This window comes from Panicum virgatum, chromosome 7N, assembly GCF_016808335.1.
Source record: "Panicum virgatum strain AP13 chromosome 7N, P.virgatum_v5, whole genome shotgun sequence".
In the NCBI taxonomy this organism is placed as follows: Eukaryota; Viridiplantae; Streptophyta; class Magnoliopsida; order Poales; family Poaceae; genus Panicum; species Panicum virgatum.
Genome location: NC_053151.1, coordinates 41,811,539 through 41,871,861, shown reverse-complemented (window position 1 = coordinate 41,871,861; position 60,323 = coordinate 41,811,539). Strand labels below are relative to the sequence as shown.

General features: G+C 48.6%; 2 long non-coding RNA genes across 3 annotated transcripts; both read left to right on the top strand.

Annotated features, from left to right (window-relative positions):
- Positions 1-22,507: 22,507 nt before the first annotated feature.
- Positions 22,508-23,590, top strand: LOC120683100. Its single transcript, XR_005678676.1, has 2 exons — positions 22,508-23,033; positions 23,112-23,590. It is a non-coding gene; the product is annotated as an uncharacterized LOC120683100 (long non-coding RNA).
- A 7,586-nt stretch (positions 23,591-31,176) lies between these two features.
- On the top strand, positions 31,177-32,170 carry LOC120683263. Of its 2 annotated transcripts, none has more exons than XR_005678735.1 (3): positions 31,177-31,307; positions 31,407-31,722; positions 31,939-32,170. It is a non-coding gene; the product is annotated as an uncharacterized LOC120683263 (long non-coding RNA). The 2 variants fall into 2 exon arrangements; XR_005678734.1 differs by having other exon boundaries at positions 31,178-31,307; positions 31,411-31,722.
- Positions 32,171-60,323: the final 28,153 nt, after the last annotated feature.

The window sequence follows — 60,323 nt, the reverse complement described above, 5'->3', positions numbered from 1 at the left end:
AGTTTGTAGAGTAACCTCTCAAAATCCCCTAATAGTTCGTTCGTTTGCTGTAAGATGAAAATAAGAGCACAGAAATAAAAGGTGTGTCATACAGTGTGGTATTCTTTTTTCTGAATTTTCTGAGTGAAATATTCAGAGTTACATCAGAATGATCTATGTCTGACCGGAAGCTTTGATTTTTCCCCCCTTCAAAATTTTGATAACAGATTTTTACTATTACCATTGCAAAATCTGACAGACAGACAGAGGCGTGCCCACAATAAAGTAAAATTCAGCATGATGTTACTTCTGTACTCTGTAACCCCGATACTTCAACATGACCCCGTATCACGTATCCGCGTATCCGTATCCGATACTCCGATACACTTTTGTGCCTTTAAGTTTTGCAGAAATTTGACGTATCCGTATCGGGCTGATACTGATATGCCTATCCGTATCGGTGCTACATAGCTTCTGTAGTTCTGTTAACTGAGGTTTGAAACGCATCGTCTCCCTTGACCCTGATTCCCTGAAGCAGAGCAGAGCAAGAAAGCAGCGTGCCACCACCCAACCTGAAGCTCTGGACTGCGATCAACACCTCACGGCTTTCCCTTCTTCCAGGAAACCCGACACCAGCAGCGAGCCCAGCCCCGGCACCGCTCGCCCGCCCGTCGAACGCAACTGCGCCGCCGGCCGATTTGCGGCACATCCTACTTCCCCGTCCACCGCAGCGGCACGTCCAATGTGGACGCGACCACGTTCCGCATGCGGCGGGCTACTCTGTGCAGACGCGGCGCGCGACGGAACGCCATGGCGGCCGGCCACCAGCAGGCGCGCGGAGCGGCACTGGGCACGCGCACGGGGCGGACTCGCAGTCGCAGGCTGCGGTGCCTGGTGCCCACGCAGGCGGCGGCGGCGGATGCCTCATCGGTGCTCCCAGGTTCTGCTCCAGAGAGGTGGTCTCGCTCGCCGGCTCTAGGCTCGCCGGCGGGTGGCCTTGCCGCCGCATGCTACCGACGGCCAGGATACACCCGATTCGGACTGGAGCCAAGTGAAGGGGCCGGGTCTCTTCCCCGTGCCCCGTCGTCGAGGCCGTGATCACGTGGCGCTGCCTCACCGGCCTGACGCCGGCAGGCAGCCACCGCCCGGTCCGCCCGCGAGCGAGTCGAACGGACTTCACCGCCGCCGGCTTCTCCCTCCACCACGGCGCCGTGTCCGGCGTGGACGCGGCCGCACCCCCGCGTGCGGCGCCCTCATCGGAGCACACAGACCGTGCCAGTTGCGATGGAACGCCATGGCGGCCGGCCACCTGCTGGCGCGCTGCCAAGCGGCAACGCGAGGGCGCGCAACGGCGCAACGACGCAGACAGAGGCCGCGGTGCTTTGTGAAGACGAAGACGACGGCGAGTGCCTCCACGGCGCTCTTAGCCTTTGATCCCGAGCATCCCCCCCCCCCCCCCCCGCTTGCCCCCTCTCGGCTAGCCGCCGCATACAGTAACCAAGGGTGCACGGTATTTCATACATCGGGCCATCGAACATTGGCCCCCTCGTTCTAGTTGAGCACCGGCTGGCGCCGCAGCTCGTCGGCGGTGGGCTCCTAGGAGACGAGGGCGGAGTCCTGTCCTGGTAGGAGGCGCAAGTTGCCGTCCGGCGGGATGCGGAGGAAGATGATGTCCTGGGCGATCTCCTCTCGTCCGAATCTGGCAGGTGGGGCCATGGGAGCTGTGGGGGTGGCGATCCGCTTTGACTTGATATTGGGAGATCTCGGCCGCGTGAAAGGCATCCGACGGTCGAGGTAGACTAGAACCTAATACCGTCTGGGGTGGACTGCGTTTACCGTCGCGAAGCTGATTCTACAGTCAACCGCAAGTTTCTAAACTCGCGGTCGATCTGTCCTCTCCCACATCCCCTTCACTCCCGCACTCTATAGTCTCTTCCCTCTCCCTCTCCCGTCCCTTCCGCCACTCGCCACTCCATACCGCCGCCACGCCGCTAGGGTTTCCCCTTCCCCTTTCCCATTTCCCTTCCTTTTCCCCTTCCTTCCCAGCGGGGAGGCACAGCGGCCCGCCTCGGGGGCGGAGCAGCGTGCCGGCGGCGAGCCCCCTTCCCCTTCCCTTCCCCCTTCCTTCTCCCAGGCCAGATCCATGGTGGCGGCGGGGAGGCGCGGCGGCGGGCCCGCCTCGAGGTTGAGCAGCAACGGAGCGCGCGTCGGCAGCGAGTCCCCTTACCCTTCCCTCCCCCCTTCCTTCTCCCGCCGCCGCGCGCCGCGAATCCGCCTCCCTGGGCCGCGGATCCCCTGCAAGATCTGCCTCGCTGGCCCGCCGCCGCCCGGATCCGCCTTCCTGGGTTGTGCGGCGGTGGCCGGGCGGCGGGAGGCGGCGGCGGCGGGGAGGTAGTTTTTTTTTATATATCAATTTTTTTTTTACCGACCAAAAAATTTTTACCCAAATTTTTTTTTCTTTTGATTTTGATGCTATTTTTTTCTATAAGCATTTTTTGTTGTTCGGATGCAAAATTTTTTTACTAATTTTTTTTTCTGAATGTAAAATTTTTCTTTTTCAAAATTTCTCAATTTTTGCCTCTCAAATTTTTGTTTCTAACTTTTTTTTCGTCAAAAAATTTTCTCTCTCCAAAATTTCTCTTACAAAAATTTTTCCAAAATCGGAAAACGACAAAAAATTTACTAAAAATGGAAAAAAAAACGAGATCGACCGTAGGAGCCGACCGGAAATTAGCAAGACCCGTTTACCGTCCACCCAGGGTGCTGTCCAGCGTGAGCTCCCCGCTCGCCGTCGCCGCCGGCGTCGTCGTGCTTCCGCCGGTGGCCGTCGTCCACGTTTCCTCGACGGCGCCGCGCCGTGCTCGAGTGCCTCCTTGAGTGCTGCCGCCTACCTAGTCACCGCGGAATGGCAGGTGCTCGCGCAGCGCAGGGCCGTGACGCCGCCGCCGCGGCGCCTCCTTGTCGCCTTGGGCCTCCACCCAGTTGCCATCCGAGGTGACCGCACGCGCCGCGCGACGGAACACCGGCAGGCGGCAGGCGTGCCTGGCGCACTACGGAGCGGCACTGCGCACGGGGCAGACTCGCAGGCGGCGCCGCGGCGGTGCTTGGTGCCCACGCTGGCGGCAGCGGCGGATGCCTCGCCGGCGCTTGAACATTGGCCGCCTCGTTCCAGTTGAGCACCGGCTGGCGCCGCAGCTCGTCGGCGTTGGGATCCGAGCCTCCTAGGAGGCGAGGGCGGAGTCCTGTCCTGGGGGCATGGTCGCTCCCCGGCGGCAGAAGCTGCCTGTACGTAGGGACGAACCGGCGGGGGGCAATACCGCCAGTGGTGGCGCTCGCGGTACCGGCAGCAGAAGCCGCGGGCGGCGAAGAGGCGTGCGCAGAGCTTGCACGCGAGCGCCGCGCGGAGGAGGCGCGAGTTAGCAAAATGTTCCTAGAGCTACTAAAATGTTCCCATTATTAAGTTACATTTCATGCTCTATATTGCATAGCAAAATGTTCATTGACTGAAATTTCCTGATCATGGTGGGACAGGCAAAAATGTGCCTTTTATTTAGTTACCACTTGTCGTCCATATAGCATAATCAAATCCTTAGGTATTCAGGTTTAAGCTGGAATCCCTTTCTGAATGTAGCATGGTACTCTTTGCTCAGTCCCTAGACCTACTAAAATGTTCCCATTATTAAGTTACATTTCGTGCTCTATATTGCATATGCAAAATGTTCAAATATTGACTGAAATTTCCTGATCATGTGGTGATGAGGCAAGCAAAAACGTGCCTTTTATTTAGTTACCACTTGTCGTCCATATAGCATAATCAAATTCTCAGGTATTGGACACTGCTAACAAAGTGTGCAATGCAAATGGACATGAATGAAACCCATTCAGGTCACATATTTTATTTACCTCGATTCACTCATAATTTGTTCCAAATTTAGTGCTCCTTTCTTCTGAATAGCAAATAGCATGATAGCCAATGCATATTATCTCATACTGTTGATATGTCTTCTACATCAAAGGTGGCTATTGTGAATGGTGCAGCGAGGGTGGTCATACAAAGGAGACATGTAAACTCAAACGAAAAGTACCAGCGAAGAAGAAAGCTACCAAACCATGTTGATATTTTTTTAGGGTGTGTGTGTGTTGCACACACCCCAAGAAAATTTATAACTCTGTTACCATGTAATATGTTTAGCTGATGATCCAGCCAAATGTGCTATTGGAACGATGATAGGTGGCGAGACATTTTTAGGCTTCTATTTATGCTCTGTCTGTAATATTTTACTTTATGCCTGACTTATGCTTCCTGTAAAAGAATTATGCCTAACAATGTTTAGGAATAGGAACTGAAGTTTTCCTAAAGTTCTTACTTTTGTTGAATGATGAAAAATGATAGTCAGACAAGTTCCTGCTACCCTATGCTTGAATACTTTCTTGTTTCTTCACTACCAACATGCATGTCAACCACCAATAGTGTTCCAAAGCACCGGGAAAAATTATCGTTCTTGTTTCTTCACTACCAACATGCATGTCAACCACCAATAGCGTTCCAAACCACTGGGGAAAAAAATTCTCTTAGAGCTTCAGTGGAAGTCTCAAGTAAGCGTACACAGGGTAACATTTTGCCCGAACTGCACCAAACAGAACTTGCACAAACATTTGTCGCCTCCTATTGCCAGGGCCAGTCGAACATACCAAGCACACTAACCTTGCACCATTATGGGTGGAGTGCTTGTGAAAAAGTGATATGTAACTAAATGTTCAACCATCAAATTATCCTGATGGTAGGTACATTTACCTGTTTATATTTTTTTCTTTTTCGCAACTAAAAGTTAATATTTAGTATAGCACCATGACAGCTGCTGATGGTGTTATTTTCAATTCATATTCCTTGAGTCCATTTCACCCTCTAGTGATGAACACCTTCATGTCCTTGGTGGTTACAGAAATGTGCTGTACTTTTAGTTTCATCACTTGTTGGTGAGGAGAACCTTTCAGTCCATATGATTGTTCTAAAATGTGCCATGCTTTTGATTTCATCACTTATTTCTGATGAGAACCTTTCAGTCCTTATGGCTATTCTAAAATGTGCTATACTTTCAGTCCTTATGCCAAGCTGTTCTGGAAAATGACTCTGGAAAATGGCTGTTACTAGTGGGAAAATTCAGAACCGACCAGCTACTTTCTCTTGTTAGGTACATAATGTCCAAACAGCGCTGCACATTAGGTATTTTGTATCATGACGATACGCAGTACACCGAATGCAAAAACATCTGTTTGCAAGTTACAAACAAAGATAACAGGTCTGAAAAGTTCTCCGTGGAAAAGGTCACACCAGTTCTTCAGTGAAAAAGGTACCGTAAAGCCAAAACAGTACAAAGGAGTTCTCCCGGCCGGAAGGCAATGCGGCATTGGCTTCACATCTTAAAACATTAGGAAAAATAGTTGCAGATAGCTACACTAGGTACAGTGTACAGATCCACGCGAAGAGAAATAACTGCCAAAAGAAAATGAGCTGCATACACTCCACGACAATTTAGAAGAAGGGGGAGTCGAGCAGGAGTGTCAATCACAATTCTTTGCGGGGGCCTTTTTCCTTGACTTCGGAGTGATGATAGTTTTCTTCTTTGTTTTGACCTTGAGCTTGCATGTGCTGCGATCATGTCCCTCCACGTAGAAAATAAAAAACATTGGTGATTCAGGAAAAAGGTACGCCAATACACTCCAATGGAAGACCCTCAATGGCCCATATAATATGATCAAAATGTACCATAATCATATAACGGGCAGAAAATGTAGCAGAAAGCGCAATGTTCTTACCATCAGAATTCCAGTTCACCTTCTTACAGCGTGTCCTCCGGTACTCAAACATCCTAGGGAACCGGTTCTCCCTTGGCCGGCCTACAGACTTTGGTGGGACTGGAGGCGCTTGTATGCTGAGTATGTCAGAATCACTCATGTAAGCACTGGATCCTGACGCCCCAAACACAATGTCATTAGCACCTTCGCTTTCAGGTCCAGAATCACTGTCATAACAACCCTTGGAGCTGAAAGCTGAGGAGTAGCCACCAGACAGGTTGTCTTGCTTGTTTTTGCTCTTCTCCTCAAACAAAAGCTGCATCTCCTTTCTGGCCAAATTGAGGTGCTTCATCAGGATTTGAGCCGCATCTGGGTCATTATCAGCTGAATGCACCACCCCGAGAGCGTTTACATGTAGGACACTCTGCTGAAGCTGGTTATCAATTGACCCGGGCATTCCAGCGGATGGGTAATCAAAGTCCTTTGCTGCTCTTGTCCAGCGCTTCAAAATATGGGCTTCTGGGATCTCCTTTGCCCCAAAGTGAATAAGAACCTGGTTAGGGTGAAGAGCGGATTATCAGGGAGGCTGCAGCTAAAATGGGATAAAAGAACGAGCATTCTCAGGTACAGGTAGTGATGCACAAAACTAACCTTTATACAATGGCAGCACATATTTTGAAGAATTGGTAGGCTTCTGCCCTGGAATCAAACACCATACCCAATACAGGCTCGAAAAATGTACTTTGTGGTTCTGTGTCTAGAGTTCCTCAATGCTTTCTCGATGGTACCCATGGCTCTAGCCTGCCGACAGTCAGGAGGCAGTACCCCCTTCGGCTACCTCCAACGGTTCACCGGACAGCTCCCCCCACCCTACGTAGGGGGGCTTGGGGGGGGGGGGAGCAGCGCTCCAACAGCTCCCCCTAAAGCGCCCCCTGCGTAGGGGGAGAGATGAAACTCCTCCCACGCATGGGGGGAGTTGAAACTCTCCCTATATCTTTAATCACATCGTTTCTTTGCGATATTAATTCCGTTTGATTCCCGTAACACGATGATAATGTGTATTATGACAGTACAAATACTGTATGATTTTTTTAAAATTCAAAAACGTTAAATAAATAGTTAGTTAAGGAGTGATAGTATATAGGGGGAATAGATATAGGGGAATGGTTGGAGAGAAGAAGTTATAGGGAGAGGAATCTTTTGGAGGGAGGTAGTAAAATATAGTAAATAGTACATTTGGGGGGGAGTTGGATGGGGGGAATGGTTGGAGAAAGCCTTCGGCCACCTAATCCTTTGTTCGCATAAAGGGGAAAAAAAGGTGCTGACATGAAAAGAGGTTCCGATGCTAAAGTGTTCTACAAAAGATCAAACTCCACAGGCTCGCTCTGAAGAATATGCTCAGTCATCTTTTCAGTGTGAGGAATGTGAGTACTCTATTCTGCCTGTGATGAGTGAATTGTCAATCGTGCGGTGTGAACGTGCGCTTGGTCTTTGGATTGCAGGTACACGGGCGTCGAGTGTCGACGGTGAGCTGCCGTGGAGGAGCACAGGCCGGGCGGCAGCTGTGGCGTCCATTCCTGGATCGAGGGCGCAAGCGGCGACGGAAGGCGGGTTTCTTGGTTTGCGCCACAAAACCAAGCAGGCGGACGGCGGATGAAGACGCCAAGTTGTGGAGGCACGGGCGTCGGTCTCGGGACTGACGGAGGCGACGGGCGTCGACGGCGTCTAGGGCCGTCAGAAGGAGAGGCGGGAACGGCATCTAGGGCCACGGCGTGGAGGCGGGAATCTTTCCGCGCGTGAAGTTTTGGCGGTTTTCTCAAAACCAGCCACCTACCCGGGTTTCGCGGACCCTCCAAAACCGCAGACCGGAATTTCGTCGATGTGGCGGCATCGCAGCAAAGACTTCGAGTCGAAGAAAGAAACTCTGCCGTCGATCGAGTCTGTACAGCGGGCTGCTGCAGACCCGACCGGTCTGACCGGTCCCATGGACCGGTCTGACCGGTTTGGCCATAGTAGCTGGGTATAAATACCCCCACCAGCCCGTGGCTGGTTGAGTCTCTTGAGTCTTTTTGTATTCTCTTCGTTTTTTCTTTTCCCTGCCCCTGCTCTAGGTTAGGGCCAAGAACTCCAATGCAAAAGAGGGTTAGGTATAGCTAATCTCTCAAATCTAGAGGGTGGATGATGGGCGGATGGCTCTAGCCTTGTATAGGTGAATTCCTCTGAGATTCATGAATGAAATTGGTTTGAAATTCACTCGTGTGTGCTGAGTTTTTCGTCCTCCCCTTCCTCTATTGCGTTTTGGGTTTCAAATCTCCTCTTTTGGAGTGTTTTGTGTTCAGAGGAGACAAACCCTTGAATTCGTGGTTTGATGGACTCTTTGTGACGATTCTAATCCTTCTAGCCTAGCGCAAAATCTACTGGAATCGAGAGTTCTCACGAATTGGAGATTTTGAGTTCTTGAGAAAACCCCAATTCTCTCGATCTGTTAATCTTTTGGGAAAGATCTTTTGGAGATATGTTCATGGGGTAGATGCGAAGCTATCCTCCAAGTTTCATCGAATTTGGACTTCGTTTTGCTCAAGATTTGCTATTTGGAGCTTTGTTGGCGGGCTGTCTGGGAGAAACCGGTCTGACCGGTCTGAGTAACCGGTCTGAGTTTTTGAATTTCAGCCCGACCGGTCTGACCGGTCTGAGCAAGCTGTCAGACCGGTCTGACTTAGCAGAGCTGCTGTTTGGGGAAGTTTTCCGCGTTGCTTTCGTTTCTCTTCCTATGGATTTTTGCTTAGAGATAGCTAGTCCATAGCTACTCTCTCACCCTAGGTTCGAGGGTTTGTGGTGAATTTCGGGATATAGGCCGACGGATCGATTTCAAGAGAAATTTTGATCGGCTCCCATTCACGCCCCTCTGGTCGCCAGTTTCGGTCCCTCAATTGGTATCAGAGCTTGGTTGAGGTTTTCAATTCCTTAACCGGTTCGAAAACCACTTGGCGACCATGGTGAGTCTTGGGAAGATCCCGGTGTTTTTTGGCGAGGACTATGCCTACTGGAAGGTTCGCATGAGAGCTTTCTTACAGAGCATGGGAGCCGATGTCTGGGAGATTACCAAGAACCAGGCTTACGAGGTGCTTGCTGTTCGGACCACACCTCTTCAGGTGTCCGAGCACGAGGCTAACGCCAAGGCTGTCAATGCCTTGTTCGCTGGCGTTTCTCGTGCGAAGTTCTCACGCGTTCAGGGTTTTCAGGAAGCCCACAAAGTTTGGACGTGCCTTGAGAACTACCACGAGGGCACACCTCAGGTGAAGGCCAGACTGTTTGAGACTCACCGGCGTGAATACGAGAACTTCACACAGGGGCCGGGTGAGAGCATTGGCGACATTTTGAGTCGGTTTCAATCGATTGTGAACAAAGTCAATGCGAACAGATCTGCTGATGCCCTTGAGTACACAGAGCATGAGAAGGCCCTCAAGCTGCTCTACGCACTTGATCGCTCTGTGTGGGATATCAAGGTGAACACGATCATTGAGTCTGCTGGCTATGAGACTCTGACCGTGAACGAGCTTTTCAGCAAGCTCAAGGCCACGGAGGTGGATAACCAGACACGAGCCAAGCTCAATGGTGCCCCTCCCTCCAAGAGCATCGCTCTTGTGACTGGCCCAGGTGGATCGAGCTCTAACGCTAACTCTACTCTTGGCTTTTCTCTTGCCTCTTTGCATTCTGTTATAGATGAGCAGCTAGAGACGCTGGGCGACGACGATTTGTGCCTCCTCATCAGCAAGTTCCAGCGCATCTACCACAACAGGCAGAGGAAGAAGAACCCCGGGTGCTACAACTGCGGCGACCTGAACCACTTCATCGCTGTCACACCCGGTTTTAAAAAGAAAACCGAATGCATAGCTATATGTATGCCAGGATCAAGTTTCACACATATAGAGACATCATAAGTGAATAATCAGTACAGTATCACGAAAAAGAGAACTAAAACAAATAAAAGACTATCAGAGTTATACAGCTTATCCTGGAAACGGAGACTCCAAACTTCACAGGCAATCGACTGGGGGTTGCGTACGCCTAGAACTCAGCATCATCTTCAGAAATATTTATACACCTTCTCCTTCTGAGCAGCAGTAAGCAAGGATGAGTACACTTATGGTTGGTACTCAGCAAGGCCACAAGAAATAACCAGAATATGATTTATATCCATCTTTAAGTTTATTAATCATGTGAGGGTCCAAGCCGCTCTTGACCGTGAGCACGGCTAACCGGTTAGTTTTAACTCTGCAGAGGTTGTACACTTTCACCACAATTCGCGTAAAAGTTCCGAAGAACTTTGAACCCAACCACGCAATGTGCTAGCTAGGCACAATACCACACTTCCGAGGTGTGATTGCATAGGGACGCTACGAGGCCTTTACAAAGATTCCCTAACCCGTGACAATCCGCTAAGGTTTCAAGCCAAAGCGGTCATAACACTGTCCTAATAAGGTGGTACCTTGCCAAAGGACCATTAAACAATACCAATTGCCCCAAGAGGACCGAGCTATATCCCGTCGATGCATCCCCTCTTGCCCTTTCGGTAAGACTGTCACAAGCTAGAGTCTCTAATTAATCAGCCAAGACCAGAGCCATATAGTATTGTGGTTGTACTGTTTTCTTGGGTGGTTCTCCATGTTCCAATTAAATCATATCATCTTGTAAATAAAGCATAGATAGAAGTATGGTTAGGGTCACTTGCCTTTCTCCAACGAAAAGCTACTCTTACTGCTCTTCAGCTTTTGCTAACTTGGAATTCTTGATCTTCAATCTTCAAACAACGATCCTTCTACTCGAAGCAAACATCGGGCAAACATACAAAGCAAACAACAAGTACAACTAAAAAAATACACCAAAACAAAAGAAAGGCTTAAAAAGAACGTACAGAAAGATAGGGCTCGTTGTTACGGTTACGAGAACGCAAGAAACGCAGAAAACGGAGCTACGATTGAAAAGATACAACTACTGAAAGATTTGTGTTATAAAAGAAACAAAAGAACTTTACTTTATTTATTTTAATTAGAAACCACATGTGAAGGATATTCAAAAGAATTATCCTTGATTATAATTAACTCACATTATATTTGAATTTATAAAAATAAAGTAAACTTAGTCAACTTTTATTTAAGTATCTATGTATAAATTACTATTTTAAACAATTAATTAGAAAGAAACTGGTGAGAACATCTAAACGCATTACTTTATATGAGTGGTGTCAAACTAAACAAATTAAATTACAAACACATTTGAGTTGATATTTAATCAAGTTAACATTAATTATGAAAACTGGAGTAGAACTCTAATTTGCTTTTAATTAGAAAAGCTAAATGAGAGATCATTATTCAAATCAAATTTATATTTATTTTTAAAACAAGAACTACGGTATAAAAGCACTACTAAACGATAGATTACGCTAAAACTAACGCAACAAGAACGAACGAAAACAAATCTAAACGGTGAGATCGAGGGGAAACCGTTTTACCGCTTACCCAAGGCGGAGACTCACCATGACGGCCGAAATCTCGTCGGAAAGGAGTGTCAGCGGCTCTGTTCCACCCCAGAGGAAGAAGGGCGCACACAGGGCTGGGTGTGCTGCGCAGGGGAGACCTGGGCGCGCGCTCGGGAGGGTGCAGACGCGAGGAGACGCGTGTTGGGGTCTCGAGCAGACGGGGAGCGCAGGTCTGCAGGGGCGACGGGGGTGGGCGAGCAGCGATTCCTGGCGGCGGCTCAGGAGAGGGGCGGCGCGCGGCCGCGCTGCAAGGGTCGAAGGCGCTACGGCAGGGGCAACGTGATGGTCTAGGGCCGGCGGTGCTGAGGCGAAACATGAACAGGGAGCAGCGAGGCTCGTCTTGGATTTTTATAGGGCGACGAAACGACCTGCTCAGCGTGGTGGGCACGCCAAGGAGACGAAGACGTCATGCACCTAGACTCGTTCGAGGGACAGGGGCAGGCTGCAGGTGCGGCTTTGCTTGCTGTGCACGTGTAGAAGATGGCGTGCAGGGCTTGGACTTTATTTGAGTCCGGATTTTGCACGTGAGAAAGAATGTGGGGGCTGGCTAGCTAGTCCCACAAGTTAGTGAGAAAAAGATGGAGAGAGAGAGGGAAAGGAGTGAGGAAACGATCTCATATTAGGATTAGAGTTGCGCGGTTATGGCCCGAAACATGTTTGGGTGGGGGTCAAATACGAGAATGAGCTGACGGTGCTGGTAGCCGAAGCTGACGGCGACGATAAACATCGTAACACCGGGAAACACCGAAATCAAGATAAGACTTCGTTTCGAGCGTGATTTGATCGAGGTGAAAGATTAGAGAATAGGAAACTCGATGGGACATCTTACGGTGTTGGATAGTATAGGGGGAAGCGCGAATGGTGAAGAAATGGCTTGGTCAGACAACGACGAGAAACTAGAAGCTACATAATGAGAAAACGAAACAAAAACAGGCATGTGGGCTTCTTCACAGAAAAAGCTTCATGTCCATTTAGTCGATGAAAAAGCTATGGATGATGAGATCCTGACAATGGTGGCCGAGCTCAAGCTTGTGCATGGCATGGTTCTAAGATTTAGGTTGGATTGAGCCCAGTCCGAGAAGAAAAGAAAAAGAATTTATTTGTTGAGAATATATTCTTGAGCTTAAAATAAATCTAGAAAAGTCTAGGTAAATATTTTAAGCCACGAAAATATATCCTGAGTATTCGGGAATTCCTGAAAAATTTCTTGAAGATAGTTTGAGATACAAGAGTCCAAATAAAATATTTGAACATTGTGAAAAAGATTTTAGAGCCATTCGAATAAATTGATTTAGCTCAAAAAAAATGAGAATAATTGCAAGAAAAACCTGGAAAATTCTTGGGAAACCCTAAGATGGATTAATGCATTTTAAAAGATATTCACATCCTAAAATCAAATATTTTAGGGTGTGACAATCGCCGATTGCCCCAAAGAAGTCCGGCGGTGGCCAGAACAACCACTTCGACTACTACCGCCACCGTGACCGCGACGAGGGAGGCTCCAACAAGGAGCGCCGGTGCCACAAGCACCGCAGTCGTGACCGGGGAGGACGCTTCGATAAGGAGTCGCTCAAGAAGCGCTTCCAGTACAAGGCCAAGAAGCGGGAGAAGGCCTTTCTGGCGCAGCTCAGCGACCTCGACAAGAGCTCCGACACCGACCGCTCTTCTTCACCAACCTCCAACGATGACGACAAGAAGAAGAAGAAGCGGGACTAGGAGGCCACCGGCTTTATCGGACTGTGCTTGGCGGCCGGTCGGCGCAAGGGGTTTTGCACCATGGCGGGCGAAGCCGACGGTGCTCGTGCGACTTCAGGTGGACATGCTACACCGACGCACGCCGACTCTTCTCCTGGATCCGAGAGTGATTCAGAGGTAAACTCCACGATCGACCTACTAGATACAGAGGTTAGGGAGTTGTACGCCACTCTCGACAACCAGAAGAGGCTGCTTAAGGAAGCAGCTAGAGAGCGTAGAAAGCTTAGGGCTGAGCTGGCTTGTGCTAGGGAGAAGTCTAGTGAGGATGAGTGCGCTGGCTGCATATCTCACATGAACGATCTTGTTGCTCTCCGTGCCAAGCATGATGAGAACATCGCAAACTTAGATGTTGCTAAGACTTCGCTTTCTGACGTGTCTCATGAGCTCGCTAAGGCCAAGCATGAACTAGAAATGGTTAAGGACGCTCCAATTGTTAGCAATGTACTTGAATGTGATGAGTGTCCTATCTTTAAGTCCAATCTAGCTTCGTTGCAGTCCAAGTTTGCTATTGTTATGTGCGAGCTAGAGGAGATGAAATCTAGGCCAGTTTTGCTTGGTATTTGTAAGCTTTGTCCCATGCTTAGGTCGGAGCTAGATGAGAAGAACGCCTTGATCAAGTCTTTTGGGAAGACTAAGGTCATAGAGTCTAGCCCACCTATTGACTACTCTGTTTGCCCTAGTTTGATTGCTGATCTGGATAGTCAAGCGTGGTGATGGGTTTGGGGTCGGTTACACATACACGAAGTCAGACTTTGACATGTTGTATGGTAAGATTGGCAAGGTTGCTGGAAACACTGCTAGCACGAGCACGCAGCCTTCGCTTGTTGACCCCGCGGATGGTGTGCTTAAAGAACCACCGAAAGCACCTCCGCAGAAGCAGGTTTGTGTTCCAAAGCCCAATGAGCTGAGGAATCCCCTCGATACGCTCCCTGCTGCCACAGCCCAGGTTGCCCAGAAGAAGGGGGCTGCTCCTCCCCGTCCGCAAGCTAGGCCTCCACCTCCCAAGCGTGAGGTGAGGTACCACTGCAAGTTCTGTGACAGGGAAGGTCACCTGGAGGAGTTTTGCTTCAGGAGGAAGCGGGCTCTGAGGCGAGAGCAGGAGAGACAGAACGCGGACATGTACTCTGCTCGGGTGCATGGTCCTTCTCGGCGTGATGGTAGGCAAGATGCTAGGGCGCACCGTGTAGGTGGAAGTCAGGGAGACGGTGGTGGTTACCGTGCTCCAGTGGGTGGTTGCTTTGCCGGCCGTGCTCCTGGTCGTTTTCAGTACGGCTATGGACCACGGGACCGATGCATTGGAGGAGGTTTTGAGGCTCCACGCTTTCCTCGCGGTGGTGTTCGTCAGTCACGCGGTAGACGGGATGGGGGATACGCTTTGCCTGGTTTTGCTAACCCTTCTGCAGAGCAAATGGCTCGACACTGGTTTGCTTCTCACTTTGCTAACCCCAGTGTTGAGACATTTGCTCACCCTTTGTCTCACTACTGATGTGCAGGTCGGAGGCTTGGAGAACAGGTGGATCATGGACTCCGGTTGTTCGCGCCACATGACCGGAAATGACAAATGGTTCTCCAGCCTCACCCCGATGCGCTCAAAGGAGTACATTGTGTTCGGGGATAATGGAAGAGGAAAGGTACGTGGTCTTGGCGTTGTTCGAGTTTCTGATCACTTTACCCTGAGAGAGGTTGCTTTGGTTTCGAACCTTGGGTTCCATTTGATTTCTGTTTCGCAACTTCTTGATGAGGGGTTTGAGGTTCGTTTCAAGGAGGGCTGTTCGCGTGTTTTGGATTCCAGAGGAGATTTGGTTTGCCAGATTACACCTCGCGATCGGGTTTTCTTGGTTGACTTCTCTGGAACTCCTCTTGGCCCTTCTCGTTGCTTGTTGGCTGGTCTTTCTTCTGATTTGTGGAAGTGGCATAGGAGACTTGGACATTTGAGCTTCGATTTGTTGTCGAGACTTAGCTCACTTGGCCTGATCCGAGGATCGCCCAAATTGAAGTTTGAAAAGGACCTTGTTTTCCATCCATGTCGCCACAGGAAGATGATTGCTACTTCACACCCGCCTGTTAATCTGTTGGTGGGAAGTGGTACGTTCTTGTGATTGTGGACGACTTCTCTCGCTATTCTTGGGTCTTTTTCATGAGAACCAAGGATGAGGCTTTCAAGTTTATTCGAGACTTGATCTTGAGGTTGAAAAACGAGCTACCTCAGGCCATGTGAGCGATTCGCAGTGATAATGGCACAGAATTCAAAAACGCTCGTTTTGACGCCTTTTGCAGTGATCAAGGGCTTGAACACCATTATTCTTCTCCCTACACTCCACAGCAGAATGGAGTTATAGAGCGGAAAAATCAGACGCTGGTTGAGATGGCGAGGACGATGCTCGATGAGTATAGGACTCCTCGCAAATACTGGGCTGAGGCGGTTAACACCGCTTGTTACGTGTCCAACCGCATTTTCTTGCGTGCTTTCATGCACAGGACTTCTTACGAGTTGCGGTTTGGACGCCAGCCCCGTGTTGACCATCTCAGAGTTTTCGGTTGCCAATGCTTTGTGCTTAAAGATGGAAATCTTGATAAGTTTGAGTCTCACTCGTCTGACGACATTTTTCTCGGTTATGCATCTCACTCTATAGCGTACCGTGTGCTGATTATTGATACTAATATCGTCAGAGAGACTTGTGAAGTCACTTTCGATGAGACTGCACAGTGCAATTCTTCTGTCTTTGAAGTTGCAGGAGATGATGAGCTCGGCACCTCCATCTTTGAAGATGAGGAGAAAGACATTGCGGAGGGTGAGGCTGAGGCTACCACGCGTGCTGTGGACCCAGTTGCTTCCGTCACGAGCTCAGACGATGACGACGGCCCCGATCTGACTACATCTACTTCACGGGGGCCGATCGAGCAGGTGACTCAGGCTTCACCAGATGCACCTAAGGAGACACCAGCTTTGGTTGAGGAGGAGGCGACTTCGACAAGGGAAGCACCGCGACACATTCAGCGCCGCCATCCACCTCAACAGATGCTAGGTGATCTCAACGAGCGAGTCACCAGGTCAAAGGTAACAAGTATCGCTGGCTTTGCTCATTCAGCATTTGTTGCCTCTTTTGAGCCCAAGTATATTGGACACGCTCTTTCTGATTCTAATTGGGCCAATGCCATGCATGAGGAACTTGAAAATTTTGAAAGAAACCAAGTTTGGGTTTTAGTCAAGCCTCCACCTGCTTGTAATCCCATCGGAACGAAGTGGGATTTCAAAAACAAGCAGGGTGAGAATGATTTGGTTGTTCGAAACAAGGCTCGTCTTATTGCCCAGTGGTTTTGCCAAAATGAGGGTATTGATTTTGAGGAGACTTTTGCCCCCGTTGCTCGTTTGGAAGCTATTCGAATCTTTCTTACATTTGCTGCTTCCAAGGGTTTTAAAGCTTTCCAAATGGATGTTAAATCTGCCTTCTTGAATGGTTTTATTGAAGAAGAGGTTTATGTAAAGCAAACCCCTGGTTTCGAAAATCCCAAGTTTCCAAACCGTGTTTATAAACTTCAGAAAGCTCTTTACGGTTTGAAACAGGCACCTAGAGATTGGTATGATAGATTGAAAACATTTTTGCTGGCTCAGGGTTTTAAAATGGGATGTGTGAATAAAACTTTGTTCCTCATGCGATCTGGCACTGATTTTCTTTTAGTTCAAATATATGTGGATGATATTATCTTTGGTGGCTCTCCTCACGCTCTTGTCTCCAAGTTTTCTGAGCAGATGTCCAGGGAGTTCGAGATGAGCATGATGGATGAGCTGCAGTTCTTCCTCGGGCTGCAGATCAAGCAAACTCCTCAGGACATTTTTGTCCATCAAACCAAGTACACTAGAGACTTGCTGCGGAAGTTCGACATGAGCGACATGTCTCCTCAGCCGACTACGATCAGCACATCGACGGCACTTGATGAGGACTTGGATGGCGAGGCGGTGGACCAGAAGGAGTACATGAGCATGATTGGCTCTCTCCTGGACCTGACGGCGACGCGACCGGACATCCAGTTCGGCGTCTGCCTCTGTGCGCGCTACCAGGCTTCTCCGCGCACCTCCCACAGGCAAGTGGTGAAACACATCTTCAGGTATCTGAAATTCACCCCTGAATTTGGTCTTTGGTATTCTGCGGATTCTTCTCTGGTCTTAGTGGGCTTTTCTGATGCCGATTTCGGTGGGTGTCGGTTGGATCGTAAGTCGACATCCGGCTCTTGTCAATTTCTCGGTACATCTTTGGTGTCTTGGTCCTCTCGCAAGCAGGCTAGTGTAGCGCTTTCTTCTACAGAAGCTGAGTATGTTGTCGCTACTAGCTGCTGCTCCCAGATACTTTGGATGAAACAAACCTTGCAGGATTATGGCTTGAGTTTCGGTAGGGTTCCCATCTTTGTAGACAACATGTCAGCCATTAGCATTGCAAAGAACCCTGTCCTACACTCCAGAACCAAGCATATAGATATCTGATTCCATTTCCTGCGAGACAACCATGAGAGAGGACACATATACCTGATCCATGTCCCTTCAGAGAGGCAAACCGCAGATATCCTCACCAAACCGCTAGAGCAGGATACCTTTGCTCGCTTGCGAGGGGAGCTTGGGGTTTGTTACCCCTTTTGATCGCTGACTTTTGTTTGGTTAGCTTTGTAGGTCTTTGTTTTCACTTCTCTTGGTTTTCTAGGTTTGGTAGTTGCATTGTGCATATGCATTGTACATGTTTGTATTTTGCATCGTCTCACTTGCACTAGCATTCTTGTACACATTGCTATGATCTTCTAGTGTCTGCTAGTGTGAGTTGAAAATTTTGATCATGTATAGCTTGCTCCACTGTGTATATGACATCATCTGAGTGAAGCTATTTTGATTTGAAAATCTGAAAACATGATCACCCTGTCTTGGCTACTAGCATGTTAGGGCATGTTGATGTGCTTTGCTATCTTATTCATGCTAGTGTAGCCTTTCGTTCAGCAATTCATACTGGAAATGATCTAAATCTGATAAAATTGCTTGAACTACTCTTGAAATGGATTGAAAAGATCCAGGTGGGATTGCTTGTCGCACTAATCGAGCTTTCGGGATGGCTCACTTTGCACTTGTGAGAATCCGGGCAAGGCTGTGCATGACTAAAACGAGTGCTTTAAGCTTCTGATTGTCTTTTGGCATAGGCTTGACCTCGTTGCTAAGTGAAGCATGACAAGCTTTCAACCCCTGGCATTAAGAATTGCTTGATAGAATTTGATTGGAAAGTGAATGTTTGCAACTTGTTTTTGGCTGAGTTTGGATCACCTGTTTGAGTATGATTAGCACTGCTCTCCATTCCCTACTTGTTAGTGCTAGATCATGGGTGATGCTTTTATTTCTCCTAAACTGAACTTGCCTAACTCTAGACTGATTTGATATACCCTGTTGAGCTAGATGCAGTTCTTGTTTATGGATGCACACATGCTTGTGACTAAATGTTGCTCATATCTTTGTATCTCTGAATGCTTTCACTTACACCTCTTGCATTGTATTCATTGCATAGCATCTGTTCAGGGGGAGTCTCAGCTTCAGGGGGAGCTTTAGGTCTTTTTAGGATTGATGTGTGCATGTACCAACAAGGGGGAGAATTTTGGGAGAAGTGATCGAACAAGAATTTTGGCTTTGAGAGTGCATCATTTTGGGAGAGTTGCACTTGTGAGAGGGAAAAGTTTTGCTTTGGGAGTTTCTGCTTTAGTTTTGGCTCCTGGTTTCCTCGTTTTCCCTCTGCTTCTTGCATGACTGCGTCGAGCGTTACCTCTGTCTTTGAGGAGTCATGTTTTGGATTTTGATCGATTGCGTCGAGCCATTGCCCTTATCTTAGGGGATCGATTTCTGCTTGAGTAAGTGATTGTTTCTACCTTTCTGAGCTTTTTGTCACTTGCTTGAGTTCTTCACTTTCTTCCTTCTCTTTTTATCACTTCTCTGTTTTCAGGCGGTGTGTTGACAATGCACTCATCAAGGGGGAGATTGAGGAATGTGAGTACTCTATCCTGCCTGTGATGAGTGAATTATCAACCGTGCGGTGTGATCGTGCGCTTGGTCTTTGGATTGCAGGTACAAAGGCGTCGAGTGTCGACGGTGAGCTGCCGTGGAGGAGCTCAGGCCGGGCGGCAACTGTGGCGTCCATTCCTGGATCGAGGGCACAAGCGGCGACGGAAGACGGGTTTCTTGGTTTGCGCCACAAAACCAAGCAGGCAGACGACGGTTGAAGACGCCAAGTCGTGGAGGCACAGGCGTCGGTCTCGGGACTGACGGAGGCAACAGGCGCGGGCGGCATCTAGGGCCGTCAGAAGGCCGAGGCGGGAACGGTGTCTAGGGCCACGGCGTGGAGGCGGGAATCATCCCGCGCGTGAAGTTTTGGCGGTTCTCTCAAAACCGGCCACCTACCCGGGTTTCGCGGACCCTCCAAAACCGCGGACCGGAACTTTGTCGACGTGGCGGCATCGCAGCAAAGACTTCGAGTCGAAGAAAGAAACTCCACCGTCGATCGAGTCTGTACAGCGGGCTGCTGCAGACCCGACCGGTCTGACCGGTCTGGCCACAGCAGCTGGGTATAAATACCCCCACCAGCCCGTGGCTGGTTGAGTCTCTTGAGTCTTTTTGTATTCTCTTCGTTTTTCCTTTTCCCTGCCCCTGCTCTAGGTTAGGGCCAAGAACTCCAACGCAAAAGAGGGTTAGGTATAGCTAATCTCTCAAATCTAGAGGGTGGATGATGGGCGGATGGCTCTAGCCTTGTATAGGTGAATTCCTCTGAGATTCATGAATGAAATTGGTTTGAAATTCACTCGTGTGTGCTGAGTTTTTCGTCCTCCCCTTCCTCTATTGCGTTTTGGGTTTAAATTCTCCTCTTTTGGAGTGTTTTATGTTCGGAGGAGACAAACCCTTGAATTCGTGGTTTGATGGACTCTTTGTGACGATTCTAATCCTTCTAGCCTAGCGCAAAATCTACTGAAATCGAGAGTTCTCACGAATTGGAGATTTTGAGTTCTTGAGAAAACCCCAATTCTCTTTGATTTTCTCTTGATTTCTCTCAATCTGTTAATCTTTTGGGAAAGATCTTTTGGAGATATATTCATGAGGTAGATGCGAAGCTATCCTCCAAGTTTCATCGAATTTGGACTTCGTTTTGCTCAAGATTTGCTATTCGGAGCTTTGTTGGCGGGCTGTCTGGGAGAAACCGGTCTGAGTAACCGGTCTGAGTTTTTGAATTTCAGCCCGACCGGTCTGACCGGTCTGAGCAAGCGGTCAGACCGGTCTGACTCAGCAGAGCTGCTGTTTGGGTAAGTTTTCCGCGCTACTTCCGTTTCTCTTCTTAGTGGTTTTTGCTTAGAGATAGCTAGTCCATAGCTAAACCGGTCTGAGTAACCGGTCTGAGTTTTTGAATTTCAGCCCGACCGGTCTGACCGGTCGGAGCAAGCGGTCAAACCGGTCTGACTCAGCAGAGCTGCTGTTTGGGTAAGTTTTCCGCGTTACTTCCGTTTCTCTTCCTAGTGGTTTTTGCTTAGAGATAGCTAGTCCATAGCTACTCTCTCACCCTAGGTTCGAGGGTTTGTGGTGAATTTCGGGATATAGACCGACGGATCGATTTCGAGTGAAATTTTGATCGGCTCTCAATCACCCTCTCTAGTCTGCCGGTTTCTGTGCCTCGCAGTGAGACGAATTTGACCATCTGTGTGGTCAGAATCCGGTGCATCTCCAGTTATCAATTCGTCCTCACCATCCGTATCAGCACCTCCAGACTGCAGTACATCTCGCCGCTGTATTTGGTGACAAAAACAACGATTGTACAGAACCCAGGAAGTGAGTGGGGATCGGTACTTGACTCAGCGACGGCAATAGAAGTTTCCACGCCATTGTGTTCTCCAAGAATTACATGGCTGCTATCCCTTTCTTCGTCATCACCACTGCCAGCACCTGCAAAGACAGAGAAATGGGATAAGAGGATTGGGGGAGTCGCAAATGAAACAAGATGGATGGATTGGGAGGGGAAAACAACCTGTATCCGTTTCTTCGTCATCACCACTGCCAGCACCTGCAAGGTCAGATAAAAGGGATTATAAGTTGCGGGGTCAAAAACGAGAATAAAGATGTGAGGATTGGGAGGGAAAACCAAACTATATTTCTCTGAACCAATGGCTCCGGCCTGTAGAACGATTGATTCAAATACTGTTGCACACCAACAAAAGCTCCATCGCCGGGGAAAGCTTTGGTGGACACATCGAGAAGGAGAGATTGCAGAGGACCACGGGAGGGGTAGCTACGGGGAAATTTCAACAACGGCATCCAGTTCAATAGTGTTATCTCTCACACCGCTACAACACCAATTTCCAATCATCAACCAATCAACAGTATTTTTCTCTCACACCACTCCAGCTATCAGATCCAGCTCCAGCCTAACGAACAGAGTAATGGTCAGCAAAATGCAGATTATAAACTGAACAGGCACCAGAATATAAAGTCCCACCGTGTTCTGGAAGAGAGGGATAGGGGGCGCCCATTAGGGTTCAACTTTTCGGTCGGATTTCGCCGAAATTTCGGTGTTTTTTTCGTTTTCGCTAGTTACCGGGAAGAAAAATTTCGGTATTTTTCGGTATTTTTCGTTTTCAAATTTAAAAATTCGAAAATATTTATAAAAAATTCGAAAAAAATATGATAAAAAACTAGGTGTTCTTCTGAGTAAATAGGACTAGAACACACTCAAATCTAAGATCATTTGCTAGGCTAAAATTGTACTTTAGTTGAAAAACAAGGTTATTTGCAGTCTAATGAGGTAGAATTTATAGCTTTTTAGTATCCGACGCAGCTTGGCATTTCCCCAGACCCCTCCTCGCTCTATACAAATTACATTTTAGGAATTCTCTATACAAATTGAATCAAAAAAAATTCAAACACTGTCATATGAATTGATAACCAATTCAAATCATGTTTGTCCTGGATTTAAAACAACTTTCAATTGGATCAACCAATGTCCCTGAAATTTAATAGGCATATCCGCAATAATAAGAATAATAAAAGTCTAGTTGAGACCTAAGAGAGAAAATGGAAGTTGTCACATGAAATGACAAGACTTTTAATTGGTAGTTTTTGAAATAATTAAATAACTTTCAAACCATTGCTCAAATGAAAAAGTTCCTGAAACAAAAGTTGTAGATCTCGAAAAACTGAACAAAGTTGGTATTCAAAAGTTTTTCATTTGACCTCCGAAACAGTACGGAAATCACAACGGGCATCATTTTCCGGTCGAAATCACCGAAATTTCGTTTTTTGAATTTGAATTCTCTTTTCGTTCGGAATTAGCGAAATTCGGCGAAATTTCGGCCGAAATTTCGTTTCCGGGAGTTGGCGGGATTAGGTAGAAAAACGAAAAGGTGAACCCTGGCGCCCATGTGGTTCCGGACTTCCGGTACGAGGGAGAAGAAGCGAGCGGATATGTCGGCGCGCCCAAGAACATCTGCGGCCACCCGCCGCCCGCAACGCCATAAAACGCCGACCAGCTACAAACCCGCTCCCTGCCATACCAGCTAGCTTGGAAGGGGATGCTCGGAGGAGGGGGAAGCATGGGTGCGCCACCGGATGCGGCGATAGGATAAGCCCTAGCGAGATTGACAGCCTTGGGCGTCGGGGGTACGGATGCTCCACCGCAGGCGCCGCCGCCGCCGCCGCCGCCGCCCATGGAGGTATCTGTTTGGGAGAGGTCAAGAAAGGTTTGCCAGTCAACAGCCACAGGGCGAATGGACAGGGATAGTACTACCTCCCCAAAGCCAAGGCGCGGAGGCAAAAATTCGAGGCACGGGGCGCGCGCGGGGCAAAATACATGCGCCCGGACTCGGACTGCAGGGAAGTGAACGGGGCTCTTCCCCCTCCCCCTCGTCGAGGCCTGCTTGCACGAGCGTCAAGCCGGAGTTAATCGACCTGGCCGGAAAAATCTTGGTGGGTTCTTCTTGTATAGCAAATCGGATGCATTTTATTCTTCTCTTGGACCTCCTGAACTCTGAACCGCATTATCAGGTCGTTTCTGCGTTCATGGCTGATCGGTCAGATACTCCTGATGCGCCGGCGCCACCATGCGGGGTTCAGAGCCGGAGATGAGTTTTGCCAAACAACCGAGAGTCCATCTCGCACTGAAATGTTTTGAGTTTTCTATGCATCCTCTGAGGAAGAAGGAAGATATACCTGTCGTCGTCGTCAGAACTCAGAAAGCCTGATGGGCCTTGTTGATCGCCCCCGCGAACTTGTGTGATTCAGACTTCCAGAACGTTTGCGGCAACCAAAGTTGGAGTGCCAAACAACGAACACTGTTAAAGACTGTTTGCAGAATCTGAACCCAGTTAGATATTCGTACATCGAGCTAGATTTCCTGAGTGTATACAACAGTATATTCTTTTTTTCTGCATTTCCGAAGGGAGATATTCAGAGCTACATTTACATCACACCTGCCTGAATGATCCATGCTTAATTGAATAGCTTTTGATTTTTCTTTTCTTGCTTCGAAAACTTGATTTAGCAGATTTACTATTACGATTGCATAGCCTGACAGATCAAGGCTTGTCTGTCAACTGAAATTTCAGCATGACTTTACTTTTGTTGCCTGCCATGCCATCTCTAGATTTGTTCAGCTTCTACCGATCATCCCCTCCTTCCACGGCCCGCCCGGCGCCCGTTGAAAAATGTCACCGCGCCGTGCGACGCAGCGACGGTACGCCATGGCGGCCTGCCGGACACCTGCAGGTGCCTTAACACACCTGATCAACTTTGTTGACTCTTGGATGTCACTAAATTACCACTCATACAAAACCACGCACCCTGACCAGCTGACTGATCCTTTTTATTCCAATGGGAGACCCTGGATGCCACTGAAATCTTCACTAGTGCAATTGAAGCGCATCTAGGCCGATAGATGCTAATAGTAAGTTTCGGTGATTAATGACAACCGTATGCGACTAACATGTGTTTTGAAGGAAAAATCAATGATTAGATTAGTCTCATATGAAATATGAAAGGAGATCCCTCAATTCGAAACAATCATGCGTGCCAAGGACTCAATTTCAAAGATTAAGGATCTTTCTAGTCTCATGTGTTACAAGGAGATAAAGGACACTTGATTTAGCTAGGTTTTATAGTTTCTAGTTCTTGACCGTACTATTAAGAGGGGTTCGTGAGTTAGTAGCTTGACCAAAATTGAGTTGGCCTTAGAAATCTTGCACACTCGCTCAAAAACAGTCCAAGATGTTCAATAGAAGTTAACACAACACTTGGAAGAAGAAACAATCGAAGTTACATTCAAATCTAAGTCAATTTAGCTGAAAATTAAGAAAAACTGCAGCACCGGTTTAACCGATGCCTTAGCATCGGTGCATCCGACGCTTGGCGGAAGTTCCGACGCCCCTGTCGGTCTATCTTCTCTGGATACAAGGGGAAATCAAGTCAACAATCTCTATAGCACCGGTTGAACCTATGGTCCCAAGCAAAACACCGGTGTATTAGATGTACTTTATTCCAGAGAGCATGTTTGGTGGATCTCAACTCGTCTTTAGCACCGGTTGAACCGACGCTTCAGAATCAACCATTGGTGCATTGGATGTAATATGTTCCAGAAAGTTTGTTTGAGTTGATCAGTGAACCTCTTCAGCACCGGTTGAACCGATGCCCCTACGGAGTATGCACCGGTGCAATGACGCAAGCCTGGATACTGTGTCAGAACCTCCAACGGCTACTATTTGAACACAGAGAGACCGGTTGAACTGACGCCTTCAATTTCTCACCCGTCGGTTCTTCTGACGGTCACGATTTTTCTGCAGTGGACTTCCAACAGCTATGTGACCCTCTCCACTCTATATAAAGGCACCCCTGGCTCATTTGAACTGCCTTTGACGCATTGAATACCTGAGGCCACCCTAGAGAAGAAGAGAGAGTGCTTTGAGCAAAAGAGTGAAGATCTAGTGCATTGATTGTGCTTCAACCGTGAAGAATTCAACCTTTGCAAGTGTAGTAAGTGTGCTTGAGCTAGGGCCAACTGAGTGTAGGTCAAGTGAAGGCTTAGGAGCTTGTTACTCTTGGTGTTTGACGGCACCTAGCCGGTCTCGGTGATCGGGAGGTTCTTGGTGAGCTCTTGGAGTTTGTGGGAGCCCCAAGACAAGAAGTTTGTACACGGTGTGAAGCTCGCCATTCCAGAGATGGAGAAGGAGCATTCTTAGTGATCACTTGGAGCGATACCCTTGTGTGGGTGCTCCAACGTGGATTAGGGGGGAGCGTCAACTCCTCGATACCACGGGAAAAATCCGGTTGTCTCGTGTCCTTCGCATTTACATTCAAGCATTAAATTTCCTTTATTGTGATCTTGCTCTTCTTTGCTTGTTTGTTTGACTAGGACAATGGCATGATAGTTTGATCTCTTGACTAGAACTTGTTCTTGCTAGTGTGGTTCTTCCTAAGAAAGATGATCATGTTAGTATGTTCTCCTACCTAAGAATCATTTGCTAGTGTGCTCTAGTCATTAGGTTTCAAATTTATAGATTGGGCAATACTAGTCTAGGTTAAGAACTATCTAGAAATTTGAAAAAGTCCCAATTCAACCCCCCTTCTTGGGCCTCGATCCTTTCAGCAATCTTTACCCTCCAAGAGGTCTCGTCTCTGGGTAGATTTTCCACTTACCAATAGCACCGTTCAAGTTTTAGTCTAGCATGTGCAGATGCCGTCCCCTTTATCGTGCGTCCAATACAGTCCTTTTCTTTTACTGACGGTGGAACTCTGTTAAACCAAATTATACGGCATCAGGACCTACTTTTTCAAATTCCTTGTCCACTGCACCCCACTTTCTTTCCCAGCCATTGTTAGTTCACCATTTATAATAAAACATGTAACAAAGTGCAGACCATCAATGTTGACTTAATTCAAAAAGGCCTTCTTGACTAAAAATGTTCCCTTGTGGAGACCAAGTCGCCCACGCCCCTCACCGTCGGACTAGTCTACATCTTTCCCCACTGTAGCCATCACCAAGTTCTCATCTTACCTTGCAGTATGATTCTACCTTCAATATATCTCTATACACAGGGATGGCTGTCCACCGCATCCATGTGATTCAATCGAAGGTACGTAGATTTTTACAGAGGATAGCTATAAATCGTTGCTTGTGATCCAAAGTTCAGACATAAACATATTGAATTTCCTGAATAGGGAAGGGGCACAAGCACAACAGATGCTTGAATCCTAATGGAAGAGATTGTCACTTCTGCTGTTGTCCAGGACACAGCCGAGTTCTATCTGGTCTGGTCCAAAAATATGAGGAGAAAGAGGAATCAAATGTGAACAGAAACTTGGAGCAGCTAGACATGGCACACATCAAGCTTGAGGCTGCTCTTGAGACATGAGAAAAGTGTGGCAAATCACTGATGCCTCCTTGTTGCTTTGGCGCAGGAAGCTGAAGTGTGCTGCTCAATAATGCGATGAGTTGTTCTTATGTTGTTTAGGTGCTAGATCCAGACTAGCGTGTCACTGAAATAAATTTACATTGGCTTGTATATTGGCTTCAATCTGTTAGAAAATGCCAGTGCCAGTTGGAATATTTTCAAACTCTATTTCACGCCCCCATGCATTTTCTTTCGTCCCTGTCGCTGATAGAGATAGTAATCACACCAACCTCCATTATCACACGACTTGACGCACCTCTTCCACTTTTCTCCACATTATAATACAATGTTAGCCGAATATATTCAAACCTGTAACAAAGTGGAAACTCTCATCCTTCATTTAATAAGTCAGACTTCTTGACTACATGATTTCCCCTGCAGAGAGGCCAAATCCACACAACCTCTTAGTATCAAAGATTTCTAACTGCTTTTACCCCGTGAAAGTCTTGGCCATCACTATCTTCTCCTTAAATTCTTATATTCCTTCGCATGATGATTTACCCTCTATATATAGGCTACATGTCCTGTCTGCATCCTCCATACAAGTCAATCAAAGGAAGGTTCTTGCAGTTGTGGCTGCTAAGGTGATCTGACACATCAGTTGTTGTTGTCCCATAGTATCGCAAGTTCTCGTTCTTTTTTAACATCCCAAATAACCTCTCTATCCACAGTTTTCACCCAATTCAATCTAAGGTATGTTCTTACAACCACAAAGCTAAACTTTGTTCATGATCCAAAGTTCGTGATTTAAGCTCTTATGCATGCTGTTACATATCATTTTTTTTCTGAGCAGGCAAGGGATGCCATAGATACTTGAATTCTAATGGCGGAATCGGTCAGCACTGTGATTGTCCAGGAGACAGTTAACCAAATCTTATCTGGTATTGTTAAAAAATATGAGGAAAAAGAGGAATCAAATGCGAACAGAAACTTGGAGAGGCTAGAGATGGCTCACATCAGGCTAGAGGCTGCTCTTGAGACATCTGAAAAGTGGCAGATCACAGATCCATCTTTATTGCGTTGGCGTAGGAAGCTGAAGCGTGCTTCTCATGAGTGCGATGACACGCTGCACAAATGCAAGCAGAGAATCCTAGAAGATGAACAAATGGAACGGGAGGTAAAGAACATTTCCCTTCCTAACCGTGTTGTGCATGCTACAAAGTCATTTATTTTCTCGGTCCTTAATCGCAGCAACAATGAGTTGAGCAGATTCATTGTTCAAAGATTTGAGTGGTATGCAGATGGTGCTAGTGAGTTCTTGAGATTCATAGAGCTTGGTGGCACACCATGCTGTCACATGCCATTTGACTCCGTTGTCAAGAACCTTTTGGCAGGCAAGGTACTACATCATAAAATCGTTGGGAGAAACAAGTATCCGTCATTTCAATTATGTTTGGAGCCAGTATGTACTTCAGATTATGGAACAAATGCTAGCTTGACATTTGTCCGGCATGATGGTACACCACAGGGTCATATATTCTTTGGTTTGGTCATACAGCTCTCAGAGAACACAGATATATTTGGTATCGCACTTAGGTGCTTGCAGTTTTTTGCCCCTCATTTTAACTGTAATTTTGAAAATATAAGGAATGGACTTACTCAACTTCCCTCTCAAGAATTCTCATGGGGGCCATCTATTTACTCATCATACCATAAGAAACACCGGGACAAATTCAACATCTTCTTGTTACAGTGGGCCCGGCCAAACCCATTTTGTTGCAAGCAGCATGGTCAGCATGAGGTTCGATGTTTTGGTAACCAAGACATGGCAGGATTATCAGATGTTTTGCTACAACAAGTAATAAGGTTAGATTTGTTTTGTCAAATCTCAATGTCTGTTTACAGCGAGCGGAAGACCTCAATGTCTGAAGACATAATTTCTTTGCAAGAATATCCATATCTGAAAGCTGGAATCTCCTATGCGCCCCATGGGTCTTTAGAGGGCATGCTGCCAGTGCCAGCACATAGGAGTTTTGAAATAGTGGCGATAGTCCACAAGGAGCAACACTGCTTGCATCCAGACATTCCCTTAGAACAGCTAGGAGACATTATGCTGCCAAAGGCAATAGATTACTTCCACCAGAATGCCGAAGCGATGGTTTACCAAATGCTTTGGAAGTCTAAACATGGCTTTGCACATATTCTGGTTGAGAAGCCATGCATGAGCACACGGAGATCAAGCATGAGAACACAGAGAACTATTGGTGGAGCTGCTAAAAGGAAACTATTGCAAGGACATGATGAGGAGCTCATTAGGAATCGGATACATGCCTGCCACTCACTTGATTTATGGGTTACACATGCTCCTGTCAGGTTGCAAAGGTCCATTATGAACTGGAAGCAGAAAGAAAAGGAAATTCTATTAGCAGCACCGCAGCTACACCTGAAATTCTAAATCATGTAACTTAGATGGATAAGGGAAGCAGGAGAAGAATAAAGATACTGGAAATAGAATGCTATAGGGAAGAAATCAAATATTAGTGTTATTATTCACAAGTCATTAACCTAAGGACAAAATCTGCCAGAAAAGTACATATCCTCCGTCATAAAATTCAGGTCAAATGATCCAAATACAGAAGTAAGAGGAGCAAAGCTATAGCACGAAGGTGTTAGGGTAACATCCCAATAGTTAGAAATTAGTGGAGTATTATGGTCTACTTTTCCTTGAACAGGCGAAGAGATTTCTGCCATTTCATTAAATAAGAGCATAAAGAAAACAACCACAACATCTGGGACCTAGAAATCCCATGCTCTATATTAGGAACTTGTGCAATTTGTAGCACGTCGCTTGTTCTTGGTTTCAATTTGTGTCTTGCATGTATGATGTTGTTTGGTCCTCACCAGCTGATGATTACTCAATTACATAGGAAATCAGAATGCAGCGCACATTTGTATGCGTAGACTTACAAGTATACAATCGTCACTTGTTCTTATTTTCTATTTAAATTTCGAGTGCGTAGCTACTTTAGTTCCACGGGCTATTATTATCTGTATCTGACTATATTGGAAACTTTCATAAAGAAAGCTGAAGTTATTGAATTTATCTGAATATGTTCCAGACCAAGAACATGTACGGCTTTTATACCAGAATCTCAAAGTGAATCTATTAAAATTTTCTCGGCCTCTTTTTGTATTGGGTGTGGTTTTCCTAACAGGGGATTTCCCTGTCGACCAAGCGTTGACGATTTGACATGCCTCGAGTGTCAGACAAGATGAGCTCTGATGATGCATAGACATAGACAAGGAGAGATATACATAGCTTTATTTTATTTCACTCTCGGGTCTTCATCAAGTATCCAACCACTCTTCATGTGATTCCCCACGAAAATATTGACTACGTAACATAATGTCCCTTGGGTAACTTAATGCATTCAGATTTTGCAGGTTCCTAATAGAGATTTTTTCAAAGATAATTGGTCCTGAACAGATGCATTGAGACTTATAGCACATCATTTATTCAGAAATTGAGAACGTTTACAAGTACTAATGTTGGAGTAGAAAATGTTATAACCGGTTGATTGTTCATTGTTAAAGGCCACAGAACAATCAATGGCTGGACTGTTTGCGGACTCTGAACTTGGCTAGCCATCTGCAATGCCATTTTTGTGGAGTCCACCATTTCGTCAACCAATGCACGCACTCCTCTGAAGTTCATCCGAGGCGAAATCAAAATGCGGTTGTTTCCAGTGCTACATTTCGTAGAGTAGCCTCTCAAAATCCCCTAGTTCTTTCATTTGCTGTAAGATAAAAACATGGCACAGAAAGAAAAAGGTGTGGCATACAATAGGGGCAATTTTTTTCTTTCTGAATTTGCTGAGGCAAATATTCAGAGTTACATCACATCTGAATAATCTATATCTGATGAGAAGCTTTTATATTTCTTCACATCTGAATTCAGTTATTACTGAAGTACTCTCTCCATTGTAGGTCGTTTGACTTTTTTGACCCAAGTTTGACCACTTATCTTTTTCAAAAATTTATGCAAAATATCACTTCTTTCGTTGTGGGTTGCTTTATCAATACAAGATCTTCAAGAATGATTTAAAATTGGCAATGTTTGCATACATTTTTTGAATAAGACGAGTGGTCACACTTAGGGTTAAAAGTCAAATGAACTATAATTTGGAATAGAAGTAGTACGTACTATAATGTTCTCCATTAGAAAAACATAGCACATCAGTTGTTCTCTGATTCCATTTTGTGCGTTTTCTATGTTTGGTGCCCGTTGAACCAAATTACACGACATGGAAAAATCTAGTGAGTCAATTTGACATCAGTCATACTAATAAATTGACAATGACTTGTATATTGGCTTCATTCTATTAGAAATTGAAAGTGATAAGCATCCAAGACTAATCCAAGTTCCTTGTCCACTATTGTGTGGATGAAATATTTTCAAACTTTTCTTCAAAAAAAATATTTTCAAACTGTGTATTTCATATCTCCACTTTCCTTTTTTCCCTTTCATTGATAGTTAATTACCACACTAACACCTCCATTTTCACATGACTTAACTCACCTCTTCGTCGTTTTTTCCACATAATGCATGTTGGCGTTGTTGGACTAATGTATTCAAACCGGTAATGAAGTGGAAACTCTCATCATTGACTTAAGGCGGACTTAATGACTATAAAGGATACCCCTTGGAGAGACCAAAGCCAAACCCCTCACTATTGAAGTCGTCTAACGTGGCCATCACTTTAATTTTTTCTCTTGAAGTTCTCATCTTCCCTTCTTGCAGTAAGCAAGTTTACTCTCTAGAATAGCTGTCTACCTCCTCCATGTCATTCAAGTAAAGGTAGGCTCTTGCAGCTGCTAAGCTAAAACTTGCTTGTTATCTTAAGTTCATACATCTCATCTCTCATATATTTTTTATATGTTATATTTTCTGAACAAGGAAGGAACACTGCTTGAACTCTAATGGCAGAGATATCGGTTCTGCAGTTGTCCAAGAGACAGTTAGCCAAATCCTATCTGGTCTTGTTCAAAAATATGAGATGAAAGAGGAATTAATTTTCAGCAGAAACTTGGAGAGGCTAGAGATGGCACACATCAAGATGGAGGCTGCTCTTGAAACATCAGAAAAGTGGCAGATTACTGATGGATCCTTGTTGTGTTGGCGTAGGAAGCTCAAGCGTGCTGCTCAAGAGTGTGATGACATGCTGCACAAATGCAAGCTGAGAATCCTAGAAAAGGAACAGATGGAACAGGAGGTGAGGAATTCCCCCTTCCTGACCGGATTGTGCATGCTGCCAAGTCATTTGCTCTCTCTATATTTAACCGCGACAACGGAATGTTGAGCAGATCTAATGTTCAAAGATTTGAGTGGTTTGCAGATGGTGCTACTGAGCTTCTAAGATTCATACAGTTTGGTGGCACACCATGCTGTCACATGCCCTTTGACTCCCTTGTTAAAAACCTTTTTGCAGGAAAGAAACTACATCATAAAATCATTCGGGGAAACAAATATCCTTCCTGTCAACTATTGTTGGAGCCCATCCGTACTTCAATGGGTGGAACAAATGTTGTCTTGACATTTGTGAGGAATGTTGAGTACTCTATCCTGCTTGTGATGAGTGAATTGTCAACCGTGCGGTGTGATCGTGCGCTTGATCTTTGGATTGCAGGTACACGGGCGTCGAGTGTCGACGGGGAGCTGCCGTGGAGGTGCTGTGGCCGATGGACCGTGCGGTGGACGGTGGTGAAGGGCAGCCGGGACCGGAGCTCGGACCGGGCGGCAGTTGTGGCGTCCACTCCTGGATCGAGGGCGCAAGCGGCGACGGAAGGCGGGTTTCTTGGTTTGCGCCACAAAACCAGGAGGCGGACGGCGGTTGAAGACGCCAAGTCGTGGAGGCACGGGCGTCGGTCTCAGGACTGACGGAGGCGACGGGCGTCGACGGCGTCTAGGGCCTCGCTGCGGGCGAGGAGGTGACGGGCGTCGGGCGGCGTCTAGGGCCGTCAGGAGGCCGAGGCGGGAACGGCATCTAGGGCCACGGCGTGGAGGCGGGAATCTTCCCGCGCGTGAGGTTTTGGCAGTTTTCTCAAAACCGGCCACCTACCCGAGTTTCGCGGACCCTCCAAAACCGCGGACCGGATCTTCGTCGACGTGGCGGCATCGCAGCAAAGACTTCGAGTCGAAGAAAGAAGCTCCGCCGTCGATCGAGGGTGTACAGCGGGCTGCTGCAGACCCGACCGGTCTGACCAGTCCCCTGGACCGGTCTGACCGGTCTGGCCGCAGCAGCCGGGTATAAATACCCCCCACCAGCCCGTGGGTGGGTGAGTCTCTTGAGTCTTTTGTTTTCTCTGAGTTTTTCCTTCTCCCAGCCTCTGCTCTAGGTTAGGGCCAAGGACTCCAACGCAAAGAGAGTTTAGATTATAGCTATTCTCTTCAATCTAGTGGGTGGATGATGGGCGGATGGCTCTAGCCTTTGTATAGGTGAATTCCTCGGTGATTAATGGATGAAATTTGTTTGAGATTCACTTGTGTGTGCTGAGCATCTTGTCCTCCCCTTCTCTCTTGCGTTTTGGGTTTAATTCTCCTCTTTTGGTGTGTTTCTTGTTTGGAGGAGATCAACCCTTGAATTCGTGGTTTGATGGACTCTTTATGACGATTCTAATCCTTCTAGCCGTGTGCTAAACCTACTGGAATCGAGAGTTCTCACGAATTGGCGATTTTGTGTTCTTGAGAAAACCCCAATCCTCTTTGATCTTTCCTCGATTTCTCTCGATCCATGAATCTTTTGGGTGAGATCCTTTGGGGATATGTTCACGGGGTAATTACGAAGCTTTCCTCCAAGTTTGTTTGGATTTCGTTTGCTCGAGATTTGACATTTGGAGCTTTGTTAGCGGGCTGACTGAGAGAGACCGGTCTGACCGGTCTGTGCAACCGGTCTGACCGGTCTGCAGTTTGAAATTCACAACCCGACCGGTCAGACCGGTCCAGTACACCGGTCCGACCGGTCTGTGTGTGCTGTGCTGCAATTTGTGAAGTTTCACTCGCTTTGCTTCCGCGTTGCAACCTGGGTCTTCTGCTTCGAGATAGCTGGTCCATAGCTATTCTCGCTGACCTGGGTTGGAGGGCTTGCGGTGATTTTGGGATATAGGCCGACGATTCAGATTTCAGAAGAAATTTTGATCGGCTCCCATTCACCCCCCCCCCCCCCTCTCTAGTCGCCAGTTTTGGTCCCTCAATTTGTTCAGTAAGATGGTACACCAGAGGGCCATATAGTGTTTTGTTTGGTCATACAACTCTCAGAGAGTACAGATATATTTGGTATCGCACTTAGATGCTTGCAGTTTTTTGCCCCTCATTTTAAATGTAATTTTGAAAATGTAAGGAATGAACTTACTCAACTGCCAGCTCAAGAATTCTCATGGGGGCCATCTATTTACTCATCATACCATAAGAAACACTGGGACAAATTCATTAGCTTCGTGTTGCGGTGGGCTCGGCCAAACCCATTTTGTTGCAAGCAGCATGGTCAGCATGAGGTTCAACGCTTTAGCAACCTAGACATGGCAGGAATATCAGAAGCTTTTCTAGAATCGGTAATTGTTTTTAATTTGTATTGTCAAGCCTCAATGTCCATTTACAGCAAGCAGAAGACCTCACTGTCTGAAGACATAATTTCTATGCAAGATTATCCATATCTAAAAGCCGGGATCTCCTTTGCGCTCCATGGCTCTTTAGAGGATATGCTGTCAGCGAATAGGAGTTCTGAAATAGCAGCGATAGTCCACAAGGAGCAACACTGCTTACATACAGACATTACCCTGGAACAGCTGGAAGACATTATGCTGCCAAAGGCAATAGATTACTTCCACCAGAATGCAGAAGCAATGGTTTACCAAATGCTTTGGAAGTCTAAACATGGCTTTGCACTCATTCAGGTTGAGAAGCCATTCATGAGCACACGGAGATCAAGCATGAGAACAAAGAGAACTTTTGGGGCATGACGAGGAGCTTATCAGGAATCAGATACGTGCCTGTCACATACTTGACTTATGGGTTACACATGCTCCTGTCCAGTTGCAAAGGTCCATTATGAACTGGAAGAAGAAAGAAAAGGAAATTCTGTTAGCAGCACCACAGCTACACTTGAAATTCTAAATAATGTAACTTGGATGTAAAAGAACACAACAATGAAGGACTCGAAATAGCATAAATAAAAACAACCACAACAGACGGGATCTAGAAGTCCTATATATGTTCTACATTAGGAACTTGTGCTACTGTAGCAGGTCACTTGTTCTTGGTTTCAATTTATGTGCCTTGCATGTTTGATGTTGTTTGGTTCTGACCAGTTTAGTATACGCTGAGGATAACTCAATCTTACTATTACTAATCGAGGCTCCCTTGAAGCGTCCTCAAGAAACCACCTAGAATTCTAAATGGACAGTATAAAAAAATAGAGAAATTCTCACAAAAATCAGGAATATCCGGCCATCAATCTGACAACTCTAATCATAATAGTCATTCGATCTGTTATCTTTCCGAATCAATTACCCACATCGGCCATTATGAAAATAGACTAAAGTAACCCCTGGACATATATCTAAATTACCCACATATGCCATTATAAAAAATCTAAAGTAGCCCCCTAGTCGTCGTGTAAATTAACCACCTATGCCACTATAAAAAAAATCTAAAATAACCCCTAAACTTGCATATAAATTATCTAATTATGTTATTGTTAAATGTTAAAGTAATCTCTAAAACAAAAATTAGAAACATCCGACCATCATTCTGACAACTCTAATCATAATGGCCTGTTATCTTTAAGTTCTCATCTTCCCTTGCACTAAGCAGGTTTACTATATAGAGTAGTACACTGGATAGCTGTCTACCTCCTCCATGCCATTCAATTAAAGGTAGGTTCTTGCAGCTGCTAAGCTAAAACTTGCTTGTTATCTTAAGTTCACACATTTCATCTCTCATATATTTTTATATGTTATATTTTCTGAACAGGGAAGTAATACTGTTTGAACTCACTCTAATGGCAAAGATAGTCAGCTCTGCATATGTCCAGGAGATAGTTAGCCAAATGCCCAAATCCTATCTGGTCTTGTCCAAAAATATGAGGTGAAAGAGGAATCAAATTTGAGCAGAAACTTGGAGAGGCTAGAGATGGCCCACATCAAGCTGGAGGCTGATCTTGAAACATCAGAAATCCGGCCGGAAAATAACGATTGCTTTCGGAAAAAATCGGATGTGTTCTGTTCTTCTCTCAGAAGACCCTCCTGAACACACTTCAGCTCGTTTTCGCTTTGCATCCATGGCCGTCAGGTGGGATACTGCCGCCGGGCAGAGGGAGAGCAACCTCATGGCACAAATGGTGGTTTCAGCCGCCGTCCAGGAGACCGTGAGCAGAGTAACAGTCACCTCCTACCTGTTGACTGTTGAGACAGAGAGACAGGAGCTTACATGTGGGGCCAAATCCTTCTTTTCTTAAGATCTGTGATCAACATAGGGCCAACCCTATCTAAAATGTAAGCTGTAACCGATAGATGCATTTTGATTTTGCAGGTTCCTAATAGAGATTTTTCAAAGATAAATGGTCCTGAATGGATATTGAGACTTACTGCACATCATTTATTCAGACATTCAGAACGTTTACAAGTACTAATGTTGGAGTAGGAAATGTTCTAACCGGTTGATTGTTCACTGTTAAAGGCCACAGAACAATCAATAGTTGGACTGTTTGCAGCTTGGCTAACCATCTGTAATGCCATTTTTGTGGACTCCACCATTTCACCAACCGAAGCACGCAGTTCTCTGAAGTTCATACGAGGCGACATCAAAATGCGGTTGTTTCCAGTGCTACATTTCGTAGAGTAGCCTCTCAAAATCCCCTAGTTTGTTCATTTGCTGTAAGATAAAAATAGGGTACAGAAAGAAAAAGGTGTGGCATATAATAGGGGCAATTTTTTTTGGCAACGTATGCTATGCAAACCACTTTCATATGCAAACTATGGAAACTCTAATCTGGACCAGCGGATCAAGATCCAAGAGGGGGCGCATGGGAGTGGGAGGGGAATTTGCAAAAGTATGATTACCTAATTCAAGGGCGGGCGGTTAATTATAAAATTACCTCCCTCCTCATGCCTCTTGGATCTTGATCCGATGATCCAGATTGGAGTTTCCATAGTTTGCATGCGAAGGTGGTTTGCATAGCATATGTTGTCATTTTTTTTTCTTTCTGAATTTGCTGAGGCAAATATTCAGAGTTACATCACATCTGAATAATCTATATCTGATGAGAAGCTTTTATATTTCTTCCCATTAAAATTTCGATAACAGATTTTTACTATTACCATTGCACATGCTACTTCTTTAGTTCTGTTAACTGGGGTTTGAAATGCATCGTCTCCCTTGACCCTTATTCCCTGAAGCAGAGGAGAGCAAGAGAGCAGCGTGCCGCCCAGCCTGAAGCTCTGGGCTGTGTTCTTCAAGGAAACCTGACACCTGCCCAATTTGCGGCACGTCCGGCTTCTCCGTCCACCACGGCGGCACATCTGACGTGGGCGCGGCCGCGGCCGTGTTCCCACACGCGGTGCGCGACGGAACGCCATGGCGCCCGGCCACCGGCAGGCACGCCTGGCGCACTGCGGAGCGGCACTGGGCACGCGCACGAGGCGGACTCGCAGGCGGCGGTGCTTGGTGTCCACGCAGGCGGCGGCGGCGGTGGCGGATGCCTCGCCGACGCTCCCAGGTTCTGCTCCAAAGAGGCTCCCTCTTCGTGGCTGTGAGAACCGCCCAATTTGCACTCGGTTTAGGTGAAATTATTGATTAATCCTTTAAGTTGAGGGCTAGCACGTGTCGAGAGACGGACACGTGCTAGCCCTCAACTTAAAGGATTAATCAATAATTTCACCTAAACCGAGTGCAAATTGGGCGGTTCTCAGGTGAAATTATTGATTAATCCTTTAAGTTGAGGGCTAGCACGTGTCCGTCTCTCGACACGCCACGCGCTAATCCACACCTTAGAAGCACTTAATCAACACAAATCACCTAAAACGAGTGCAAATTGGGCGGTTCTCACAGTGGCCTCGCTTGCCGGTTCTAGGCTCGCCGGCGGGAGGCCTTGCCGCCGGACACGGCGACCAGGGGGCGGACGGTATCCCAATTACAGTCCAGGGGTGGACGGTATTCCATTTACCGTCCATCCCCTGGGCAGCCGGGGGCCGTCCGATCCTCAACGGACGGACAGGATACACCCGAGTGAACGGGTCTCTTCCCTGTGCCCCCTCGTCGAAGCCGTGATCCCGTGGTGGTGCTGCCTCACCGGCCTGACACCGGTAGGCCGCCACCGGCCGCCGAATCGAACTTCATCACCGCCGATTTTTCCGTCCACCACGCCGCCGCGTCCGTGCGTGGACTCAGCCGCACCCCGGGATTCCAGGCTTCCAGCGCCGCCGCGCCCCTCGACGGCGCCGTGCCAGGCCGTGACCCGACTGCCTCCTTCCGATGCCGGCACCATGGCACCCACTCGCCACGTAACGGCAGGCGCTCGCGGCGCCGTCCCGTGGCAAGCGCGTGCCTGGCGGCGCCGTGGACCTCCGTCCTGTTCTCCTAGCTAACCGCCGCCGGTTCGACGGCCTCACCGAGCCAATATGTGCTGCCCTATCCCTGTCCGGCGCCGCCAAGGTCAAGCTCCGAACGCTGCTCGAGCTTGCCAGGCACGGTCGGTGCGGCTGTCTATCTGCAATGCATCTCTAGACAACAACAACACGCGGAGAAACACGTCGCCCCTATGCAGCAATGTTCAATGGCAAAGTGATGATTTCTTCCTGAGATCATTTCTCAACGGCAAAGTGATGATTTCTTCGTAAGTGTGGAGGCGGAGTCCTGCATAGGGGCACTTCGCTCGCCGGAACCTGGCTGAGCATGATGCGGCTGTGGCCGGCGCCATCATCTCGGGCTGGGCAGTAGCCACCGCATGCACGTGGGGATGAACAGGGCGATGCCGCCGGTGTGGTTGCATGAGGTCGGCGAGGAGCCCCGGCATGGGGGCCGCCTGCTGGCGCTCGCGGTGCCGGTGGCGGACGCCGCGGTCGGCGAAGAGGCGCGTCCAACGCGTGCACGCGAGCGTTGCCTTCCGGCGGGACGCTGAGGAAGACGATGTCCTCGGCGCGAGATCACGGGCGTCAGAATTGGATCCGACGGTTAAGCTGGCCTAGAGGCCGGTCGGTAAATCAAATACCGTCCAGGGTGGACGGTGTTCCATTTCCCGTCCACCCCGGGTGCCGTCCAGCTCGCGCGCCCCGCTCTCCGTCGCCGCCGCGCCCGGCGTCGATGGATGTCCCGGCGTCGCGTACAGGCGCCATGCTCCCGCCGGTGGCCGTATTCCACGTTTCCTCGACGGCGCCGCCGTGTGCTCGAGTGTCTCCTTCGGCTGCCGCCGCGCGCCTACTTACTCGCCGCGGAATGGCAGGCACACGCGCAGCGCAGCGCAGGGCCGTGGCGCTGCCACGGCGCCGCCTCGCCGCCTTGGGCCTCCACCCTGTTGCCCTCTGGGTTAACCGCCCGCTTCGACGGCCTCGCCGCGCCAACGGTGGCCGCGTGCCTACGCCACGTCCCTGCCCGCGCCGCCATGTTCTGCTCGAGCTTGCCTGGCACGGTCGGTGCGCCTGTGTCTGTCTGCAATATAATGTCATCTCTGCACACTACTGCAACGTTCCCCGGCAAAGTGAAGGTTCATTTGCGCAGGCTATCGATGAGAGTTTACTGCGTGTGGATGGGGCTACCTAACAGTTTACTGCGTGCTGGAGGAAGAGGAACTAGGCAACGTACGCTCGCCTATTCTTCAGAAAATGCCCCAGCCACCCCGGCTCGCGTCAACAGGAACACAATGTTCAGAATCTCATCGGGCCGATCAGTGTGTAATCAGCTACTTGATGCAGATCGCACGCCCAAACCAAGAGGTAATTTCCGCAGACAAACGAGCCCTGCAAGCGGACGTCTCAAACTCAGGAACATCTCGTCCGTCTCGTCTGAATTCAATTCATCAGATCATCGCCTCAAGTTTTATCTCTGCAGTTGCACTGCCTGGTCAGTCTCTGCATGTTTTTTTAGACCAAATACTGCATTTTGGCCCTGTTTTACTGAAAGCAAAATATTGTTTGCTGGGGTTACCAGCTTTATTACAAAGTTCAAGGATCAAAATACATGTCCCAACTACGATAACTCTTGTCCTTCCAAACATTCTATCAGTCTCTGCATACTACTCGTTCTTCTTTTCCTCTTCAAGCCTAATGCTCAGGAACTGTACGTATACAGGGTAACAATGCACCAAAACCATTTACTAGCAACATAACCATTCCTCTTTCCCTTTCTCCCATGCATCTTCTAATACTTATAAAAAGAAAGGAACAGAGAAAAAAAACTACTTGACTGATGCTCCCGCTCTACGGTACAGCATTGGAGCACCAGCACTTGTTTCCACGAAATCCTCTGGTAACCGCCTTGAGATTGCCAAGCACCTGCACTTGATTCCAATCCACCAAAATATGCTCGATACTGAACATTGTAGCAACTGCGAGTGTGTATATGCTGTAAGATAAAAACAAGAGCATGGAAAGAAAAGGTGTTCATCTCCCGCATGGAGTACCTCTACCTCCCGTTGTTCATCTCTGACAAGAACATGCATACACAAGCTCTGAATTCTGAACATCGATGGGACTGAAACTGAAACTGAACATTGGTGATGCCTCTGATGGTCCGCGGGCGGGAACCACAGGAGGACCTCCTCCATCAGCGCGCTCGCCGGCGGATCTGCTGCCATGGCGGGCAGGCGGCGCGGCGCCGGTCAGGAGTCAATGGACGGGGTGGGGATTTGCTGTGGCCTCTGCTCTGCTCGCCAGCATAGATTTCCAAATGGCCCGGGCCCAATGGGCGGCCCGAGGCATGGCCCTGTAAAGCCCGGCCCTAGGCATGACTGATCGGGCCACGAGCTGGCCCGGCCCGATGGGTCGTTAGTGCTTGGGCCGGCCCGATGGCGGCCTGGTAAAAAACATCTACTACCATCATCTACCAACCCATTTCCCATTAAAAGAGAAACCCTAGCCTTATCCTCTCACATTCTCCTCCACTCCCTTGCTCTCTCCAGCCGCCCGCCCACCCGACACCCGCCCCTTCTCCTCAGCGGCGCAGGTCGCCCCCGCGCCCACCATTGGCCCACGCGCCTGCGCCGGCCGCCGCCCCTCCATGAACGCGCCCGTGCCGGCCGCCGCCGCCTTCTCGCCGGGACGCCCCCCTCCCGGGACGCGCGCGGTGAGGCGGAGCCGTGCCGGCCGCCACCGCCGCCTTCTCGCCGAGAGCCGGACGCCGCGGCCGTCCCGCCCCCCCCCCCCCCGACCCCTCCTACGCCGGCCGCCGCTCCTCCCTCCCTCCCTCCTTCAAGCGGGGGGTGCACGGCCGCCTCCGTGGCTCCACCGCGCCAACCTGCCTGTTCCGCCGCCGCACCCCCACGCCGGGCCGGCCAAGCACGATGGGCCGGCCACAACATAATGGGCCGGTCGTGCCATCGGGCCGGCCCGGCACGAAAAAGGGGCCTTAGTGCCGGGTTTGGACTGTCAGTGAGGCACGACGCCCGACACGGCCCAGCACGAAGAAGGCACGAAGAATTTATCGGGCCTGATAGTGCCGGGCCAAATCGGGCTAGGGCCGGGCGGCCCATTTAAAAATATATACTCGCCAGGTAGTCTGTGTGGGCGGCGGATCTGACAGGTGGGGTCACGGGAGCAGAGGCGGGAGCGACCCGCTTTGCTTTGGCTGCGTATTACGATCCTGGCCACAAGAATAGGATCCTACGGTCCAGATTTCCTAGAGGCCGGACGGTGAATGAAATACCGTCCACCCCGGACGGTGTTTCATTTACCGTCCGCCCAGTGTGCCCACAGCGCACGCCGCGCGCCGCGCCCGACGTTGAGCGCGCCGCGCTTCCACCGGAGGTCATCGCCGTCTCCGCGGCAGAGGCCGCACAGCGACTCGTGCCGGAGCGCCTCCTTCCTTCCTAGCGCCGCGCCTTTGCACCTCCATCCTGTTCCTCCTCCGAGGTCCCGCCACGGCTTGCATCGACGGCCTCGCCGGGGCAGTGGTGACCTCGCGCCTCCGCCATGTGTTGCTACGGCCCTGTCTGGCACAGCCATGGCGCCATGGCTAAGCGTTGCAGAACTCCGAGGCGGTCTTTGCTTTGCACAGGACGATGCCTCGCTTGGCTTTGCTCTCGACGACGAACGAATACATTGAGCACTCTGCTCGAGCTCTTGACGACAGATACATGTCTAACCTGGAGTGGCATCGCTACGGCGTGGTGTCAGGAAACCCAATTCGCAAATGTTCAGAAAATGTTCCAGCTTGTGCCTGTTCTCTTCCTGTACCTGCTGTTCGTCGCAAATGGGACCAAGGATCATCGCTGAACAGATTACCATCTTTCATGTATGGGAATGGGACCAACCAACCGGTAGTCACTCGTTTCCTGTTCAGCGCTAATGTTCAGGAAAAGGTACAGCCTGCAGGTTATTAGTTTCTTCATGGGGTTGTGTCTAGTCAATAATTTCATTGGTGGAGATCATGCAAGATCGTATCAAATCAGAAATTAAGAAGATCATGTGCAAGATTTTAAATGCCTCACAAACAAATGTTACCACTATTTCCCAATGCCTTGTAATGTTATATGATCAAAATCTGTACAGCACTTTGGAATCCTGAGGCAACCATGCCACTCCTGTAAGGTCGAGCATTAGGTGCCAAACTGTGGTTCCTCGCTACATATCAGCTGAAGTCTCTCGTCTTCTTCGTCATCGTGCAATCATTACTGGCTGACTGTGTTTTAATTTGCAAGTTCCTAACAGAGATTCTTTTGAAGATAATTGGTCCTCAACAGATGCATTCAGACTTCCTGCACATCATACATTTATTCAGACATTCAGGAAGTTTACCAGTACAAATGTTGGAGCGGGAAATGTTGTAACTGGTTGATTGTTCTCTGTTAAAGGTCGCAGAACAATCAATGGTTGGACTGTTTGTAGATTCTGAACTCAGCTAGCCATCTGTGATGCCATTTTTGTGGACTCCACCATTTCATCAACCAAAGCAGTTCTCCGACGTTCAAATCAGGTGACATCAAAATGCTGTCGATTACAGTGCTACATTTTGTAGAGTAGCTTCTCAAAATTCCCCTAGTTTGTTCATTTGCTGTAAGATCAAAACAGGGGATAGAAAGAAAAGGTGTGACATACAATAGGGGTATTCTTTTTTTTTCTTGTGAATTTCCTGAGGCAAATATCAAAGTTACATCACGTCTCAATAATCTATATCTGATGAGAAGCCTTTTTATTTCTTCCCATCAAAACTTCTATAGATTTTTACTATTACCATTGCACATGTTACTATTCTTCCCATCAAAACTTCAGAACTGGGCACTTGTGGTTAACGTGGTCGCGCCCATCGCAAATCACACAGTGAATTGGATTAATGCATTTGGCTGCCTTTGGACGGAACACCTTGGTGCCTGGCGCACGGCGGAGCGACACTGCGCACGACGCAACGGGGCGGGCTCGCAGGCGGCGGTGCTTGGTGCCCCGCCCCGACGCAGGCGGCGGAGGATGCCTCGCCGGCGCTCTGAGCTTCTGTTCCGGAGCAGTGCCCTCTTCGTGGCCACGCTTGCCGGTGGGTGGCCTTGCCGCCGCAGACTAGAACCCAGCGGGTAGACGGTACCCCAATTACCATCCGGGATGAACAGTATTTCATTTACCGTCCACCCTGCGCAACCGAGGGCCGTTGGATCTGGAACCGGCGGCCAGGATGCACCGATTCGGACTCCAGCCAAAGTGAACGGGGTGTCTCTTCCCCGCACCCCCTCGTCGAGGCCGGGATCCCGCGGCGCTGCCTCGCCGGCGGCCTGCCTGACACCGGCAGGCAGCCACCGCCCGCGCGCGCGTCGAACGTTACCGCCGGCGGCTTCTCCCTCCGCCACGGCACTCCCCCGCGTGTGGCGGCGTCATCGGAGACGGAGCACACAGACCGTGTGCGAGTTGCGACGGACGGAACGCCATGGCAGCCGGCCACCTGCTGGCGTGCTGCCGAGCGGCAACGCTTCTGGATGGTCTCGCTTGCCCGCTCTCGGCTCGCCGGCGGGTGGACTCGCCACCTGCCGGCGCCCGCCGCAGCAGGAGGCGAAGCTGATGCACGCAGCTCGTTGGTGCTGGGGTGGGGTTCCATTATATTCCAGGCGGCGAGTGCGAAGGCGGAGTCCTAGCCTAGCTGGGGGCATGTCGCTCCCCGGCCGGTTGAGCAGAACACGGCCGTGGCGGGCGCTGGCGGTGCCGGCGGAGGAGGCGCGCATTGTCGTCGGGCGCGCGGGACGCGGACCAAGTCACGAAGATGTCCTCGAGGGATCTGACAGGTGGGGGCCACGGAAGCCGTGAGAGGGGAGATCCGGTTTGACTCCGTATTGAGAGATCCTGGCCGCGCGAATGGAATCTGACGGTCCATGTGGCCTTGAGCCCGGACGGTAAGTGGGGGCGGACGGTATTCCACTTACCGTCCACCCTGGGTGCTCGCCGCCGCGTCGTCGGAGGTCACAGCGTCGCGGACACGCGCCGTGCTCCCGTCGGAGGTCCTCGTCCACGCTTCCTTGGCGACGCCGCCGGTGCCTCAGACTGCCTCCTTCCCGCGCGGCGCCTCCGCAGCCTCGTCGCCCTGGGCCTCCACCCTGTTGTCGCCCGAGGTAACCGCCGCCGCTTCCACGGCCTCGCCGAGCCAACGGTGGCCGCGTGCCTACGCCGCCAATTTTCCGCCACCACGTCTCTACCCGGCGCCGCCATGTACGTTCAGCTCGAGCTTGCCTGGCATGGTCGGTGCGCCTGTCTCTCTGCAATGGCATATCTGCAGTCTGCACACTACTTCAACGTTCACCGGCAAGATGACGATTCATTTCAGCACGTTATCTACGAGAGTATAATCATTTCAGCACAGTTTAGTGCTACGTCACAAAAGTGGCTGCAAGAGGAATTAGACAGCGCGCATAATGTTCAGAAAAAACCCAGTTCGCGTCAACAGGAACGCAATGTTCAGAATCTTGTCAGGCCGTTCGCAGTGTAATCAGCAACTTCATGCAGATCATACGCCCAAACCAAGAGGTAGCAGCTGCAACTCGTAATTTCTGCAGACCAACGAGCCGTGCAAGCGGACGTCAGGAGCATCTCGTCCGTCTCGTCTGAATTCAATTCATCAGATCATCGCCTCAAGTTTTATCTCTGCAGGCAGACTGCAGTTGCACTGCCCGACCAGTCTATGCATGTTTTTTTTTCAGACCAAAAATACCGCATTTGGCCCTGTTCTTACTGAAAGCAAAATATTTTTTGCTGGGATTACCAGCTTTACAAGAAGGTTCAAGCAGGATCAAAAATACATGCATGTCCCAACTTAGATGCACAGACTGAGCTAATGACAGATTCAGATGGCCCTGAACGCCAACTGCTAAACTGGCAAAGGCCAGCAGTCCAGCACCAATCTCGCTGATGACAAACGGTTGTCCCAAGACACAAACAAAGTCTTTACCATGGAGTTACCTCCCGTTGTTCATCTCTGACAAGAACATACACAAGCTCTGAATTCTGAACATCGATGAAACTGAACATTTGCGGCACGTCCGACTTCTCCGTCCACCACGGCAGACGCAGCGCGCGACGAAACGCCATGGCCCCCGGCCACCGGCAGGCGCGCCTGGCGCACTGCGGAGCGGCACGGCGCACGCGCGACGGGGCGGACTCGCAGGCGGCGGTGCTTGGTGCCCACGCAGGCGGCGCCGCCGCGGCGGATGCCTCGCCGGCGCTCCCAGGTTCTGTTCCTGAGCGGTGTCCTCTTCGTTGCCGGCTCTCGGCTCGCCGGCGGGTGGCCTCGCCGCCGCATGCGGCAACCCAGGGGTGGACGGTGCCCCAATTACCGTCCGGGGGTGGACGGTATTTCATTTACCGTCCACCCCGTGGGCAGGCGAGGGCCGTTGGATCCGCAGCCGACGGCCACGATACACCACTGGAGCCAAGTGAACGGGTGTCTTCCCCGCGTCCTCCTCGTCGAGGCGCTGCCTCGCCGGCCTGACACCGGCGGGCAGCCACCGCGCGCGCGTTGAATGTCACCGCCGCCGGCTTTTCCCTCCACCGCGGCGCCGCGTCCGGCGTGGACGCAGCCACACCCCCGCGTGCGGCGCCCTCATTGGAGCACACAGACCGTGCCAGTTGCGACGAAACCGAAATGCCATGGCGGCCAGCCACCTGCTGGCGCGCTGCTTTTTGGACACGACGGCGACACAGCATGTGGCGAAGCTGCCGTAGCTCGTCGGTGCTGGTGGGTGTCCTAGCCTAGGCCTATAGGCGGCGAGGGCGGAGCCGCGGAGGAGACGGAGTTCTGGCCTGGGGGCATGCCGTTCTCGCCTGGCAGAAGCTGCTCACGCGGTGCCGGCAGCAGAAGCCGCGGGCAGCGAAGAGGCGCGCCCAAGACTTGCACGCGAGGAGGCGCGCGTTGCCATCCGGCTGGACGCGGAGGAAGATGATCTCCTCTCGTCCGAATCTGGCAGTGGCAGGTGGGGCCATGGGAGCTGTGTGTGGCGATCCGCTTTGACTTGGTATATATTGAGAGATCCTAGCCGCGCGAAGGGGATCCCATGGTCCAGGTGGCCTAGAGCCCGGACGGTAAATGAAATACCCTCCGGGGTGGACGGTGTTCTCCTCGTTTACCGTCCACCCCGGCCGGGATGCCCAGCGCGCGCGCCGCCGCCGCCGCGCCCGGCGTCGATGGATGTCCCAGCGTCGCGTACACGCGGCGTGCTCTCGCCGGTGGCCGTTGTCCACGTTTCCTCGACGGCGCCGCGCCGTGCTCGAGTGCCACCTTCGGGTGCCGCCGGGCGCCCTGGCACCTACCTACTCGCCGCCGAATGCCAGGCGCACGCGCAGGGCCGTGGCGCCGCTTCCTCGTCGCCTTGGGCCTCCACCCAGTTGACGTCCGAGGTGACCGCCTCCGCTTCCACAACCCCGCCGAGCCAACGATGGCCAATGTTCCGCCACGTCCCTGCCCGGCGCCGCCATGCATGTTCTACACGAGCTTGCCTGGCACGGTCGCGCTGCGCCTGTCTGTCTGCAATATAATGGCATCTCTGCACACTACTGCAACGTTCCCCGGCAATGTGGATGGGGGTTTACTGCGAGCTGTCAGAAATGGGGCTGCAAGAGGAACGAGACAAAGCGCCTAATGTTCAGAAAAAGCCCCAGCTCGCGTCAACAGGAACACGAGGGTATGTTCAGAATCTAATCGGGCTGATCAGAGCGTGCAGCAACTTTACGCAGATCACACGCCCAAACCAAGAGGTGCCAGGTGCCAATCGTAATTTCTGAAGACAAACGAGCCGTGCAAGCGGACGTCTCAGAATCAGGAGCATCTCGTCCCTCTCGTCTGAATTCAATTCATCAAATCATCTCCTCAACTCAAATTTTTTGTTTGTTTTTGAAAGAAAAAGGGAAAACAACATCTTTGCCGGCATGCATTTCCTGTAGTACTCTTGTCAAGCATTGCATGTGAGTAGCAGGCGTAGGAGAAGCTAAGCTAGCTGCAGGCTTTCTGGTAGCTCATCTGAACTTTTCAGTCAAAACTTGATGTCCACTCGAACAAACCGCTAGTCAAAAGTTCTCACATGATTGCTGATGTTTCATGTGTACCGATGACGAGAAGCAACTTGGAGGTTAAGAAACTGGACCGAGCTTTTAAGTTTTAAGTGAGGGGGCCGGGAACAAAAGGTGATTTGTATTTTTTACTTCTGCAGAGAAGACTTGGTAACCATTCAACATGTGTAGTTTGAACTTTGACTACTTTTATTTTTCCATTAAGGCGAAATAAAAAGGGCACATAAATTCTAACCTAAGTTTTTTTTTTGAAAAAAAACATTTTTCTATGTAAACGATTTTCAAACATTTTTATTTTGCTCTTTCTCAAAACAGAAACGACAAAGTTACATGTGCCAGCAACTCATCAATGTACCGTGCTAGACCGTGTGGGTCTGCAATGTAGCATATCAAAAATTAGTATCCTCTTTTATCAAATTTAATTTTAACTCTTTAGAGGATTCTAGCCGGTTATCATTAATACAAAAATTTATACCTTATACATATTCAAAATATTATATGCATGTAGTGGCTGGATCCGTTGTGAAAAATTATTGATAATGCATCTTTTATCAATACACTGGAGCACTTGTCACGAGAAGAGATGAAAATTCCAATTTCCATGCTCAAGGGTCTGCTTGGAAGAGCTAAAATTGAGTACTAAACTTTGGGAACATATCTAGTGCAAACCAAGGACTTCGTGCAAACCCGTGCAAACCTACTAAACAAAGTTTCAAAAAATTCTGAAAAAAATCATGAATGTGCTTCTAAGATTACATCATCTATATATAAAATTTCATGGTCAAATTCGGCTTACTCTAGAAGTTACAAAAAAGACAAATTTGAGATGCATTTGAACCATTATTGTTGTCAGAAAATTTGTCTTTTTTGTAACTTCTAGAGTAAGACGAATTTGACCATGAAATTTTATATATAGATGAGGTAAGCTGAGAAGCATATTCATGATTTTTTTCAGAATTTTTTGAAACTTTGTTTAGTAGGTTTGCACGGGTTTGCACGAGGTCCTTGGTTTGCACTAGATACGTTACCCTAAACTTTAGCATATATTAGCACTCACATGCTAAAAATTTTAAATCTTAGCTAAAATTTAACTCATCCTATTAGCACTTCCGTTTGGATGAGCTAGTGCTAAAATTTATCACTTTTATCTATTAGCATTTGGATCCAAACAGGCTCTAAGACTGCTGGATGACATATATACTGATTGGCTCGGTTGCTTTGGCTGCACCACTAGCTGCACGTGATCATGTACGTTCTTCGACTCAAGCGCACATGAAGGTGGCTGGTCGTGTCGCAATGTGTACGGCGCACTGAGCGTATACAAGCAGAGATACGTAGAGTGCTTTGACTGGCCGGTCACGTACGTAGCATGTGAGAGTGCACAGAGCACGCAGAACGATCGACAAGTTCAGTTTGACTGATGAGACCCCTCTTGCGTTGGTTACCTTGGATCTGCATGAAGGGCGAAAGCTTGGCTACGAGGCAAAGGCTTAAACTTGTGATTATTGTGTGCTGTACATGGCATCTACGGAGAAGTGCCGTTCAATTTACTGCACACGAGTGTGCATTGGTGCTCGCCGTGTTTCGCTGGACTCCACATGCTCTTCAACAGTACCAAGATGCTCCACAAGTAGTTTAGACCTTCCTTGAGTTCACAGCCACGCACTGCCCGCCTTGGAATTCCAGGAAGTTTGGTGGTATGGAGTTTCTAGCTCCTCAAGCTAGCTGTGGATGAGTCTCCTCTGCAGTACTGTAGGCGGACTCATTCCACTGACATGTGGATCCCGGTACTGTGGGTGTGGGGTTTGTATGTTATTGGGAGCGAGTCCATCTACGGTACTCTTAGGAACCGCTTCCAGCTAGCTGGTGGTTCAACGGCTAGCAGCTACGGAGTATATGCCTAGAGCTAGCTATAGCTCGCTGCCGGGAGCACGAGGCCTGCGTGGAACCTGCAGCTAGCTGTGTTTCGCCCAGATACAATGCACGCACAATTCAGATCGAAGTGATCTCGCATGAGCCCTGTCCTGACCTGTGACTAGCTAGACTATGCACCGATATGCATGTCACTGAAAATGAGTGGCTGGGTGAGCAGGTGCAACGCGGCGAGACTAGCTATGATCGTCGAAGACGCGCAGTCTTGTTGAGCCATCCTAATCACACTGCTGTGCTACAGGTTGGAGCTTGGATGTATCGGCAGGGTTTAGTTTGCGTTGCGTCCGATCCAGACCAAAAGGATTCCCCGGCCCTGTAGTAAACTATCTCTAGCTAACTGGCTTCACCATGCATATCTATCTAGAAGCTAAGACTAGAGATAGTGCGTATCCCTGTGCGATCGAGTACCCGACCAAATTAAAGCAACAGCGGCGAGAGAGAGAGGCACCGCTGACTATTTCTTAGCTAGCCCGATCTCATATCTCAGCTTCCATTCCGTCATGAAATCGCCGCAAAGATCGCGGCCGGGCAAAGTACTAGGCTACTAGCTACGTGCTGATCACCTAGCAGCTTTGTTTAACAATGTTTTTAGTCTGTCGTACCTACCCGTAAGAAAGAGGCGATGGCTAGTCCGCGTATTGCAGCTGTTGCCCTCTGTTAGAAAAGGACAGGAGCGTGCATCTTTTTCAAGGTTACGATATATAGTTATCATCATTTCATTCTTTATAGAGTTTTTAGTGGCGGATGTTTATTTGCACTCGTAACACCGCAAACTCTTAGTCATATGCTGCCATTTTACATTGGGTTCAACCGGAAAACAAGTCCATCAATCTGTTCTTCTGTATGTTCTAGTAACTTCAAGAGAAATAAGTGATCTATAGAAGTTCGTGGATAAATTTTGGACCCGTAACTAATGAAAATTGTTTATCTTTGCTCAAGTACACGCTCTCTGTCCGTTTCTCTGCTCTGTAAATATTCTAATAACATAATACTCATATACATGAACTTTTTAGATAATGGAAAAGGTTTCGGCTTCAAACTTCTGCAAAAGAGAGGCACCCCGCAATTATTACAATTACACACTCAAAGTTTAAAGTACACTGTGTTTAAAATTAATGACCAATACGCAAAATGAAGGATCATCCATGGGCGTGAAGAACTGCAAAGCTAAAGACTCTAGAAGCTGGCATGCTTCGACTAGCCGCTCCCTTCGGTCATCAATGTGCTGCAACAGAGCCAACGACCGGAGCCAATATGTCCCCCTGAAAAACATCTACAATTGGTCTACACTTGTTAAACACATAGTATCATTTCTTGTGAGCCAAATTGACCAGCATATAGCTGCAGCTTCCGTAAATAACATTGTATTGTGCTTGTGCCTCCCAGCTTAGAGAAGTTATTACACAAATATTCTATATTTACTGGTGGCGGTATACAAGAATACTCCCGCTGTTCCAAATTATAGATAATTTGACTTTTTTTATCTCAAGTTTGACCACTTGTCTTATTTAAAAAATTTGTGCATACATAGCCAAACTTAAGTCATTCTTGAAGAACTTGTATTGATAAAGCAAGACACAACAAAACAAAAGATATTTTGCATAAATTTTTGAATAAGACGAGTGGTCAAACTTGGGGTTAAAAAGTCAAACAACCTATAATTGGAATGAAGGGAGTACATTGTGATATTATCATATATTCTAAGATAAACTTCAGTATCAATTGCCATATATACCTTTTCATCCATATTTATAGTTTTGCCAATTCGCATTGCACCTTCATGTATGTTTGGCATTTATCTGGTCGAAACTATAGCCTGGTTATGTGTTTAACATGAAACAATATGTCCATGCATGTCCTGCACACGTGTATAGTGATTTGCATACATATAGGAGTACTTTAGTTTTTATTTTTAACAATGGGCAGAGCTAAGGTGCGGGATTAAGCGGTTGTTTTAGGTTATATTATTGGTGAAATGTGTAATTTAAATGTAAATTTAGAAGGTTATTTTATTATGATATAAGTGGTTAATTTTGATGAAAATTAGTAGGTTATTTTAGAATATTTTCATATATAGTACCGGAGGTAGGTAATTTAGATATAGAAATGTAGGGTTCATTCTATACTACTTTCCGTAACGACCAAGGAACCAGAGACTTTTGGGCAATGAAATGCCCAGCGCATATGCAGGTTCAGCAGACGTGTCATGTGGACGCTGCTGACGCACAAGTAAGCTTTTGTATTCCCCTGTCGGTGGGAGCTCCAGCAGCCTTCTTCCAACCCCGATACGTCTGAACGAAAAGGAAATAATGCCACGTTCCCCTGGCTGACTGGCAGTTGGAACCATTTCATTTTCCATGGATCGTGCCTCGGACAGTTGCGGGCGTTTACTTACTCGATCGGCACTTCGGCAGGCAGGACACACTACTACAAAAACAAGTCTTAGGTTCACACCAAAAGTACCAGTATGAAAATAAACCGGTACCTATGCTAACTTAGGCACCGGTTCATATTCATACAGGCACTTTTGGGGTGGATGGAATTTATGAATGAGACTTAGGTACCGGTTGGTAACCGGTACCTAAGGCTCTCCATAGGTACCGGGTGGTAATTTTTCTATTAGTACCGGGTGGTACCACCAACCGGTGCCTATGAATGTTACCAACCGGTACCTAAGGGTCATTCACGTGTTATTTCAAAAGGAAAATATCTCTCTTTATGTCACATGTGCTGTGTAGATGAGATGATAAGAGAGGTACGCGCGAGACAAGAGATCAGTAGTTCGAATCCTATCTACCACATCAATATTTTTCTTTTACGAGAGCTTTAGGCACCGGTTGTGTTACCCGATGCCTAAGGCCCAGACTTTTAGTCCCAGCTACGTAGTACCGGTTTGAAAAACCGGTACCTAAGGGCCTCACCAACCGGTGCTATAAGCCTATTTTCTAGGCTACATAATACCGGTTTGAAAAACCGGTATCTAAGGGCCTCACCAACCGGTGCTGTAAGCCTATTTTCTAGTAGTGACACTGTGGTTTGCGCAGATCTCTTCTCGCTCGGCAAATCCATGCATACACTGCATACACAGTACATATGGGCCATTTCATTTTTCATGCTTTGACTGGCCGCTCCCTTCGGTCACCACAAAGACGAAGTACAAACAGATGGAGCAGCACTATGATTCCCAAAAAGTCGTCCTTGGGAACAACCAACCAGAAGCACGCCGTACGTACACGCAAATTGCACGAACCTCCGCAGATCTTTGTTGCTGGCATTGCTTGCACCATCCGATGATCTGACAGTTGCTCGATAAAATTCAGTAGCAGCCGCCACTACATGCAAGTGGTTCACTGCGTGCAGTCGTTCGTCCGTCCACGATCCAGCCGCAAATTCTTTTTGCCCCTCTTGGCACATGTGCATCCAGATGCATATTCTCCCGCTAGATCGATCGTTTCCTTCGCCCGCGAGAACACACGCATCTTCATTCTCTGCGTCCATCCTATGCATGCATCTGTCCGGCCGGAGCCTTTCCGTCGTCCGTCGCAAATGATTCGGCTGTTGGGATCGGATCCTTCGCTCCCATCGCGCCACCCCACTGCCATCGTCAACAAGTGGACTCTCGCTCGTGAATGAAGAAGAAGAAGAAGAAGAATCTACGTAGGCTCGATTTTTCAACCCTCCCCGCGGCCGTGGTTAACAAAACCAGCCACGCGAACAACGATCCGCTTAAAGAAACTAAAGCTAGGGTTTGTTTCGCGTCCAGGCCATACGACGACGGCCGCTAATCAATCGGCCACGCCCTGCTCGTGCTGCCCTGGACGCGCGCTTGGCCAATCAGTGCTGCTAGCATCGCGCTCACACTCACAGTCTCTAGAAGAAACCCCATGAGGCCCCCATCCTGAAACCAGAAAGTCCACTGCGGGGAGGTAGCGCGAGCCATTTGCAAGCATTCGCCTGGCGGGATAGTGGCCTGGACTGGATGGGCTCATCAGGTAGCGCTGTCCCAGTGCCGTCCGCCTACCACTGGTCGTCGATGACGATGATCGAGCAAGAGATGAACTGGAAATATTCTCGGCGACTGGAATGATTAATTGGAGATCGAGCTGCGTGCTGCGAGTAGGCTACTAGACCATGCATGCATGGAGCCTCTGCGCGACACGCATCGGCTCAACCCCGGCCGATCGAGCTGGCTATCGTTTTCTTGGTATGTTGGTGAAAAGCGCGATCGATCGAGCTGATTGTTGTTTTGTGTGTGTGTGTGTTTCCATCGCGATCCCGGCCGGGGAGAGCTCGTTGCTAGCTTAGTTGCCCCTACTAATAATCTAATAGCTCCTTCTTGTTCTAGACTGAAGGCTGCACGTCACGTTCACACCTGCCGTTCAAGTTTATCGTTTTAAGTATGCGTATATGTGATCGCTGCATAATTTGGTGTACAGATCGGATCAGAGGTTAGTCCTAAACTAGTTGTTAAGGTTACCTAAATGCTATACGGAGAGGGCTCTCGATTTAAGATAAATCGAGAGCCCTCTCTGTTACTTTGTTGAATAAAGGGGAGACACAGAGGACGTAACTTCACAACTAGAAGAAAGTAATAAGAAAAAGAAGAAAGGGACAAAATTATCTCCGATGAGTACTCCATTGCCGGCAGGTTGTGCGCGGAGCAGCCGGCTATGGGTTGCCCCTGGGCGCGAGCAACGGCGGAGGTCGGCGGCCTTAGGGTTATGATTTGGGGGTTCGGGGTTGGGGAGCTATCATGGCTGGCGGCCTTAGAGGGATGGCCTTGGGCGATAGTAGCTGGCTCCGCGGCGAGCTCGGCGGAGGTGGCGGGGTGTGGACGGCGAGGCCAGGTGGTGGAGGACCTCCGGTGGGTGGGGTCGGCGGCTAGGCCGAGCGGTGGAGGAGCTCGCTGGCGTTGGAGGGGACGCTGTTGAGAGAGAGGGAGGTCGGTGGCGGGCGGACGGAGGCCGGAGGGGAGAGGAGGGTAGGGGTTGGATCAAGGCAGTCCTTGCCGGTGTTGACGCCGGCGAGGGGGTGGCAGTCTTTTGGGAGACGGAGGGGGAAGAGGAGGAAGATGGGACGAGAGATGTGGGATGGAGGCGAGTGGATAAGATGGAAGGGGCTCTTGTCCAATGCTTATTGGGAGAGGGGTCTTACCGTATTAGCTCCTTTAAGGTTATTGTTTTTGCTGCTGCTACTTTTATGTATTACGTACCCTCAATTTTAAAAAAAGTACTGCATACGGTACATAATATAGCTGCATGAAATAGAGCAACTTCTTTAAAATGATTTTTGAAAAGAAAAAAACATACCTTCCGCAACATTGGCTATCGGATCTTAACTGAACGACCACCTTAATTACTTCTTACTAGTCTGTCAACTCCGTGCTCCCACACGGACTAATTAGAATTAATATAAAAATAAGAATAATAATTATAATTATTCATCTCACGCCCTTTTCATCTATTAAATATTCTAACATACTCTAAAACATATATTTTTATTTTTTTAGTTACAATAAATTTTATTTTGTGCACCTCCATATGTATTCAATATATGTTTAGTTGAACTATTTGTTTGTGAATTGGTGTTCTTTTCTCTTCCAGCATACATGAATATATGGTGACATATATCGTGGGTAGGATTTTTTATATAAATAATATATTAATAATGATAAAAATAGTAATTTAGAATTTTATATTGGTGCACTTTAATATATTATTATAATTATATAATTTAGATTCGGATTTATGAGTAATTTAACTTGTAATAATAATGACATAATTGAATAATTTATATGCAAATTTAGGTGGGGGTATTTGTATTATTTTTATAATGGCATAGATGGGTAATTTACATAAAGATTAGGGGGTTACTTTAGATTTTTTTATAATGGCAGAGGTGGGTAATTTAGATACGTGTTTAGGGGATTACTTTAGATTTTTTTATAATAGCAGAGGTGGGTAATTTAGATACGTGTTTAGGGGGTTACTTTAGTCTATTTTCATAATGACAAAGGTGGTTAATTTATTAGTAAAGATAACAAATCTGATGGTTATTATAATTAGATTTGTTGAATTGATGGCTAGATGCTTTTGATTTTTATGAGAATTTATAGGATTTCTCTATTTTTTTCAGAGTGTCCACTTAGGATATTAAGTGGCTTCACGTGAAGGCTCTAAAGGAGCTTCCAATTAGTAGCCTCCAATTAGTAATAGTAAGATACTTACAGGGATAGATATACTAAAATCTCGGTTCATTTCGTTTCTTCAATTCGGCTCGGCCCTACTTCACTCCTAGCAACAAGATGCAAAAACTTCGCATTTTCAGGCGATTGAAAAGTCAGCAGTTCGTGTTCTGTATCACCCAAAAATCCGCTTGGGAAGGCGCAATGGACGTGCAGGAGAGTGCCCATTCATTCAGCATACATTACATCATGACAGCAGCAGCAACGAACAATGCCCCCAAGAAGACTAGCTCGATCCGCTTCTCCACACAACAACAGGATCCCAGTTTCTGAGCCTCCCTCCATGATTCGGATCCCTATTCTTCAGGCCCAATATTCTAATCCCAGAGGCGAAGCCCTGTTTCGCTGTTGCTCATGTTACTCTCCGCGGTGTATGGGGGGCCGCTTGTGCGCGGCACGCGTGCGGCCTCGCTGTTTCGTACGTCCCCATACGGAACCCGAATGATGATGATCTGTACTGTACTGTACTGCCCAGATGCGTCCAGGAGCACGTACGCGTGTTCGTCCAAAGGTTCATGCATTTTTTGTGCTCGGAAACCGCAAGGAGAGCGCGCTGGCGGAGCGCCGGTGCCGGTGCCGCGGGCTCCAGTGCACCGGCAAGGCTCGGGAAAAGGCAGCCGAGACCAACTAGAACGAGCGTCCTGCGATGGCTTTTTCCCGCAAGAATCCCAGCAACCACACGGAGAAAGTGCCTGAATCCTGGCTGTTCTCCTTCCTGAACTTGGTCATGTGCTGCAGAAAGCCGGGACAGTGCTAACTGCTAGTAGCACCAAATGGCGCGCTCAGCTGTTCTCCGTGTCTTTTTCTGTGCCCAGTCTCCTAAAGTGCCGTTTCTCTAGTTTTGATATGCTACGTGCAGAGCACTTTGTGTTAGAGAACAAGGGATTATTAGATGCAAAAAACTGTCCTCCTGATGGAAATGGCAACCACAGAGCGTCACCAGCTTTCGTATGGGGCAAAAAAAGAGCATCACCTGCCGTGTCAAATCTATTTGACACATCTGACGGATTTATGCGCCAAGTACAGCGCCCAGGACCGCTTCAGCTGGTCGTTGCTCGCTTCCCAGAAGATTCAGAAACCAGATTGTTCTGCATTTCTTTTTCTGTCAGAGCTGGATTCAGGCTAGCGCTCCGGATAGGATTGTTTAGAGCCGAGCAACTTAATGAGAAAATTTCATGTAAGGCCCTAAAGAAAAGAGCGCTTCCTTGTGAGGCCTTGGAAAAATAAAACTTCCTTGTATGGCCTTCACTTTATTTTCTATCCTTTGTATGGCCTTCCGTCACCTCCCGTTAAGAAATTCTGTCAAACATCAGACGGAGTCCTGCCGGCCGTCCGCTCCATCCTCTGCTTCGCTGCCAGTGCCACCAAGCCCCCAAGAACGCTCCATATCCCCGTGGACCACCGAGGCGCGGTGTTCCGGTGCCACGCCGGGCAGCCGCCTCCGCCGATGCCGCCCGCTACACCGCGCCGCTGCCCGCTACGCCGACACCGATGCCGACGCCGCCCGCTACGCCGCGCGGCTAACGCGGGCGGTGTTCGCGGACGGTGCGCTGCGGCGGTTACTGTGTAGCGCGTCCACGCGAACGTGGCGGGGGGCGGTCGCGGCCGCGGCGAGGAGCATGGCGAGGAGCAGGGCATCCATGGCGCGTGCGGCTGGGCGGGCGGGCTGGAGAACCCATCAACGGCGGCGGCGGCGACGAACTGCAGTGCAGCCGCGTCCTCCTCGACGGAGACGTCCACGTTGGCTGCGAACGGGAGCTCCAGCACCTTGGTGAAGATGTGCGGCAGGCGGTGCAGCTTCTTCCCGCCGAGCACGCCCGCGGCGGCCGCGAAGCGTTGCATGGCGATGGTGCGCTTCTGCGGGGCCAGGCAGACCCTCATGGCGTGGCAGAGCCGCTTGCGTCGTTGCCTTCACCGACGGCGGTGGCGACGCCTCCAGCGGCTGGTCAACGGGGGCGCGGGGCGGCGGACGACGTGGGGGCCTGCAGCGCGGGGGATCCATGGACGCCTCCAGCGGCTGCCGCGTGAGGCTGGCGCCCCTACCTTCGCTCGGCTGGAGTCCAACGCATGGAGGAGGGAGGTGGTCACCGGGAGGCAGCGCGTGGAGCAGGGGATAGCCAAGCGTGGTCCCACCATGGTGCAGCGCGTGGAGCAGAGGATGGCCGGTGCGGTGCCTCCTCCCCCCACTGTCTCCTCCACTGTCGAGGTCTCCCCCCACAGGTGCCAAATCGGGACGGCAACCTCCCACGGCGGCGATGAGTGACGGGCCGGCGTCCGCGAGCGTGAGGCGTCGAGCTCCCCTGATTACGGTGGGTTTGGGGGCGAAACGACGTGCAAAATGGAGGCGCAGGGCTGCAAAACGGACTTGTGCAGGCGGCCGGCTTAGGAAGTTAGGAGCGTCCGATTCATTTTCAGCGGCCTGGAATCGCCGCATGTGGAGCCATGCCGCATGTGGAGCGGACGGCCGGCGGGCTCTGTGTGATATTGACTGAATTTTCTAACGGGAGGTGATGGGAAGGCCATAGAAGGGATAGAAAATAAAGTGAAAGCCATACAAGAAAGTTTTATTTTTCCAAGGCCACACAAGGAAGTGCTCTTTTCTCCAAGGCCTTACAAAGAATTTTCTCCAACTTAATCTATATACTGTCTAGATAGCTGGCGAAATAGTATACAGGCACTGATGAAACCATGAGTATACACCTTAGATTGTGACGCGTAGTGTTACAAGCCGAGAAAAGAAGGAAAAGGATCGATCAAAAAGATTGCGAAAAAAGTTCAGCTGTTGACTCACATCTAAGCCCACACGTACGCACGGAGATTGGCGTGTGCCGGTGAATATACAATCGAGTTGTTTTGTGATGAGCACGTAGGCCACGGATCAGAAAATTTGTGAGTTTTCTTATGCTTAAAGCTCACATTTGTTGACTGATGACTACGAGAGCTCTGAAGGAACTGCAATGTCTGCAAGGAGTGTACTGCACTTTTCATGTTTACTAGCAGTAGCAGTCAGGGTTTTTTATCCCGACCGGTTAACCCAAACCGCCGGCCACCGGTTACGGTTTACCGGACCGGTTGGACCGGTAACCGGTGAAAACCGGTTGAATTCAAATCCAAATTCAAATAAATTCAAAAACTCCCGTGCAACCGGTTCCGACCGGTTTACCGGCCGGTTTGATCGGTTTACCGGACGGTTTTACCGGTTTACCGGTCGGTTTGACCGGTTTGAATTCGAATCCAAATTCAAAAACTCCCGTGCAACCGGTTTACCGGCCGGTTTGACCGGTTTACCGACCGGTTTTACCGGTTTACTGGCCGGTTTGACCGGTTTGCCTGGTGGGCCTTAATGGGCCGGCCCATTTTTTTATTTTTCTTTTTTGATTTAACTTCAACTCCCCGCAAACTATACTAAATGAACGAATTTTTGAGAAAATTTGATACCATTAGATTCGTTGCACCTTGAAGTATTTTTAGGAATTTTTTAAGATTTTTCCATTTTTTGGAATTCAAATTTAAAATTTGAATTTGGGCCGGTTTGAAACCGGCCGGAACCGGAACCGGTCCGGGCCGGTTAGACCGATAACCGCGGTAACCGGACCGGTTCCGGCCGGTTTTTTTAACCCTGGTAGCAGTACGTTTAGCTCTACCTGATGCAGGTAATACTAACGGAGCCTTGCCAGAACATAAAAAAAAAATTACAAATCTGAAGCTGAAAAGCGATCACATCACCACCAGCTGCAGCAAATGGCTGCGGTACGGCACTGCTGTTCCATCCTCCAGCACACCAAAATGGGCAGCATGGTGTGCAGCGCCCGTGCCTGAAGCCGAGGCTGGAATCTCGTGCTCCGATGGAATGAAACCATGGAGCACTTGCCCACGCGCTGTGCATAAACAAAGGCATCGCCTGGCACCGGGAGCGATGGCAGAATAATCTATGGTCCGGAGACACGCCCGGCAATACGTTGCTGTTCTATTCTGTACTAGTATCGCTAGCCAATTCCAGCCAGCTCTCCGCCGCCGCAACCCGGTCTACCACAAACAAATGAAAGGGAAGTACTCTGTCCTTGAACGGATTGGAAATTACATTCTTCTCCCTGTGTGCTTCCGAAGTAATCGTAGTTGCCTTGAGTGTAGACTGCTAAACCTATGGTAGATCGACGGAAAAGGGTGTTTATGGAATATTGATGGTCATATTTGTTGACCGTATATGAGTAGTATGACGAACTAAGGAACTTGCATTTCAAAATTCATCTGTACACGAAAAAAACAACTAATTATCTTTTTTTTGTCTATTTTTCTTTGATGCAAACCACCCTTGTTTTTAACATAACATGCAGCGCTCTTCCTGATTTTAAAATTTATATATTTAATAGTTTGCGAGAGTATTTTTTGCCCATGAGTTAGTAAAATAACTAATAATATGTGAATTCTCATAAGCTAAGTGACCTTGAAAATTACTGGTCCTAAGAATGTCTAAGCTTTAGATATTCTTCTCATGAAAAATTCTTATACTCACTGTTACCCTAAAAGTTTAAAAGGACCTACCATTTAGCTATTTACTCGAGCTAAAGCTGTTTAAACAGACTAAATGATCATTAAATAGGATAAATGACTGATTAAGTGAATATAGTAAGCCACCGTGTAGCGTGTACATAGGCTAAACGGCAATGTACGTGGACAGTGCTTATACTAGACTAATATTGTGCTCAAGGTAAAAAAGAAATTGTTCTACCTAAAAAAATAAATATTCTGCCAATTGAATGTGCGAATGTTCTGCCTAAGGAAAAAAAATGCTCTAGGTTCATAACAAAATGCTACTGATTTAATAAAAATGCTCTTAAGTTGATGTAGACGATTCAAGTTATCTTTTTTTTCTATTTTTCTTTTACCCAAGCCACCCGTATCTTCAATAGAACTAGCGATTCTCTCGATGGTTTCAAAACTTTATCTATTTCTATTGCA